The sequence below is a fragment of the Medicago truncatula genome, chromosome 6, assembly GCF_003473485.1.
Source record: "Medicago truncatula cultivar Jemalong A17 chromosome 6, MtrunA17r5.0-ANR, whole genome shotgun sequence".
Classification (NCBI taxonomy): domain Eukaryota; kingdom Viridiplantae; phylum Streptophyta; class Magnoliopsida; order Fabales; family Fabaceae; genus Medicago; species Medicago truncatula.
Window position 1 is genome coordinate 547,692 of NC_053047.1, and position 72,089 is coordinate 619,780.

The 72,089-nt window shown below is 31.9% G+C and overlaps 7 protein-coding genes across 12 annotated transcripts in view; 4 read left to right on the top strand and 3 right to left on the bottom strand.

The window, feature by feature from the left end:
• Positions 1 to 3,518, top strand: part of LOC25495147 (zinc finger CCCH domain-containing protein 41) — an 8,292-nt gene extending 4,774 nt beyond the window's left edge. Inside the window, exons 3-5 of the mRNA XM_013595315.2 lie at positions 1 to 631; positions 973 to 1,305; positions 2,695 to 3,518. The exon at positions 1 to 631 is cut by the window's left edge and continues 527 nt beyond it. Of these exons, the coding sequence (XP_013450769.1) occupies positions 1 to 631; positions 973 to 1,305; positions 2,695 to 3,150 (1,420 nt within the window). The 3' untranslated portion in view covers positions 3,151 to 3,518. The remainder of the gene's footprint in view (positions 632 to 972; positions 1,306 to 2,694) is intronic.
• A 10,152-nt stretch (positions 3,519 to 13,670) lies between these two features.
• On the bottom strand, positions 13,671 to 17,278 carry LOC11430173 (pentatricopeptide repeat-containing protein At5g40400). The gene is made up of 2 exons (XM_003618093.4): positions 15,040 to 17,278; positions 13,671 to 14,538 (listed from the first exon to the last, which is right to left on the bottom strand). Exon 1 carries the CDS (start codon positions 17,221 to 17,223, stop codon positions 15,286 to 15,288), a length of 1,938 nt encoding a protein of 645 aa, XP_003618141.2. The 5' UTR covers positions 17,224 to 17,278; the 3' UTR covers positions 13,671 to 14,538; positions 15,040 to 15,285.
• Positions 17,279 to 20,436: 3,158 nt separating this feature from the next.
• On the bottom strand, positions 20,437 to 37,100 carry LOC11418724 (protein RST1). 2 transcript variants are annotated; one of them, XR_005642109.1, is made up of 26 exons: positions 36,650 to 37,100; positions 35,605 to 35,889; positions 35,376 to 35,459; positions 35,004 to 35,280; positions 34,252 to 34,502; positions 33,808 to 33,991; positions 33,515 to 33,699; positions 33,296 to 33,396; positions 32,744 to 32,819; positions 31,915 to 32,046; positions 31,741 to 31,822; positions 31,511 to 31,583; positions 31,002 to 31,161; positions 30,776 to 30,906; positions 28,720 to 28,811; positions 28,275 to 28,366; positions 27,982 to 28,197; positions 27,808 to 27,885; positions 26,449 to 26,631; positions 25,206 to 26,102; positions 24,814 to 25,110; positions 23,223 to 23,882; positions 22,896 to 23,046; positions 22,658 to 22,776; positions 20,834 to 21,266; positions 20,437 to 20,778 (listed from the first exon to the last, which is right to left on the bottom strand). XR_005642109.1 is itself a non-coding variant. In XM_039826690.1 (25 exons), the coding sequence occupies exons 1-25, from the start codon at positions 37,040 to 37,042 to the stop codon at positions 20,904 to 20,906; spliced, it is 5,562 nt and encodes a 1,853-aa protein (XP_039682624.1). In that variant the 5' UTR covers positions 37,043 to 37,100; the 3' UTR covers positions 20,455 to 20,903. The 2 variants fall into 2 exon arrangements, 1 of the variants encoding a protein (XP_039682624.1); XM_039826690.1 differs by having other exon boundaries at positions 20,455 to 21,266.
• Positions 37,101 to 38,062: 962 nt separating this feature from the next.
• Positions 38,063 to 41,269, top strand: LOC11433959 (30S ribosomal protein S17). Of its 2 annotated transcripts, none has more exons than XM_024785533.2 (4): positions 38,063 to 38,208; positions 40,134 to 40,324; positions 40,604 to 40,764; positions 40,974 to 41,269. In XM_024785533.2, the coding sequence occupies exons 2-3, from the start codon at positions 40,163 to 40,165 to the stop codon at positions 40,751 to 40,753; spliced, it is 312 nt and encodes a 103-aa protein (XP_024641301.1). In that variant the 5' UTR covers positions 38,063 to 38,208; positions 40,134 to 40,162; the 3' UTR covers positions 40,754 to 40,764; positions 40,974 to 41,269. The 2 variants fall into 2 exon arrangements, with proteins under 2 accessions (XP_024641301.1, XP_039683121.1); XM_039827187.1 differs by having other exon boundaries at positions 38,080 to 38,208; positions 40,158 to 40,324.
• Positions 41,270 to 41,715: 446 nt separating this feature from the next.
• Positions 41,716 to 42,667, bottom strand: LOC11428429 (oleosin Ara h 14.0103). Its single transcript, XM_003618097.3, has one exon. The coding sequence runs from the start codon at positions 42,588 to 42,590 to the stop codon at positions 42,009 to 42,011; it is 582 nt and encodes a 193-aa protein (XP_003618145.1). The 5' UTR covers positions 42,591 to 42,667; the 3' UTR covers positions 41,716 to 42,008.
• Positions 42,668 to 50,313: 7,646 nt separating this feature from the next.
• Positions 50,314 to 52,158, top strand: LOC11423777 (LOB domain-containing protein 25). 4 transcript variants are annotated; one of them, XM_024785492.2, is made up of 2 exons: positions 50,314 to 50,710; positions 51,388 to 52,158. In XM_024785492.2, exon 2 carries the CDS (start codon positions 51,396 to 51,398, stop codon positions 51,831 to 51,833), a length of 438 nt encoding a protein of 145 aa, XP_024641260.1. In that variant the 5' UTR covers positions 50,314 to 50,710; positions 51,388 to 51,395; the 3' UTR covers positions 51,834 to 52,158. The 4 variants fall into 4 exon arrangements, with proteins under 4 accessions (XP_024641260.1, XP_024641261.1, XP_003618147.1 ...); XM_024785493.2 differs by having other exon boundaries at positions 51,393 to 52,158; XM_003618099.4 differs by having other exon boundaries at positions 50,314 to 50,658.
• Positions 52,159 to 59,513: 7,355 nt separating this feature from the next.
• LOC11421075 (LOB domain-containing protein 25) lies at positions 59,514 to 61,558 on the top strand. The gene is made up of 2 exons (XM_003618100.4): positions 59,514 to 59,764; positions 60,963 to 61,558. Exons 1-2 carry the CDS (start codon positions 59,555 to 59,557, stop codon positions 61,395 to 61,397), a joined length of 645 nt encoding a protein of 214 aa, XP_003618148.3. The 5' UTR covers positions 59,514 to 59,554; the 3' UTR covers positions 61,398 to 61,558.
• The last annotated feature ends 10,531 nt before the right edge of the window (positions 61,559 to 72,089 follow it).

Sequence of the window (72,089 nt, forward strand, 5' to 3'; positions counted from 1 at the left end):
TATCCCGAGAGCCTTTGAAGCATCTTTGAAGGCACAGATTGATATGCGTAACATACGTAAACCATCACAGAAGGCACTGCGTACTCTATTTGTAAATGGGATACCTCATAAAAGTAACAGGAGGGACGCTCTTCTTGCTCATTTTAAGAAGTTTGGGGAAGTTATTGACATTTATATTCCATTGAACAGTGAACGAGCTTTTGTCCAATTCTCCAAGAGGGAAGAGGCTGAGGCTGCTCTAAGGGCACCTGATGCTGTAATGGGCAATCGTTTCATCAAGCTGTGGTGGGCTAATCGTGATTGTATCCCTAGTGAAAATACTAGTAGTAGTAGTGGGAATGGTGCAATTGTAACTCCCCGTGGGCAACCCACTTTCGTTCCATCTCATCCAGTTGCCACTGATAGGAGAAAAGATATCCATCAACCCGATGCTTCAAGGACTACATTTGAAGAATCATCACCTTCTGATCCGTCTAAGCTGGTAATTGCAGATGCACCCAAGGTTCCACCTCCTTTGCAGAGGAAGCTTGAAAACTTGGAGCATCTAAAGGAACAACTGCGTAAGAAGCAGGAAATGCTGGACCAAAAGCGTAACGAGTTCAAGCGCCAGTTGAACAAACTTGAGAAACAAGTAAAACCTACTTGCTTATTTTCCTTTAATTGTAGTTGATTGATGATGATACATTGGTTTAGAGATTCATGATATTTGGGATATTTAGTGCAGTTTTCTTTTACCAAGTAATGTGATAAGTTTAGTGTCAGGTAACAGAACCATATGTATCAATTAGTGCATATGCTGCCTTTTTTAAGTTCAAGTAATAACATAGTGTTCATAGTTTATCCTCTACATAACTATATTAAAATAAAACAGAAGTCAGGCACAATCACCACTTCCCCAATGCATTCAGTTACCATCTTGTTTCCTGTATTAATGTCATTCCTTCTCATCATATAAACTCTAATTATTCACAGGCTACAGGACCCAAGGGGGAAGCTGTTACTGAGCAACCTGCCAAGAGACCCAAAACGAGCATGGCGTCTGATGTTGCCAAACTGGCTTCTCCTCAATCGTCTGATGCTGATATTGGTATGTCATCTTCACAAGCAGAGACAGCAGTGGATAAAAATAAACAGTTGGCCAATTCTGTTTCCCAAAGTCCCAAACCAAGTACACCGAGGAAACCACATGAACCTGCAGGATTGAAGCAGTCAATTCAATCATTAGTGCCTGTAAATAGATACAAGCTGGATAATCGTCCCACCGCATTCAGAATCATTCCACCTTTGCCAGTCGGTCTAGCAAATGTAAGTCTTTTCTCTCTGCCTTATGTGTTTGTACCTACTGAAGGATAGTTTTGCACTGGCTCTCGCATGTGAGAATGGTAGGCATTTGGATTAAAAAACATGTCTACGTGTGTATGTGTGTGTGTGTGTAGGATAAGGTTTTAAATTTTAATATTTGAAGACTGAAGCATTGTGATTTTGTATTCTTTGTTGTCTTTCCATAGTCTGACTCTGACCCATTTTGAGATATTTATGAAAGGGAATATTTTTTTTTTGAAAGAATGAAAGGGAATATTTATGAAAGGGAATATTATTTAATATAGAAGGGTAGATACAAATAAAGAAGTAACAATATTGACTGATTAAAACATGAAAATGATGTCTTTCTTTTGATTGTTTGTATTTATTTCACCTCTTTTGAGATCGTATAAACGTGTACAATTATGTGTAGTCACCTCTTTTGGGGGGAAAATGATAGGTCTTCTCTCTGTTGTATACACACTCACGTAAGATATCATATTTAAATTTTGATAGTCACTGAATCAAGCCCCTATCTAATTTACCATATGCATTGTATGGGGTGAGAGATTTGAAAATGTTAATTAGAAGTTGGACCTCAATTCTTATTGGTCATCATTTAGTTAAAGTAGAAGGATTTGGCATAATTACTCTTGTAGGAAATTGGGAGGTGGATTTTTCAATCCACGGGGAAGGGTTTTGAGCAGAAGAGTTATTGAGCCTAAACAAAAAAGTTGTCCCTCTACAAATTTTTCTTCCCATTCTTATGCACAAATTGTAATCTTCGAATCAAAGATCTTTGCTGGGAAGAATTCTCCTTTCTTTTTATAAAATTTGAACAGCCAGAAAATGTGAGAAATCTGGGGGAAAAGAAGGAAATTGAAGAGATAGAGAGAGAACCGGTGGCTGTTCTTTATTTTCTTAACAGAGAATCTGATTTTTAATTAAGAGTGTAGAAAGTAGAGTGGTATTTATATAGTTCATATGAAAAGTTGGTCACGAGTTAGCCTTTCCTAAGTTATGATTGCAGTCCATGAACCTACTTTCTTAGTGGGTCTTATTGTGTCAAACCTTAGGGAGGTGTTTGAAAGAGCTAATCCGAGCTTATCTATTGATATAAGCGCTTGTATAAGTAAGATTTTATGAGCTAGTTTTCTCAAGCTACCTATAACAGGTTATAGAAGTACCTTATGCAGAGTTTAAGTTTATCCTTTTTTCCTCTTGGATTGTTAAAATAACTTGTACACTAGCGTTGTTGAATAAACCATTTATCCAAACACCCCGAGCATCATATGAAAATAAAGTGACTTTTATGGTTGATTGATAGTCCGTGTATTTATATGTTCATTTTGTCTTATTGTATTTTTGGTTAACAAAATTGTTGTTTTTTAGGTTGCTGCTTTGGAGGAACACTTCTTACCATACGGTGAACTTTCCGCTGTAGAGCTAGAAGATGTCCAAGTCAACGATAGTAGCGAACAAGAGGCACGTCTAAATTTCACTACTCGTGGAGCAGCTGAGCAGGCGTTTACAAAAGGTAAATGCTGGAAAGACCATAACCTTAAATTCATGTGGCTGACACCTACCAATTCTGGCAACGCCACTGTCAGTAGAGAACGTTCTCTGTCTGCTCCTCCCAGCGAGCCCTTGGATACAACAAATAGCAATTCTGAAGAGAAATCGCGAAACTCTGCAAACCATGAAGCAATTGTGTCTGACGGTGAGCATAAAGATTCCGAAACTAAAAATGATTTGGAGAATATGAAAACAGAACAAGATGAAGATCTCCAGTGTACCACCAGTCAAGTTTCTTCTGCCAAACAATCACCCGAAAACAATGTCTGCTGAGAGGATCTGTTGATGGTCAGATTTGTACAGCGAGGTAAAATTTTAAATCGATCAAACACTAATTTTCAGGAACATTTTTTTTATTCAATTTCTCAAAAAAAATATTATTCCATGTTCCTTTTGTCAATGCACAAGACTTGTAAAGTTCCTTCTATTTGGCCACCTCTTGTATTTGGTGGTATTAGTCAATTGGCACATCGTGCTATTTCTCAACTTTTCAATAGTTCTATTTTAGGATAAATTTTTTGAAGATCAAAGTTCTGTTAAAAGCCGTTTAACGGTTACTTGACAAATATTCGGGAACCCTTTCCCTTTGTGTTTGTAGTTAAAGTAGAAAAATATAATTGAAAATGTTTAGTTTAACTCCATTATTATCCTTGAAACGATGTTTTTTTTTTATTTCTACTTATTCTTATTAGAGTTAAACTAGTAAAGGTTTTGTGAAAGATTGCATGAATATAGGAAAACAAAAGTGTAAGATTCTGTCAAGTATCATTAAGGGACTAAAACAAAATATGGTTTTAGTCCCTGCAAATATGCCTCGTTTTGGTTTTAGTCCCTGGTAAAAAAAAATTTGTTTTTGGTCCCAGCAAAATTTTTTGTTTTTGAAAATAGTCCCTCCAGGGATTATTTTCAAAAACAAAAAATTTTGCAGGGACCTTTTTTAAAAACAAAATATTTTACAGGGACCAAAAACTACAAAATTTGTTCAGTTATAATGTGCCACGTATGCAAATCATCACAAAAGTGGGGTCATGGACTATTTTCAAAAATAAAAAATTTTGCAGGGACCAAAAACAAATTATTTTTTTACCAGGGATTAAAACCAAAACAAAGCATATTTGCAGGGACTAAAATCATATTTTAGCCTACTTTTTTTTAGAGAGAAATGATAATAAGAATAGATAGACTAAGTAATAATGTATATACATCATAAAATAAGAGTTGAATAAATTTAGGTATAAAGTCTTAAACATAGACTAGACCAATGGCATGGTGACCATCCTATTGCATATTTTCCTTGATATAACTCATTCCCTAAATATCATTAATTGTGGGAGATTTTGATTTGTGAGTGGTTAAATAAATTATGTTCTTTTTGCTAAAAAAAGGTTTTAATCTCCACTGAAAAGTGATGGGTTTTCGTCTTTTTAAATTTGGAATATGTTAATTGGTTGTCTTTGAAATTTGATTTTTAAACCTCTTTCGTGCTTGTCACTATATCACACAATATTTAAAAAGTAACGAGACAAATCCTGTCTGTTTTCAAGATAAGAAATAAAACGAATTTTAAAAAATTGGGGGATAAAAATATATTTAATTGAAAAAATTGTTTGTTTTCTACTTCTAAATAAAAATACCAATGCCAAAAAGGCACTAGTTAATAAAACATAAGATAATTTATCAAAAATAAAATAAAATAACTTTGGTCAATCAAATTACACGGTATATAAATTATAAAATTGTTCTATATAGATTTTTTACTGATAAATATGATAATCGTCTCTGTAATTTGGTCCAGTTTTGATTTTCGTCCCTGTAAAAAAAAAACTTTGAAATACATCCCTCTAAAAAAAAATTTGTTTGAAAAAGATCCTTAGCCTACTATTCAGCTGATTTGGCATGTTTTGGCCATGTGGCAGTTGCTGACTGTGCAACATGGCGTGCCACATAATATTAATTTTTTTAAAAAAATTAAAATTATGAAAATTGTTTTTAAAATTAAAAAATAATAAAATAAATTTAAAAATCTGAAAATAATTTTCTGATTTATTTTTTCGTATAATTTTCAAAATAAAATTAATCTTTTTGCAAAATAATTTTTATTCAGAAATTTCTGATTTTTTTTTTTAAATTAAAATTTTCGTAAAAGAACAAGAAATTAGAATTTTTTTTAAATTATAATTTATTTTCAAAAAATTTAAATTTATAACTTTTGAAAATATAATTGTCATTATTTTCGAAAAAAATTTAATATATAATTTTCAAATTAAAAAAATCTTTTTATCGAAAATTTAATTTTCAAATTTTTTAATTTTAACAGTTTTTATGTCAAAAAATTAAGTTATCGAAAATTTTAATTTCCAAAGTTTTTTTCAGATTTTTATTTTGGAAATGACGGATTTTTTTCAGAAATATTTTATGATTTTTAAATTTATTTTTAGATTTTTCAAATTAAAAAAAATAATTTTCAGAATTTTATTTTTAATTTTTTTAATTACGTGGACTGCCATGTGGTAAAAGTTGCACAGTCAGCAACTGCCATGTGGCAAATAACATGCCAATACAGACATGAAGTGGGGGCCAGAGATGTATTTCATTGTTTTTTATTTACAGGGACGAAAATTAAAACTGACTTAAATTACATGACGATTATCATATTTAAGCCTCCAATTTATTTATGCAATTAACAACTGAAGAGATAAATTGGTCGTTATTGACGTGACTTCTTTAAAGCATGAATTTTATTTATAAATATGAATTGATTGATTTTAGGAATTGAGTATATGTACATTTTCTTTGGATTAAACGTACATGTACATATTAGTTTCAAAATTAACGGTTTGAATGTGATTTGTGTGCAGAATGCAAGTTCAATGAAAAGGGGTGGTCCTTGTACCTTAACCTGGTCATCAATAATATCATTAATATCTCAATTTTTCAAAGTCAATTTTTTCATGTTACCTTTTTTTTTTTTTTTTTTTATAAACATTTTACACAATTTTTTAATCAACTTCCTTTTTGTTGCATCTCATGGTCTCTTCGTATTTCTTTCTTTTCCATCGTACCACGTTTGTAAATCAAGAACAATACATACACCGAAATAGTTCATACTTTATATATAAAAAGCTAACTTTAATACTATTTTTTTTGGTCAAGTATTATTAATTTTTTTTATTAGTGCATAATGGATGGATTAAGAAGTATTGACTCATAAAATAGCCGGCCCTAATTTTTTTAGGGAGAGAAACTTTGTCTTTTTTAAGTTTTCTTCCTCTTTCACTCATCGAGGAGGGGTGATTTTAGGCCATTTTTGACCTAGAATCACTCTTCTACATCTTTTTTCCCCTTTCTTTCAATCTAAATAAGCAATTTTCACATACATCAAGTTTTTCTTTCGTGTTTTTTCGTGATTTCATCGTCTTAGTGCGACGTTGCGTTGTTCGTCGTCTTGTGCGACGTTGTTTGATTTCACATTTTTTGTTGTGCGGTGTTCGTTTGGTTCGTATTGAAAGATCAGCTTCAGACAATCACAAAATTCAATCAATGATTTGGGCGTCAACGTTGCAGATCCAGAAGCATGGGTATTCTGGTGGTTTAGATTTCATCATATTATTTGTAGGCATTTTGCCGTTGTATGCTATTAACTTGGGTGCTGTGAGTTTGTTCGCAGATTCATCCTATACGTTTTTAGCGATATTGATCATGTCATTGTGTCTGATATATTCTATCAATTTGAATGAATATCCTTTGTTTTTGTAAAAAAAACAAAAAAGAAGTATCGACTCATTGGTTAGAGCTTGATTTTGTTACCTTAACTAGAGTTGGAAGCCCATCTTCGATAGTCTAATATGACTATTTGTATCACTTTTAGGCAACATTTTACACATATTGCATTGAAAAGTGTGTTGTTAAGACAATAGATTATATATTTATTTGATAAAATAAGAGACAAATAAATATTGTAGTGCCTTCCCCAATTTTAATTTATATATTTTTTTTAAAAAGTACTCAATAAAAACACATCCAGTTAACCGTTCGTAAAGGGAATAAATGGGTATATAGCTAATCTTTGTTAGCAACTAATTAGTCTGATGAACTGTCATGTACATCTTTGTGGTTTTTTTTTTCTTTTCTGAGAATCTCGTGTGTTCTTATTGTCAATAAAATTTTGTCTTGCTTTTTCAAAAAACTAAAATAATTGTTCGTAATTGCGGTACGGAAGTTTCACGCAAGTTGAAGAGAAAATTTTATTGGATAGTGGTTGGAACAATGATGTTGTATGAAACAGATAGAATGTTGGACGCTCGCTGTAAACCAACATGAGAATAAAGCAAGTGTAGTAAAAATAAGGATGTTGCGTTGGATGTGTGATAAAACTAGATAAGATATGATTAAAAATGACCATATTAGAGAGTTAGAGTAGCATCTATAGTAGGGAAGATGATGGAAAACAAACTTGGATTTTTGAACATGTAAAGAGAAGACCTATAAATTTTGTAGTAAAGAGAGTAGATCATATTGATGATAGTCATATCACTAGAGTCAGAGAAAGACTAAGAAAAACTATTAGAGAAACTATTAAACAAAATTTAAAAATTAATGAGTTGGACTAAATTATGGTGTATGATAGAACATTAATCACATTTGCACGGCTCTAATGGTCGCAAACACAAAATTTGAAGAGGAAATATGAATTAAGTGTACTCACTTCATAAATGAGCAATACTCACTTCAACTTTCTACAAAATAATAGCAAATTGATAGTTTAAATGAGAAAAAGAAGAACAAATTCATAAGTAAATGATCAAATCATCATTACATTAACTAATAGCAAAATCATAATAGTACCAAACTCATGAATAACTTAAAGAAAATCCAGACCTAGAAAATAGTCATAAAAAACACTAAAACATTAACAATTCATAACCCCCTTTTCAATTAATGCTACAAGAGAAAATCACAACATTAAAAATAGAACAATAAAATTGACTACACACAAAGGCAATTGCTATTAATATATGTCGTACACATTTTAATATTTTGGTTATGGTTGCTTCTAATATATTTGAACTTTTTGTAATACAAAGAAATTAAATATGATAGTAGTTGAGTGAATCTGATCGTGCTAATAATCCTAACATGAAATTTGTTACTAAGAAGGAAAGAAAAGTTACCGTGTAAGTCAACTTTTACAATTGTAATAGAGGTTTTGGTTCATAAATACAAATATTATAAAATAGATGCACAAAATTATATATTTTGACTCTTTAAAATAACATCAACTCAGAAAATTCATTCATGTGAAAAACTAACATCCACATTGCAATTAAGAAGAACTCTCGAATGCTGTTTATATGATGTATTCTTCAAATAAATAATGATATTTAACACATAAAAATACTAATATTGGGAAACCGCTTGCAACTAGATAAATTTGGAAATTATATATAACTTTGTGTTCACAATTTCTTTGCATGTAATCCTCGTAGTCTTTCTAAGATACTGCAGATTTAAAGATTACAGTCAGATTAAAATATTAAAGCTTTTTAAATTATAATATATTGGTATTGGTACCGTTAAAGGTTTGAATGTATATTAAGTTGCAATAACTACCAATTCTCTTTGACGGTTATTATTAACAACATTAAATATGAAAATAACACAATTTATAAACTATATCTTTTTTTTTTTAAACTAGTGATGCAGAGCATCACAAAATATCATATATAAGAGAAAAGAGAAGTACAAAAAGGATAGGTTGGAGGAATTTGTAAACTATATCATAATCTGCCAAATACAAAAAAAATAATAAAAGGTTAATTAAGTTACAATCTGCATAAGTTTATCATGTCATTATCTTCATTATGAACTTGTTAAACTATATATTAAGGGTAAAGTCCCATAGTTTATTTCAAATTATCTTGTTTTTATTTTTGGGTTTATATTTTTTTTTTTTTTTGACAAAATAAATGATATTCATTGATTCAAATTGATAGAGTACATCAATATAATGCAAATTCGCAAAAAATAAAAAGGATGAATCTGTGAACAGACTCACAACATCCATGTTAATAGCATAAAACGACAAAGTACAACTGCCTACGACTATATTTAAATCTCCGGAATAATCATGTCTCCAGATCTGCAGCGTGGATGACGCCAAAGTAATTGATTGGATCTGCACTAGATCGAAGCTGATATGACAATCTGAACCGATCAAATACCTGATAGAAACAAGAAAAAGAAACAACGTCACATGAAGACGACGAACAAACCAACATTGCACGAAGACGATGAAATCACAAAATAAAAACAAAATAGATGTGAAAATCGCTTATTTCAATAAAAGGGAAAAAGAAAAACGAGTTAGAGGGGTGATTTTGGGTCAAAAATTGACCTTATATCACTCCTCTAGTGGATGAAGGAGAAAAAATTAGGATTTTGATGACGGCTCACAAGAAAGAGAAAGGGAAAAGAGAATGGTCATTGTTGGAGTTTTTATATTAACAAGCTTAAGTTTATATTAGTTGAGTAAAATATGAAAGATTCAAAATTTATCTTTGCAAACAATAACTATAGTAGAACATAAAGTTTTGTCTAACCAGTAGTCTATTCATTTTACTGTAACCATGTTATGTATTTTTTAGATATCATTGACACAGTTAATAGTTTACTTATTTGTTTGAGAACTAAGCATCTATGTTTATTATGAACTTATAATTCTGCTGAGAATTTTGCGCCTTTGCAAACTCGTGAACTAAGCATTTATATATTGAAAATGAATAAAAAAGATTCATTTTTCTAATAAAAACATAACTGTATCAATTTCAATAGTTTTAAAAATGAGAGCTAGAAAATTAGCTAAAATAAGTGATTTTATTTCAAATAAAAAATACTCGTTTGTTTTGTATAAAATTGTGTATAGTACCCTTCAATTTTCAAATATGTGTTTGGTAGAGGAAAATACTTTCTCTAATTTGATATGCTAGAAAAAAAATCATAATCATAAACTTGTTTAGAATCCCGTAAAAACAAATTTGAGACCAACCAAGTATATGAACAATTAAGCAATAATTATGCAAACTAATAGTTACTCTCAAATCATTTGTAACCAAATTGAAGAAAGTGAGTCATGAAGAGTGGTCATATTTATCTATAATTCGAAAACATAGAGGTACATTTCAATTGTAGCGATATAATTTCATGAATCCACTGAAAACTCTTCAAGTATCAACCACAAAATCCAAGATATTGCACATCCTTCATTCATCACAAATACTCAAACACTTATATATTTATATTTACTTAATATTAATAATTCTTATTTTTGCTTATTTTTTTTTATATAAAAAAATACAAACTCTAATTTTATTTTATATATATTAGTTCAAAAATTAATTGTTTGAATACACACATTGTGATTTGTGTGTAGAATGCAAGTTCAATGGGAAGGGGTGGTCCTTTAGCTAGGGCTCCATCTTGCCAAATTCACCACCTTAATATTGTCAAGTAAGGATATGCAGATACCTCATCCCCATCATCCAAAGAACAAACAAGGAGAGAGAGGAGGTGTAGTAAGCATCTATATCTTATCAAATATACTGATTATTAACTCCTTTTTTTTATATTTAAAATTTGGCATGTTTTAATTAGTTTAATGAAATATCTTTTTTTTTTGTAGAGTTAATTAGGTCTGGTAGTCTCGAAGGTCAAGACTTCGTTACTTACTTTATGGAACTAGGGTTTCAAAATAAAAGTAGAATTTTCCTATGACACTTAGTTGCTCTAAAGTAGAATTTTCCTCTTATACTAGTGTATGGTCATGGTGGGAATTAACTATTTAGAGTATACGAAGCCTGACCGTTCTCGTAAGTTTAATTCAGTTTGAAGGACAATACATAATATATGCAAGGTTCAAGTTCAAACGCCGACCACCAGAAAAAAATAATATGAAGCCTGACCTTGTGAAAGAGATTTTATATTTAAGTGTTATTGTTTCGTGTTATCTTCTTTAATCTTGCCATTCTACACAATTTTTTAATCAATTTCCTTTTTTGCATTTCACGTTTCTTCGTGTTTCTTACTTTTCCACCGTACCACGTTTACATAGAGGTGTAAATATGAAGATAAAAAAAAGTATATATAGGGACATAACTAAAAATATATAGAAATAATAAATAAAAACAAAACATATACTGAATAAATTCACTTAATAATCGTTCCTAATTCTTGACAAAAAAATAATTAAGGAATAGGATCAAAGACACCAATGTATGAAAGTTAATTTGACACTAAATAATTACCGTCAATTTTATTTAATGAATATATGTGAGTCTTTAGATTAAATGAAACTAATGGTATTGATTTGATGTCACATTAAGTTTAACGCGTTCGTGTCATTTGATCTTATCCTAATAAATAAACAATCGTTTGTAACTGTGAAACACTGATTTTATTTTATTTAAAATTGAGGGGAAAATACCGACTTTCTTCTTTTTATTTTTTTAGGGGTTTTATAAGTGAAATGTTAAACACCTGATTTTCTTTAATATTAAGCTTTGTATCCCTTGTGGGATTCTCATTTTGGGTAACACTTGGGTGGCATAGAGTTGGGTGACATTGGTCAATCACAATGCCACAATGTTTGTGAAAGAGAGAGAAACACAAGCATTGTGGCATTGTGATTGGCCAATGTCACCAATATCATCCAATTCTATGTCACCCAAATATTTTCCCTTTTTTACGCCACGAAATGTGAAATTCTCTATTCGATGAATTTCAAATGGGAGTGATAAAAACTATTGCCAATGAAAGATATTTTATTCATACTAGCGTGCATGCATGCTATATGCCTCTCAATTTTTTTTATTGGTACGTAAATTATAAGTAGGACACGTGTTATTGTGAAGTAAAACTAACATATTCAAAAGGTAAAGATTTATGCAAGGGTAATATTGAATTGGAGCAAAAATAGGCTACACTAGAAAAATTGGGTATCGTCTTTGTTACATGCATAGATAAAAGATTGAAGGGTAGTATTGGAATTAAAGTAAACAACAAATAAAAAATTGGGTATAACCTTTATCATTGGTATAAATGTTCTCTCAATGATAGTCTTATAAATCATACACAATTCTATTTTTTTTTTCTTTTTCTTCAGGATTTTTCATAAATCTCTTTAAAAATTGTTACACAGCATCTTCTTTTTCAAATCAAATGAAAATTAATTGTAAGTCTTTTCTATCCATCTAACATCACTCTATCACATGTTGCGGTAAATAGATCACTTTTATGATCAATTCTTCAAACATAAAACTGAATTGGTCATCAATAACTTGAATCTCTTTTTACTTTTAATCTCCATTCAATCACTCTTTCTCGTAACTTCATAGTTTCACTCTTTTTGAAATTGCAAGTGGAGTATTCTTTTAATCTTTTTCAAAATTTATCCATAGTTCATTTAACAAGACACAGTTAGAGATTGTAGATAAATAAGCTCAATGAATTAATTGGCAATTGATAAGCAAAGCGTCTATCAATTACAATTGACACACTATTTATAGATTGATTTCAAGTTCAAAATTCTACAAATTTTCATTCATCAAATAAATAAAATAAGGAAATGGTCTGTTATCTCTCGGATTCAAATCTTGATTCGCTCCTTAGTTTGCAAAAGTTAACCCCTTCTAGTAGACTCACCTCCATTGATAATTAAGTTGTTATCTCTACTTCTCTATGCAGAAGTTTCTTGTCTTTTTTTCATGGTATCTTATCTTATCACTGCTCTACAATTATTTTGGACCTTCGATATTGTGAAATGCGTTTAAAGATTATCTATCTCAAATAGTGAAGAATCTAGGACCGTGCTTACTAACCAAAACTACTTATCACTCATACTACATTACTACACCAATTTGATATCATAAATTGATTGATATTATCAAAGAAAGAGATGAGATCAATTGACACCATGGTTTTGAAATTTAATGACACCAAATCTCACTCATTCATTTATGGTTAATCAAACGCTAACTAGTCACTTGAGACACTTATGTGACATCTATCTCAAACTTTTTCAACATTGACACAAGTATGAATAGATACTTAATTGATCTCATTTGTCCTGTAAGTACAACTCAATTGGTAACTGCATATGTTGATATGCAGGAGTTTGACTTCTACATTGTTTCTTCACACTCCAAGCAAATGTTTTAGAGAAATGATATTTGAACAAACATTTTTTACAACTTATGTGACAACTTTGTCTCTCATATTCACATTATCTTTTTACTTTCTCTCTCTATTGCTTTGGTTTTTGTGCCACTACCTCATTTCCTTTGTAAAATTTTGGTTGTCACAAAAGTTGTCACATATATGGATGTTCAAATAACACAACTCAATGTTTTAATTCATATTTGCAATGCTAAAATCCAGGTGAAGCAAATAATGCTCTATATCTAAACATGGTTCAAGTTGTAGATTTGTTTCAAGAATTATTTAAGTTGTAGATTGTTCATTTAGAAAATGTCTCTCACCTATGACAGTAACATTTGCTCTGGAATCTGTAACTGCTGGAGATGAATTAGGACTACAATATTGGAGATGAAGCTCACCTTATGCTACTGCTGTGACATCTATCGATTCTACACCCAACGCAATAAGCCTAAAAGTCACAATTATTTTCAACCATCAAAAGCAGTTTTATAACTAGTTTTTAACATTTTTCTTTATCAACACAACATAATAAGACATTTGTATATTTTTATTGAAACTATTGTCAATACTTAAAAGAAAAATTGATCAAACAAGACTCAACTCATCAATTATTAAATATTGGTCGATACAAAGAGGAATAAAATGAAAGACTTAGCAACTAGTCCAAGAAATGGCCGCTCTATCAATGATATGAGCAACCATATTCGCTTGACGCGTAACAAACCTCTTCTCAATGTTGGAAAAGATAAAAAAACGCCTAATACTCTAAACTTAGGCAAACCTTCTGAGTTAGCAAGAACATTGTCAACAGGACTTAAGGATTACTATTACTTTCAAACAGCACATATTGTAGTCCCAGGTTGTGAGCCCATTGGCTTGCTGACAGTAAAATAACTGCCTCACACTCGTGAATAGCTAAAACCGGATGAAACCAGCCCGAAAGCACCCCAACAAACTCTCCTGCCTCGTTCTGGATGCAACAGCCATAGCTTGGCATACCCAAGTTTGTACGAAAACTAGCACTCACATTGCACTTTCCTGGAGGTGGTTTCTGCCACGAGTTCTGCTATCCCTGCTGCTCACATTTGGGGCTGTTATTATTCTTGGACTCTTGTGCTGCAAACAACTCCTGTCACGCATATTGCACCCTGTTACAAATCTGCTCGGCATTACTCCTATGTTGATTCCATACACTGTCATTTCTGTTCTGCCATATGGCCCAGATAAGCATAAAGACATGGACTGTGATTGACTCCTCCTCCCTAGAACAGACATCAAATAAAACGGCTGCTGCGGATGAAAAACATAGGCTTCGATCAACAACCACCGACCTTAAATCCACGAAATCCCAACAAAGAATACTGGTAGTGCACTGAAAAAAGAGATGCCAATCATTCTCTACGAGATCCATGTGAAGGTCACAACTAAAATGTCCCGCTCAATCAACCTCTGTCAAGTTGGAAGACAAATTCTCCAAATTAGTTTACTTTTTAAAAATTAATATTTGAAAAGTTTGCTTTTAATATTTTAATTTACATTTTCATAGTAAACATGTTTTTATTTATATTTCATAGGGATGCTCATACAATCAAGCTCAGCAGATATTTGATAAAGGACGATTTGCCTGCCTCCCAAAACCATAATGGTCAGTAAAACACAAACGGTCAACAAGAGCGAAGTGTATGTAATCACAGACAACTTAATTCATTTCAATCACATATGCAGCAGTAAATAATATTTGCAGACTCGGATAAGTTAAACGTTTCCAAATTATTGCAACCAATACTTCATGCTGCCTCAAATGTATGCAAAGTTTGCCTTTTACTTTATCACATTATATTTGGTTTATTGAGAATATAATAATAGAAAACCATTCAAAGTTTTGCACTATGTTAGCATGTAAATGAAAACAAAGGGATCAAAATCGTAAATACGCATAAGTTAGCTTACTTGATTTCATCCTGACTTCAGCTAACAGCATAAATACTGTCATAGCGACTTCAATATTACGGAGTGTTCAAGTCTCAAATCAAGTAATCAGGAATACTCGGTGAAGCATTTAAGCGACTTGATTCTTCCCCCTCAATAGCTGTATAAGGCTCGGTTCCCCGAGTGCTTAGATACTTATCATACCGCCAATTTGGCCACCTTCAAAAAGCGGGGTGAGGTATCGGATGCAATCCTAGATTGGGACAATTAGACTTCAAGCATGTCGCCGTCCGATATATCATCATCATCATCGAGTTCCATACCTTTCTGCAATCCTCGGATAACGTACTTACATGTTAAACTATTTGGAACATACCCTATCTTGACAAGCTTATCTTGAAGCTCCATCAACTCAGCCACATTACCGACCTCGCAAAAGACTTTAACAATTGCATTGTAGCTTTCGGTATCGTAAACTTGAAACTCCTTGGCAAAGAATTTCAATAACGACACAGCTTTATCAACATCGTTTTCTTCACAATATCCATTTATTAATGCCCTCTTTATTTCTAAATCAGGTAGAATACCTAAACTAACCATTTCCTCCAACAAGTTTTCAGCCTCTGAAGTCCTTTTTACTCTACACAAGCAGCTTATGATAGCTTTATAGGTAGTGAGATTTAGTTTCATACTCTTTTTTGCCATCTCAGATTTCAAAATCAGTGCCTCTTCCACATTATTGAACGAACATAGAGACTCTGCTAGTTTAATGTAAGTGCTCATTTCAGGCACATAGTCTCCATCTTGAGATATCCTTATCAGAAAGCTTCGTGCCGCAAACGGCCGACCTTCTTTACACAATGCAACTAAGAGATAATCATATAAATTTTCAGGGATCTTAATTCCAAACCTCTGAAGTTCCGCAACCATATTCAACGCCGATAAAAGCTTTCCCTCCCTTGTATATCCTTGAAAAACAATCCTACAAGTAACATTGTCCGGACGAATCCCGATTCCTATCATTTCATGCAATAGTGATCTACACATTTGCATCTTACCACCTTCTTTACAATAACCAGATATAAGTGTATTATACGACACAACATCCGGATCAATCCCTCTTTGAACCATCTGATTAAAAAGTTGATGAGCCTCCTTAATCTTGCCTTCTTTACAAAGACCGTTCATCAACGCACTATACGAAATCAAATTAGGAACCACACCTCTAATGCCCATAATCTTATACAAATAAAATGCATCCTCCAACCTTCTTTTCTTACAATAACCATTAATAAGTATATTATATGTAACCAAATCCGGTTCAAATCCTTCTTCCTCCATCTTCTCAAGAAATCCATTCACCTTATCACTATCTCCCTCTCTACACAAAACATGCGTCATAATATTAAAAGTATACCCATTCCTATGAATCCCAAGCCTCCCCATTTCTTCATACACTTCCCAACATTCACCAATATAATTAATCTTAGACAAACCATTCAACAAACAATTACAAGCAACAACATTAGGAACAAAACTACCCTCAACATTCTTCCAAAAAGTCTCTAAACCCTTCTCAACCATACCTAATTTCACATAAGCCTTAATAAGCATATCAAATATCACAGGATTCCAATTACAATCCTCAGTACAATCAATCAAACACTTATAAACATCATCATAAGAAACAACATTCACATTGTTCAATTGTATCAATTCACACAACAATTTCATGGCTTGATCAAAAATTTGATTCCAACCAAGTATGTGAACAATTAAGCAATAATTCTGCAAACTAAGTGTGAACCTCAAATCATTTTTAACCCAATTGAAAAATGTGAGTGCTGAGGAAGCATCAGATTGAGTTCTAATCAAAACCCTTGAAATTTCATGGGCACCCAAATGAGGGAGAATTGTTTTGAATTGGGTTTGAAAATGAGAAAGGTGGAAACTTTTTTGTTTGAGGGCTGTTGAAATGAGGTTTACAATGTTATTAGGGTTGTGGGTTGGTGGGAGAAGATTGTAAAATGGACTTGAAATTGGGTTTGAATCAGAGTCATGTAGAATAAGAGAAGAAGAAGAAGAAGAAAATGAAGAATATTTTGTGAAAATTGAATCAGAAAGGGAATAGATTGAATTTGAGATTCGAGGAAACGTGAAACCTTTCATCGCCGGTGACCATGCACGGCGGCAATGAGCTTGCATGGCGGCAGAGTGAATAATGCAGGAGTGTTCTGAGTCAAAAAAATTCAAAAGTTTGTTTGATAAAATTGAAAAGAAGAAATATTTCAATTTTTTGAAAATGAGAAATGTTTCAAATAATGTGTATTTGAAACAAAAATGAATTTTTTTTTTCATTTTTTAAATGTTTTAAAAAGATTTAATTTATATACATTGTATAAAGAATTTTATAAAAAGTTTCTTTTATCATTAGAGATATTTAATATTTCTTTTATGAAAATTGCTATGTATCGCGACAGTTATTGTTATGAGAGTTTCACGAGATAACTTGTACTTAATATTTCCTCTAAATTATATCCCACCACCTCCCTTGATTTGTGCCAAGGAAAAAAATTGATTGGACAATTGATCATTGCTAGTCATTCAGAATAATATCTTTAAACTAGAAATAACATTGCTATTATTTTATTTAATAGAAAAAAGTTTTGATGAGTTGGACTCGAGAAGCTCATTGGAGTCAAAACAAACTTCAAGGATCAACAAAAATTAATTGATTATCAACTAAAGAGATTCTCATATCAACAACGTAGACTTGAGCGCACAACTATAGGAATGAGTCAACTCCTTACCAACTAAGGTACCGTTTGGCCCGGCTTTTTTTTCAGCTTTTCTACGTTTTTAAGGAGAAGCTAGGCCAAACACAATATCAATAAAGTACCTTCGAAAAAAAGTACTTTTTTTAGAATGCATAAAATTGAATGGAATGAGCTTTAACCAAAAGTTGTTGAATGCTACTTCAAAAAACTATTTCTCCCCCAATTTATTTCACAAGCACCTCTCTTCAACTTCCGCCGGCAACCTTTTGTTTTATTTTTTCAATATGCTTTTTTCTTCCATTTTATTATTATTTTTTTTTTAACCGATCCATTTAATTTTTTAATGAGGTTCCATTTAAGTTTATTATCTATTTTTTTAAGGAATTTTATTATCTTTTTATCACTTATATATTAATTTCAATATCTTTTGATCATCACAACCACGCAAATATTTGTATTCACGCTGTCAATGAATGACACCGAATATTTTTATTCCCTTTCTTCAACCACGGAAATACACAAACACATTAGTGTTTAGAGTAATACTTTATGTTCCTCTTTCTGTTTTTTTTTTTGTTATGCTAATGCGTATAATTTTTGTTGGTGTTGTGTAATGCGTATAATTATTTTTATAAAATTTTGATTTTAATTAAAAGTACAAGTGTAGTTGCCTAAAAAAATTATACTTATATATAATTTACACATTTGTATTGTAACAAACTTTGGATATCTTTTTCTTATTAAAAAAACTAAACATATCTTTTTCAATGACACCAGCAATGTAACAAATATAATATTATATATATAAATTCTTATCTTTTTGACCAACACTAAGGGTCTGTTTGGGAAACCCAAAAAAAAGCTTTTAGCTTATAGCTTATAAGCTCGTTTGACAAAAAAAAGCTCTGTTTGGTAACACTTTTTCACCATGAGCTTATAGCTTATTTCACGAGCTTATAAGCTATTTTTCAGAAGCTATTCCAAGTAGCGTTTGAGCTTATAGCTTATAGCTTCTCACTTTTTCTTCCAATTTTACCCTTATTATTTCATTTAAATTGTATTTTTATCCATTATAATTTTTATAATAAGCTACGTAATAAAGACTACTATCCCTTTATTCCAATTTTTTTATATATAGCAGCTGACCTTTTTCTTTCTTTTTTTTTTAAAAGTATATACCTTCATTTTTTTTTTTACGATTTTTTTTTTTTGAGGTAAGTGTTATTTTCTTTATTCTCTATTATTAGTATTATTCTATTAGTGCTACCTTTTTTTTTTTTTGTTTTTGAGGTAAATGTTATTTTCTTTATAAAGTGGAAACACTTAAATGATAATAAATATAAGATAAAATTTTAGTGAATAAAATTTAATTTAATTTAATTTATAATACATAGGATATATTAAATTAATAAATTTAAAGTATTTTTTGAAAGAAAAATTAGTTTATAAAATTACAAATACTTAAATTAATGATATAATTTTTACTATGAATTAAGAATACCCTTTATGTCATTTTACATTTATCAGCTAGTTGAACCGCTATTTTTACCAAACACTTCAATTAGCTTATCAGCTAAAAGCTATCAGCTAGCTTATCAGCTATCCGCTATTTTTACCAAACAGAGCCTAAAAATATGCTATTCTTATAACAAAATTTGTTATAGAGTATAATTGGAAAAGAAAAAACCAATTATTCTCATTATATATACACACATATACATATTATAGATATGATTGAGCGTGACGAAGAAAGCAATATAAATGAAGAAATCAGTTCATATAATCCAGGAAGAGTATAAGATGGAGGCTACATGAATAAAGTTAGAAATCAAATAGGAGTTGCGTTGATGGAGAGTAGAAATGTTTGAGTTTGTGATGATTTATGTCTTTAAAAAAAAATGATTATTGTTTTTAATTTTCCAAACTACTTTGATATTATTTATGTTATTATTTGAGCCTCCTTAAATTATTTCTCCTATTCAAATATTTAACAAGTCGTTTATATGATGATACAAATTTGTATTCATGTTACACAAAATAAACGTCATTGAGTAAATATAGTATTGGTAAAAATATATCTTTTATATTTTAAATATTTTTTCACTTCAAAAAATATTTTAGACATTTTTTTATTTATTATGTTAATTCATAATGAATTCAAATTTTTTTTATTTATAGACAATGCATAAATATATGCAAGGTCCCGGGTTCGAACCCCAGACACCACCAGAAAATAATAAATTCAAAGTTTTGTACAATATTTTGCCAAACAGCTTTTAACTCAAAAATAACTTTAGAACTACAAAAAAATAAAGAAACCAAACAACTTTAACCTTTTTCTTAAAGAGCTTTATTTTAACTTTGTTTTAAAGTAACTTTTAGACCGAAAAAAAGCCTGGCCAAACGGTACCTAAATCTACATTCATAGATAGATGTTTGAGATTTCTAGTAACACTTTCAAATTTGCACATATGACTGATTATGATGTTATAATGTAATTTTTTTTTAACTTACAAAGCATAAAAGTTAAACTTATTTTCAAAATCAAATTGTAAACGAAGTAAACTATCAAATAACTTTTATATGTAAATTGAAATACGTTTTAATATGTTTTGTCCCAAGTAAATATATCACTCGACGATTTTAATGGAAGCATCAATTCAACTCTGAAATCAAGATTTCATAAGCTAAATACACTAAAATTTCTTCTTCTGTAACCTAACTGAAATGCATTACACATCTTTGCAAGTAATGCCAAGGGTAGCACTCACTAATACACAGCTTGTCTAAGAAAACGGAATGGTATAGTATTTGCTTCTGCTTAATTTAACTCTGTTGGACAAGTAAATAAGTATATCTACAACTGCTTCTGCTCAGCTTCACTATTGAGTGTATTACAACTTTGACCATGTTAATAGCTAACCTGGTTTGAGCTAAGGGTTAAAGAAGTTTGAAGATCCGGATTCAAACTCTAGCTAACTTGGGTCGTCAATTTTTTTTTTTTGTTGGTGGACAAAATTTCAACTACTCCACGTTTGTGATGCTTTACATTATATAACAAGTTTCCTATTGTAGTGTCAACATAATGTAACTATCACAAATCTTCTTTCAAGCAACAACCATGCTGGCGAGCTTAAGCTGCTTATCTAATGGCAAGTACCCTTTTAATAATACACAGGTATGATGCATCACTTGCAGTAGAAAAGTAGCCATATGATTCTCACTTTCATCAATGGTTTGTGAACCTTGAACGTAAGAGCCATCTGCTATGTGCATTGTCCAATCATATATACGTTCTGTCGATGAAAAGAGATGGGAAACTACAGTTTCTGCAACAACGTTCCAGTTTTTATCGGCTAAAAGAGACACAAGGGTGACTGGTAGATCATTTAGTACCGTTTGTTGGTCCACAATCATAAAGGGCATATATTTGCAGCAGGTAGCAGATAGCAAACCAAGAAACTGCAGTGCCTGCAGAATAATGGAAGAGATGGATATAAAGTGAGAGCAAGGTCAATAACAAATTCAACTTGGTTTTCGAGTAAAAGATATTTTTGAATAAACCATCAATGTAGTCCCTAAAGTATTACTCTCTTCAATTTAGCACCTTGTGTATAAAAATAATTAGTAGCTTATATATATATATGGGGAATGCTACAACACACCCATCAATTTATATGAAGGTGTGTGTTAGCATAGAACACCTTTTTGTTTGGACAAAAATAACCAACATTCCTTTTTGAAAATAAGCCAAGCTGAAGGGCAAATATGTAATTCAGAGATTATTTTTATTATTATTATTCCAGTTATTCTCTCCCTTCTCGTCCAAAAAAAAAAAGCTCTTCTTCCTCAATCAACGCAGGTACAAGGAAAGAAAAAAATTGGGGTTTCTCACCTAGGATCATTGTATTTTAATTCTCTAATTAACACCAAGTTCTCTCATTCAATTGTATGTATGCTTTCATTAGACACTTTCCTTTAAACAAAAATGAAACAAATTTTTGTTGGTGTTTTTATGGAATAAATTAGACCAATCGAACCTAAGAAAAAATATTACATAAGATAAGAGAGGTGTTCCTGTTTTGGAGAATTGGACATCAAATTTTTTCCTTCAAAATTGTCCTTTTCTTCTATATTCTTTCTCGTTTCTGACTTGTAAGTCTGAAACCCATGAGAGCCTAACGGAGTAATGGTGGAGAGAGAGTGAAATTTGCTCCAGCTCGAGGCCGGTGACGGGAAGAAGGAACCTTCAAGAGTGGTTGGAATATGGCAGTTTGCGAAAGCAAAGAATAGAGGAAGAAGATTGAAAAGGAGAATAATCGTAATAGAAAATATTAATAATAATTTGTAAATTACATATTTGCCCTTCATTTTGGCATGTTTTCAAAAAGAAATGTTGGTTTGTTTTGTCCAAATAAAAGGGTGTTCAATGCTAACACACACCTTCATATAAATTGATGGGTGTGTTGTAGCATTCCCCATATATATATATATATATATATATATATGAAATCCGTTAATTTAGTCCCTAGATTTTTTTAATTAGTATCTAAAGTATATATGAAGTCTGTCAATTTAGTCCCTAAAGTTATTTTATAATTTAACAGTAAACCAAGATAATTTTGCTTTCAAATGAAATGTCTTAAAATTAATGTAATTTTTTATAATTTAATTAATGTATAGTACACTTTTCAAATAAATGAAATATCGGCTGACAATTTTCTTAACCAATGCACATCTGATCCAAATTCTTGCTGACAATTTATTTATTTATTTATTTTTTTGAAATTTGACATGCAAGATATGCATAATAAATACTACCCAATAAGTTTTAATAAAGATATCAATCTCGAGTTTCTTACCGCAGAAGGAAAACTGGATACACAGCTAATTTCAAGAGTTTCAATAAGCCACTGTCTTTTGAAACTTATCTCTGCATGATATAAAACAGCCGCAACTTCCAAGAGGACATCCCAGACTCCTGCAAAAAGTTAATCTTTAGCATCGACATTTCCAGCTCAATATATTTCTAAGTTTCTAACAATCTGATATGATTCAGTCCCAATCAATCCGAGTTACTGTGCAGAGCTGAATACTCACCTTGTGATTTGGAGTTCAATATGTAGGATTTCATTTTTCCTAGTTCAGTTGGTGGAAGAGAACCAATTTTCACAAGCTTAATCTTAGCATGAACCTTCTTTTGGACTTCAATAGATTTGCATGCACTTTGAACAAACTCCTCTTGTGAAATCTGTGCATACAGATGACCACTTTGTTCACATAATTTAAACAAACTTACAGGCATTTTGTATCCAATAAGCTTGGCTTCAATCAATAAGAATCAATGCCAAGGAGGACTAACTTAGCATAACATTTCAAAATAATTGTTTTGAGGGAGAAAAGCTGACAAAGAGATGCAATGCATACCTTCAGGAAATCCGATAGCCAACCCTTTGGAGCCTTTCCTAAGCATCTTACAGCCTCAGACCACTCCTCTACAGAACTTGTGTCGCCTGACACTACACTTCCAGAAGATTTCAAAACTGGTAATAAGGTAAATAGAACCTCCATGCATCTCTCAACATGGAATATGTGGCCCGATGTGTCGACGGAAACTTCATCTAGGCACTCATAGAGTCCCTTCCAGCATGAAAGCCGCAACAAGCATTTTTCGTAGGTTTCATACTCTTTGCATGAATTCAATGAAGACAAGTGATAACCCACATCACCAAATAGCTTCTCAAGCCTGGAGCTTGAAAATACTTTTACAAGATCTGCTAGATGATTTAGCAGACAACACTGTAAATTTATTTCAAGTGTCTTTAATCTGGATAAGTCGGACAGCTCATCAAGAAAAGTTAGCAGCGAGTCAAATTGATTTGCATGAGCTATTGCAAACAACACACATTCCTCCCTTAGTGTTCCTTTCTTCAAATCAGAATCTGTTGATAACGACTGAGTAACCTTGGCTTCATATCTCATACAACGCCTAATAATTACCCCCCAATCCATGCTCGGTAACCTGGGAGCTCTAGAAAGGCACCCTAATATAGCAACAATTGTGCCAGCATGTACACTACTACCTAGCTGAATTTGGACAAAACATAAAATGAGAAAAATGAGAGACCAACAAAAGCACACAACTTCCTTAATGTAATAGACAAGTTTAGTATAGGATGTATATGGAGAGTCTATTCTAGACAACTATGCCAACAAAATCTAGAACATAGAGTTAATTAGGAGAATCGTCATAGCAGGTATAGTTTAGTAAACCATAAAAGAGATCAAATAATACAAATATGAGTTCCATTGCCTAATCAAAACAATAAAATTAGATAATTTTCTAGTTTAAGCACTGTTGTTGCAAATGACGTGCATACGCAGGGTTCCACTTACAAACACTGCAAGGAAAAGAATAACGACGAAGACTACAATATGTTGTAGCAAAATCACTGGTATTGAAATAATAATAAACTTACAGTGTATATAACAATATTAAAATTATCGCAATTCAATGATTTTAGCATGATTATTATATTTAACATGAAAAATGGAACCAATCAATATGAAATATATTTTTGAGTGATCTCAACTATTAATTTAATATGTCATATGGTCTTCGAAAGAAACGAACTTCGGAACCCAATTTGAATGATGAACAGTTACAGATAAGTGTAAAATAGTTTCCGTAATTTGAAGAATGAGATTTAGAATTTAAACTGCCAGTGTAGTTAGTTAGTTTCCAACTCCCAGACATGAAACAAAAACTCTTCACATAATTTAAAGATCTAATGTTTACATCAACTCCAAAATTCAATTGCACAGGAACACAAGCCTCCCATCAAGCAAAGAAAGGTATCATAAAGAGAAAATATGAGTTAGAGAGGGAGAGAAACACAAGCAGATAATGAAAATGAAAGACAAATAATAAATATTTTATACTTTAAAAAACATATATATAATTCACTCAAATAAGAACATCAAATATTTGTACACAAAATATGGGCAAGAAATCTACCTCGGTGTATTTGAACTCCATAAGCCACAAACTAAGTTTCAAAACCACACTGTCATCTGGAAAATTATGAGGAAGGGATTTTGAATTAGTTTCAGCCACATTAGTATCACCATCAACCCCCAAAAGTTGCTTGGACCATACATGATGTCGAAGGAAAGCAAGTACCCAGGAAGCAAACTGTTGAAGCTGGTGATTATCAGAATTTTGTGCCACAAGAAACATTTCTTGCACCAACGATGTCAAATATGGCTCAATGACAGAGCTGGAAAGGAGAGGGCCAGTGACAGAAGAAGAATCCTGCAGTTTACATGATAAGATACTTCAATATGAAATAAGGGGGAAAAAATGTGATGAGAGACAAATGGTAACAACTTTATGATAAGGTAAATTACCTCCTTCTGATAAGTAGACTGCCTACTGTAATTGGAAAAATTCATATAGACCAAAATCCCTATACCAGCTCCCAGTGCAGTAACTACTCCTAGCATACCACCAAGATGAACAAGAAAAGGGAAAGGATTGGAGTAACATTTCCTGAATAGTTCAAGTAAACATTTGACACGTTCAACCTCAATAGAGTGGACACCTTCATTCAGTATACAAGAAATTACTGTCCCTGCTCCAACACACGATGCCATCAGTAAACTATGGTGTAAAATGCCAGACTTTTTCACCGATATTAACTCAGAAATAAACTCTTTAAAGCCAAACACAATATGATCAAACTCATTATCATCCATCAATTCCATTCTCTGGCAAAAAGTCACTATTGTAGGAAGTGCAATACAAGATCCTAGTGCTAAAACAATATCAGATTTCCCCCCTTGCAAATCAGTGCTTTGAAATGGTGAATTCATGTGTGGAAGCCATGATATTACCAAGTTTTTTATCTTGATAATGGTCTCTAACTCTCCAGCTCTGTATAATGCACTGATGGAGGTAGCCAAACCAAAAACAAGTCCAGCAACACCCCATATATCTTCTTCCAAGTCGTCACTATGCTCACTATCCTCGGATGACAGTTCAAATACGTCAGTATTCACATCATTACCAAGTGGAAAGCATAAACTATCCAAAGCATCAGAAGAACATTTGGTTCTCTGTTGTATCGTTGTAGCTAGGGTCCCAACAATTTTCCCTAGTAACTCGGATTCTGGAACCTTTTCCGTTTCTTTTTTGACAGCGGAGTCATCAGCAGCTTCAACTCTGGTAAGAAGATCTTGGCACAAAAACCCCAGTCCAACACCACATGCTCCTTTTACAAGAGAACTTTTGCTAAGGAAAAGAACCTGGAAGATCACATAATAGTTAAACAGAGTACCGAATAATCTTATTGTATTTTTTTTTTTGGTGGTGAAATAAACTTATTGTATAGTTCCTTTCAAAATGAACCAAATAAATAAAACTGCAGGATACAGTTGACAATTGATGCTTTTAGCTTTGCAGTGTGTGTGAATAGTATGCCATAATCTCATAAAGGTTTGATTTTTTTTTTTCCTTGACTAACAAAAGCTAGGGAAAGAAAATAAGGAAGAGTAAGAAACTATTTCAAAATTTAAATGTAAGAAAGAAGATTATCTAGATCTTAAAAAACATTGAGACAATATACACACAAAAAGAAGAAATAAAAAATACCTCAAGAAGTCCTGTGATGTTATGATATCTCTCTTTGTGATCGGTTACATGAAGGCAACTAGAGATTAAACCAAGAGAAATTGCAGCAGACCATTGACGGTGTTCATGTTCATGTTGGAGCAACCACTCCAAAAGAAATTTTGAAGCGGCAGATTTAACAGTGTGAACAGATGGAGGCAGAACCTGACAATAGCAACACCCGACACCATAACAATCAAATGCTATTATGCTAATTACAAAAGATATACTACCAATCAAAAAGGTTATTAGAAAATTTCCTCACTAATTCAATAGCTATTGAATTAAGCATGGCTCTAACACTGTGTTTGGTTGCAGTGAAATAGGAGAGAGAGAAATCGCTGAGAGAGAAACTGAAGAAAAATATCAAACTTCTCCTGTTTGGTATGCTAAGAAATAAGGAAGAGAGAAAGATTTATGGTGGGACCCACCACTTTTTCTTTTCTTCGCTGATGTGCGAAGAGATACGAGAGAAAGCTCTTTTGATTTACACTTTCCACTACATACCCTTATGACTTATCCCACTCTTTCCTCAGCTTTATTTATTTTGCAAAATAGTCATATTCTTAACTACGTTTTGTTCTACGTACAATGACATTCATTTTTTTCTTTTTGTTAATAACACACAAAAATAGTTTGTTTTCCTTCGAAAAAACAATAGTTTTTTTTCTTCTTTTCATAGAGGAGTATCACACATAAATAGTTGTTCCCTTATCCTTTGTTTGTGGTTAATTAATATTAATTTAACTCTTAATTAATTATTATTTTTACAAAATAAATAGCTTAAGCCGTTTGAATGATTTAATTAATTTGATTATATTTTAGATCACCAAATAAAAAAAACGATGACTTAACTAATTAACTAAAATTAATTAAAATAAAATAAAAATGTGAGATTGATAGTTTTTTTAATGAAGGGGTATTTTAGTATTTTCAAAAAAAATCAACACTTCTCTCTCTTCTATTTCTCTTCTCTCACTCTTACACCAAACAACCCCTCAAATCTACTCTATTTCTCTTATTTTTCTCTCTTTCTAAACTCTCTCTCTCACTTATTTCTCTCTTCTTAGTTTCTTCTCACAACCAAACACACCGTAAGTGAAATCCTAAATATTGGTTACTACAACAGATATTGGATCAGATAGTGGAATATACAACATTCTGAGATTGAATTACTTCTAAGATCACCAATATTGTAAAACTTTTTCATTTAAAATGTTGTTAACACCCATGGAACTACATGTTTGATTATCCCAACAATGGCTTAATTAGCAGAGAAGATAACTATTCAGAATCTATAAAGATGAAAAATGGGTGTAAGGACATGAAAAAGCTTCTCACCACACAGAGTGCACCGATGGCCAGTGCAATATTTTCAGCAGCTCTAGGTATAGCCATATCTGCTATTGCTGTCATACTCTGCATGAAACGCATACAAGAAAAATTCTACATCAGATATGACAAACTTGTACAGTACTTGCAGGGATATTTTGACATAAATACACAGATATTTACCTTCAAAATATCACTAGCAGCTTTAGAAGTTTTATCCAGGACACTCAATTGGGCCTTAGCATCATAAGACATAATGTAAGACTTCACCCAACGTCGCATGAAGTCTTTCCATGATTGCAGTGACATGAATGCAAGCAAGATATTTCTTGAGAGGTGAAGAGAAGCAGCTATTTCCTTGAGAGCATTCTCATAAGCAGCATGTACATATCTTGGCCTCTATATGTTCATAAAATTATAATAAAAGTGCGGTCAAATATAAAGAGAAGAATATATCTAATGTACTGATATCTTACTTTTGATGCCTGCTGTTCATTCACATTTTTAGGAGTGAAAGAAAAACATAATAAAGCTGCACCAGGTAATTCTACAGCCTCATTTATCTTTCCTGCAAATAGAATGCTTACTTATCAAAGCATATTCAAATAACACATGAAAATTACATTCAACAGGACAGTGTTTGATAAAAAAAATCAGTGTCAGAATTTCCACTATTCCATTGAAGGAACCCCGCTCACTTTTTAGATCATATGATAGCACTCAGTATCGTTCAGATTTGAGCTAAATCTAAATAAATTGGTTTTATTTTACTTCATTTTATGCACGTATGGCAGATAAAAGAAACACAACTCAAGCATTTTATTTTACTCTTTCCACAAACTGATAGGAATTTATTCTCACAGGTACTTTTGAAGGAAAAAAGAAAAACACACACAAAATGGACAGCTAATACCACCATACCTGAAGAGAATATAGCCTGTGGGAATACATCCACCAACTTTTCAATTTTACTTCCTGCAACCCTTTTCCCCTTGACTAACCTTCGACGATTTCTAAAGCAAATGAAGGGAAAATTATCATATTTAATCATACTATCACATTCAGCAGATTAGTAAATAGATTGTAGGATTATTTGGTTTTTATAAAGAGTGGCACCCCTCATGTTACAAGCCACAATAGAGACACTGCCCCCAAGGTAAAACATTATTCTTTCACAAAGCAACATACACACTAGCACAGATTTGCTGCAACAAGTTAACAGTGGCTGCCCAGCCTCTTGCTAAAACCTTTCAACATAGAACTAATCAAAAGCTCTCCAACCTCCTTCTTTGTCACTCCTATCAAATTTGAATTGTGTCTAATGAGACTACACAAAGTTGTATTTATAATGTATTTACAATTTACAGTAAATGCAAGTTATTGTGTTTGCTAATTCCAATCTTATTAGTAACTAATTACCCAAGGCATATTTTACATGTGACTAATTACACAAAGCATGTGATGAATTCTAATGCTCCCCCTCGAACTGGAGCATGCACGCCATATACATCAGGTTTGTTACACGTAGATTCAACCCAAGATCCTCTAAGAGAGTTGGTAAATATATCAGCTAGTTGATCAGTTGGACCATCAAAATTCGTTATAATTTCTCCTGAAAGAACCTTGTCTCTTACAAAATGGTAGTGGATCTTTACGTGCTTCGTTCTCTCATGGAAGGCTGGATTGGAAGCAACATTGAAGCCCAGCTTGGTTATCACAGATTATCTCTATTTCTTTATTATCTCCTATCTTGATTTGCTTGAGTAACTCTCTTAGCACCATTTTCTGCTTCTGCACTCGATCTTGCCTAATCTGCTTTGCAGAAAATCCAATATCCTTTAAATCATCAAGACTCTTGAAAGGTTCTAGAGATTCTTCAAAAAGCTCAAGTATTTAGGCTGCTCTCTTCTTTCCAATTCCCTTTAACTTTTCCAATTTATCCTTTTCAGCTGTGTTTAAAATCCTAAGATAGTCTTTAACAAGAGAATTCTTCATTCCAGAATCATGCATGTTGAATGTTTCCCAATGGCTTCTGGTATTCATTACATCTTGTCTATCAATTACAGTAGTTACTTGTTCTGCAATTGCCATGTCAACTGAAATCTGATCATCATGAGATACATACCCCTTACTCCAAAGCTTTCTCGATAGCTGATGAGGGTCATACCACGAACAAGGAGAACAATAACTTAAAGGAAAGTGAAGATTGTTCTCCCACCCATTAGTTCTCAATTGCGTGAACTTCAATCTCTCGTTTCGTCTACTCCATTATGCATGCAATTACCAAATAAGAGATGCATTTCACTTGATGATCAGATTTCATTTGAAATTCCAGAACCAAAATCTTTAGTAATTGAAAGACAAGATATAATGAATACTAAAAGTCTCTGGGAAACATTCAGCATGAGATGATTCTGTAATGACGAATTCTCTTGTTAAAGACTACCTTAGGATTTTAAACACAGCCGAAAAGGATGGATTAAAGAAGGTAAAGGAAATTGGAGAGAAGAGAGCAACCAATATACTTGCACTTCGTGAAGAATCTCCAGTACCTTTCAAGAGTCTTTAGGGTTTAAAGGATTTTGGAAATTCTGCAAAGCAGATTAAGGGAATGATGAAGGAATTTGAAGATTTTTTCAGTTAGTTCTATATTGACAGGTTTAAGCAAGAAGCTGGGTGGCCAATGTTAATCTGTTGCAGCAATTTTTTATGTTGGCATGCATGTTGCTTTGTGAAAGAATAATGCTTTACCTTGGAGTCATGTCTGGATTTTTTCAAATAAACCCCCTTGCGTTCAGCCCTATTGGTTTTGATGTGTGGATATTAAGGGTGGCCCGTGGATAGGTTTTATATTGGACTTAACTCAACCTTACATACTGATGTAAGGTGAGGGGTGGCACTCTTTATAAACTCATTTCAAGTTTTATCTCTATTCAATTTGGAACTTGGGTTTTCGCAATAAGGATATGAAGATTACATGTGTTCATATGATATAATCTTGACATGAAAATCCTCCATAACCTTGAGTACTGTGGGACTTGTCTCTGAAAAGAAAAGCTCCAAATTCATTTGCTTAAAATCTGGAATACTTTTTTCAAGCTGCGACACCTGGAAATAGGAAACATGGTTATTAATGGAGAAAGAATAAATTTCTTAATTTTAGACCAAAAATGTGCAGAGCAAGGGTTGCATCAATGATATACTTCATATTGAACAAGTGCCTCCAGGGCTGATATTTTTGCTTTTTCCCACTTTGTCCCATGGCTAGAGGTAACTAAATCCCACAAAATTAGCAGCACACCCTTTGATGCTTCTGGGTATGCTTCTGCGTCCATCGCACCCCATCTTAGTAGAAGGCAAATGCTGCCATGAGTCAGGAATTGTCTTTAATTAAGGATGACAGATGAGTATTTGGAAATTATATATTAATCAAAGGAAAAAAAAACAATCCAATCAAAATTCGATACAGATGCAAACTACATTTACTAAAAGAGGTTAAATATAAAAAAAAATATCACCGGTAATTATAAAAAATAACTAGGATGCTTATTAGAGTTAGGATGCAAAGGCCTAGGTTTTACACTTCAAAAATTCAGTTTAGGCTCTAAACCATGCCTTTTACTTTTCTGGATGAAATTTTACCACCATCCATGTTATAGTCAAAGTTTTGCAACGTATGTCTGCTTAGAGCCTTAGATAATGACAAGCTTACCTGTGCGCAATAATAGGATCAGCTTTGTAACCTTGCACGTGTTTTGCAATGACATCCCATGCAGTGTAAAAATCTAGACACACAAGACAGCTTACCCTTTTAGAATGCTTTGATTTTAAATTAAAAAATAATAAATGCAACACAATCTAAATCCAAAATTCATGAATAAATAGCCATTAATTACTATATTATTATTCCTTTAGATATGTTTTAAAAGTAAGGTCTCTTACCGATCACATCAGCTTCGCAAAGGTAGGCAAGACTTTGCAAGCCGAGAGCTTTAATTATAGGATCTTGGGATTCGATGCAAGACTGTTTTTTCAACACAAAATCAGTATTTCTCAGAAGAAGAAGAAAAAATAAAAAAACAGGAAAAAGAGAAAGAAGAAAACAGTTGGGCATACCGAAACAGTCAGTATAAGATCAACACCCCTATCAGGGCTTTTATGGCAAACATCTCGAATGGAAGCAGCCAAACTGATACAGATAGCTCTGTCTGACATGAAATCAGTGAAACCCTTAGGGAGCAAGACACCCTAGATATGGAGGAAATATAAAACAAATTAGGAAAAGTTTATATATTAAGACCTTGAAGAAACAGCTAGAAACTGTATTGAATAGTAAACAAATTGGCATCTCAACAGCAAAAGGCTTTGAAAGGGGCAGCTCAGCAAGAAAATACAGGAAAACCAAAAAGTTATCAGATTGCAAGTAAAACTAGCAAATTTGAACAGAATTTTTTGTGACTGCGCACAGGTCTTGGATGAGCAATATATGGGCTGTCAAGAATAAACTCGGATTTCGGTTAACAGCTACGGAAAAAAAAACTAGAAACTGTGTTAGCTACAATTTATGCACAAAAAACTTATGTCCGTGCATCATCCATTTCTTGGCATGAAGTAGTAGGTTTTGCTCTTAAGAAATAAGAGATAGCATATATAGTAAACCAACTACACCTTGACTTCAATAGCAGTTTAACACAATATCACAACAGATATAGAAGAGATGGAGAATGAAATGCTGATACTACGTCAATATACTCAACCTTAAAGATAATTTTGAACTAACATTTACAGCTTTGAACCATCAAGTGAACAATTCAATTTCTTTAATCAATAACCATTTAATATTCTTATCTTCTGCATAAAATAAATATATATGTAAATATACAATACACCCATAATAATATGCGGTGGTGTGGGAAGTACAGTAAGTATGGAATGAAAAACTCACTTGTAAACTTCCAAAGGCTCTATCATTGATCTCCCAAGTTCGACAAAGCAATCGAGTTCCCGGAGCATACAATGAACTGCATTTTGAGGAAAAAATGTTTAAAGATGAAATGCATTAATATTCAATATTTTGAAGAATGCATGAGGGCCAAATTTTAGTTCTACGGTAAGAATAATAAATGAGGACCAAAATGAAATTTCTATCTTAAAATCAGACATCCTCTTATTAATGAGGTGAAAATAAACATTCAGCCATACAGCCATATATAGAGTTCTATATTTCAAAGAGCACTTTTTTAGGCATATGAGCACAGTTACAGACATAATATATCACTCACAAAGATTATGTAAAACCAGTAACACTTCTGAAAATAATAGAAAGGAATAGAAGTTATGCAAAAAAAATGGCATTTAATTAACACTGTATTGCTCAATGTCAGAATGCTAAAAAAGGGACCCATGCTGTACAACATGGTTGCTAAACAAAAACAAGATACCATTACCGGGAAGAAAAAAAATAGCAAACAAATACACAATCTAGCAGAGTACCCACACTTTAGCATCTTTGTTAAGCATTGGCAAGATGGTTTGAACTACAAGTGGAATCATTGCCGAGTGTGAAGCAAGTGATGGCAGCATTTCAAAGATTTTTAGCTGCAAAAAGATTTAAAAATAAGGGAAGAGTAAAATATATACTGATATCACAGATGACGGAGACAACAGAACAAGATAATGCCACACAATAAGTGACAGTCCAAAAGGTAGAACTTACCAGCATATCATGGCAAATGGCATCATTTCTTGTGAATATATTACTGTAAAACATAACTGCTAGCAACAAAGGAACTCCGAGTTTGGGATCCATAATGGCAATGGAAGACAAAGAATCAACAGCAGAAGCCCCCATTGATGGATGTATCAATAAAACACTGAGAACAGCACTGAGTAAGGGCGTCTCTGCAAGGGCGACATTGAGATAACATCAATCCCGTACATCATATAAAAAAAAAAAAAAAAACTATGCTCACTAATGCCATTCCCAAAAGCTAAGGGTCATACTCATACCGGTTAAAAATAACTCCTGAGAGAGCAAGAGGGGCAATGTAGATTTTCGTCGGTCAACAATTGACAAACAGGACTCTCTTAGATGAGAAGCCCAAGACCTTGGTTTATCAGGCATTATTTCACTTTCATTCAATCCCTTCGAAGCCAAATTCAGAAGGGAAATTCTGGAAGAAGAATCTCCATCCTGAAACAACAGAAGCATATAATTTCTAAATTATAATTATTGCTGGGTGCAAAACATAATTACTATTAATTCTCGTTAATTGAATGCCCACTTTTTAAGTACAAAACCTGCGAATTTGCATATAAATTTGCATATAATCATATGTTCATTCAGGACAACAGCATAATGCATCCATCCAAAACAAAAAAAAATACATCATTTGTAGAGGTAGTCTACGTAACATTTTAAACAGGAAAAATATGATATGCCAGACAAAATACCTGATACCACAGATGTTGCAAAAGTCTCAAAACTATAATTCCTGGTGTACTAAGATAATGAGTTCCCTCCTCAATGAACGGTTTATGTCTTGGTGCCACCAACATCTTGACAAGGAGCTTCTCAAAGATGAGAAGCAAATCAGTAGCCAGTGCTTTCACATATTTAGAAGGAGATGACATGAGGCTGACAAAGGGAAGTAGAAACAAAATCTCTTCAAATGGAGAGGACGTATTTCTTTCGATAGCATCAACTGCATTGGCAATCATCACAATAAATAAATTAAAAAATGATGACATTAAGGATGTGAATAAGTACATGGATTACTTTTACGAATTTGAGCAAGAGCAAATTAGGGCATGAATAATTTTTGCAATAGAAGATAGTCCAAACTATATAAGGTTATTCAGAATCCTGGAAGAAAGTATGTATGAGGTACACGTAGCCTAAAATCCAAATGCTAAATAGCTAATAACTAACAAACCAGCCACCTAAAAACATGAACTCAGTCGATCACCATATGACAAGGAGAATCCATGTAAAAGCAGTTTTCTGATAAGTTCATAAAATGTTTCAATGAAATTGTGAAGTTTGAATCCCAGGCGTACATTACTTGCAGCAACTCAATGGAAAAATTGAAAATTGGAAAAACAAGTGCTGCAATTTCAGTAAAAGAAGCTCATACTTTTATTCACATGCATTCAATTTCAATGCCTGCATAAACCTCAAAATTGTATAACTATAGACAACTCACCCTTATCGTATTTCCACTTGAGGATTAAGAGGAGGAGTTTAGATATAGAAATTTGTTCATGCTCAAGTTCTGATTGAACAAGGATCGTAAATAATGACACCATAGTCTTTGATAAACCAGACTCCCATGGCAACCCAAGATCTTTCTGAACAGACAACAACCACCTTGAGAGTTCAATTATGGACTCGTGACCACCAGAGTGCCACTGAAGACATGTCAACAGAGACATAATTGTCCCAAGAAATTCGATAGCGCACAGTTGAGCCTCGGTAATCAGCTGTTAACAAGGATCAAGATCAGTACAAGAGCAAGGCTAAATCATGAAAGTGGTGAATACGAATGTGAACATGAAATTACAAGGGAGATGCATACCAATTTCTCTCCGGCCAGAGATTTCAGGACCACTATATATGCCTCCATCATATGTTCTACAACAAATACTAATTTCCTATAGTCCTGAGGCCCAAAAAGTAAACAGCAATAAGATGATCATATCATCATATTTTTCCACCTCTCAGTACAATAACAAAACATAATGACTAGAACAATATGTAATTTAACCAATATATCCGATGCTTCTGCTCGATATTAATACACTTACTTCAGAGGTCTCGGGTGGAAGATACTTAAGGCATCCCATTAACAGCTTAAGAACAGGCATGGACTCATTCGGACACGAGCAACAGAATGATGCCATAGACGATACCAGTTGCAATCCAAATGAAGAAGAGGACGACTCCGAAGCTGACAATCTTATAATCGAAAAATCCAACAAGGGCTTTAAAAACTCACAAACTTGCACCATTCTCAGCTTCTTATTCTGTAACATAAACATCAACACTTGCTGCAGGAGTTCAGATTGAACTTCCACCCGGCTCGACAATATCTGACAAATATTAAGACTCAACATCAATAATTAAAAAAAGAGTTCAATAACCATACTCTAAAAATAAAAATAAAAATACTTAGCTTGCTTTTGAAGCTAATATGACTCTTACAAGCAAACTAATATAATTTATCAAACATATGGTCAAAGTACGTTTAGCACCCAAAATGGAAAACCAAACATGCTCTCAGTTTGCTTGCACACCAAGGTTCGATCATTCAGTGAACTATTTTCGGTATCCTTTCATTCATATAAGTAAAAACACCTTCACAAAATTTCGATCATACACACTATTCATATATCTATATAGCATTGACACTTCATATCAAAGTCATGTCTGGTATTTGACATGTGTCATGAGGAACCACTTCCATTTTTTAAATTATTGTCAGTGCATACGTGCAGTGCCATGTCATGTGTCTGCGTTTGTCCTTCGTGTACTCTCAAGCAAGATAACAAATTAAAAACACTCTTGTCTAATTACTAACATTAAATTCTTGTCAACACTAACTTCTTGAGATTTTCTAAATGATATTTTTTAACAAATACTAAATTACCAATTTTGCCAAGAAATAAATATCAATACATAAATATATAGTACTGGCAACACACTCTCTAGAAATTCAAATCAATTCCCCTGAATATCCACACTATTTTTTATCAAACATAACCTGAATACAATGAAATACTCTCTAGTACCAACACTTCTAATGGAGGGCATGAAAAGTGAAATGAAATGAAAGAGAGTAATGAAATTAACCATAACAAAAGGATGATTAATCACTTCAGGAAACTTCCAATCACCATTCCTCTTCTCAAATCCAAACCTAACAAGAAAACCTAATCCCTTAACAAAAACATTAACAAATTTCGAATCACATCCTTGCAAAGCAGAACAAAGCTCTAACAATCCAAAATTGACATCAACAACACCATCAGTAACAAGACGGCATAATTGACGAACGGATTCATCAACGACGGTGGCGGAAGAAGAAGTAAGACATTGCGAAATGGCACGTTTTCCAGATTCAGATTGGTGGTTGAGATGATTGGAAGATGAACGAAGATGAGAGAAGATTGAAATTACGGAGAGTTTTTGAAGTGGTGGTTGTGGTGTTAGGGTTTTCGAGAGAAGTGAAGTGTATGGATCCATTTTCGTGAACAGAAAATTTCAAAATGAATGAAACTCTCCAAGTTTTATAGTTGTTGAAGTTGAAGTACAACTGTTTGTTATATTCTATGATCCAATTTTAACAATTTAAATAATATTTCAAGTTTATTTGGTGACAATTTTTTATCTTCCTCGCATTATTCTTTATTTACTTGTTATGATTTCGGTGCTAATGTTATTTTTTCTTTTTGTAAATTATGGTTGTTAAATAAGTTGTCATTAAATTAATTGTTCAAATAACATTCTTCTTTTTACTCTTCCGTTTTAAAATGAGTATCGTTTTAGCAAAAAAATTGTTTTAAAATAACTATCACTTTCAGTTTTCAATGCAATAATAACTTTATCATTTCAATTATACCCTTCAATTAATATTATATACACTACTTCCAAATTATTATTTTTTTCTTTAATGAAAAACAAACCAATAGTTGATTAGGATAATTTAGTAAAATAACATTTCTCTTTATTTTAATTAATGCATTTCTTAATCTGTGTGCAATTGGTTAAAACGACGTTTATTTTAAAACGGAAGAAGTATCTAATTAAGACCCGTTTGTTTAAGATTTTTTTTTTAAAAATCACTTTTATCATTTTAGATGTGTTTGTTTGAGATTTTTTAAAAATCATTTTGTGGAAAAAATCATTTTTGGTTTAAAAATGAAAACCTATTTGAGATAAATTTTCTCAAAATCTATTCTTTTGAAACACATGGATAACCTACATATGAACATCAAATTATACATTTATCCTCACATATTTTTAAAATGACAATTTTGTTTATCTAGAGGTGCGTTTATTTCAACTTTAAAAAAAATTATGAGTTAAAAGAATCTAGAATTTCTTTTAGAGGTTTTAAAAAAAATCTGAAGCTATTTCTATTTGTTTACTAACATAAAAATTATTTTTTAAGATAGGAAGCTCTTACACTTAAGTTTCTTGTATTAAAAAAAAAAACATTGAAAAAACTATATAAAATAGTTTTTATTTTATTTTTTATTTTGAAGCTAAAAATGTTTTTTGAAAAAATCTGAAACAAACAAAGGGCTCTCAGGTTTTAGAGTTTATTGTTGGGGCTGCCACTCTCTCTCTTCTTCTCTATTTGCTCTGCGACTCTCTCTCACCTTCTCCATTCTCACTGTTCAACTCAGGTATTGATCCATTTTAACTCTGCAACTCTCGTTTTCTCCTTTGTTTTTATGATTTTCTTGTTCCTTCTATTTTGTCTGTATTTTATGGTCGATTTGCTTGTTCTTAGCTATAATAATGGGTTTTCTACATCCTTTTATTTGAGATGCTATGTTCATTTGTTGAAGTTGTGTTTTTAACAAGCATTTATTTTGAGGTTTGATTTTAGCTTTAATTCAATGTATTAATAATGCTTTATTTGATTTGAGATAAGATGATATGATAATATATAACTACTGACTGCTTTGTGTGTTTTCAATACTTGTTCCTTGTTAGTAAGTTGTACTTGGATCCCTTGTTAGTGTTGACTCTCTTTTAATTGAAATTGTCTTTTGAAGGCTTAAGAAAAATATTAGAATAACAATCTGCTATTGAATGGAAATGAAATTTATGTATCTTTTTTTATTAAACACATGAAATTCTTTGGGTTCTGTAAGTATTGATGCAAAACTATGTTTGTAGACATGCATATTGAGTTAATTAAGGAGAATGGCTACTGCAAGAACAAGATGTCATTTGCACTTTAGATTCAAAACAAAAATTGTGCTCAAAACACTTAATAATAATTTTGCTTAGACTTTTTTGTTGTGTTTTTGTTATGGTTTTGGATGAAGAATTATCATTCAATCTTTGAACTAATAAATTAATTGATTTTAACAAAAGCATTTGATAAATTAATTTCCCTTTTCATTTTTGTTTTTTTTTTTAAATCTAAAAGCTTTTGATTCCTAAAATTGATTATAAACTTCAATCATATGTTTATTAATAAATTCTGTTTATTATAATTTCTAAAAAATAATTGTTAATGTTCTACTCGAGAGCAATAAAATTGATTAGTGTATTCCTTCAAAAAGATAAAAAGTCAAGATTAGTGTATGTTTGGTTTCAAGTTTGGAAGGGACAAGATTGATTTTAGAGGAGTAAAATTGATTTTGACATGTTTAGTTGTTTTTAAGTAGAAATAATTTTGCTTGTAGAATTGATACTACTTGAAGCTAGAATTTTTAGTTTTTGACTTCCATAGTTGATTTTAGCCTTGAATTTATCGTTCAATTCACTTTTACCTATACATACCCAATATAAATCACTTTACATTCAACCTTTTTTTTAGCCAGAATCAATTATACATAATCAATTCATTCAGATCAATTTTCACTGCTGCATAACTAATCGTAGAGGCAAAGTCAGTTCTACTCGAGAGCAATCAATCATGTCAAAATCAGTTTTACATCTCTAGAATCAATTCTAGCTGCTCCAAAAGTGGAACGAAACACAAGCTAGACACAAAAATTGACACCAATAAAAACACATTCAATTCAAGTATTGATTTGGTTGAAAAGAGTGAAGAAGATATTAAAAAAAATCAAAATCATATAATATATGGTGGCTGGTGTCAATTTTTTGTGTCAAACTAACATTTTTATGCAATTATTATTGTGTAGACATGTTTAAAACTCTTGTATCTGATTAAGTTTGTAGGGGAAAATATGCTGGAAAATAGTCTTAGCCAGGTAGTTTGAGCATGTAGAGAGAAGGCTTGTAGATTATATAGTAAGGAGAGTTGATCAGATGGAGGATAGTCTGATCACTAGAGGCAGAGAAAGACCTCAAAAAACTGTAAGAGAAACTATTAAGAAAGATATAGAAATTAGTGACTTGAATCAAAATATGGTTTCTGAAGGAAAATTATGGCGTAATTTGATCTATGTAGCCGATCCCACTTAGTGGGATAAAGCTTGGTTGTTGTTGTTGTTGTTGTATTCTATTGTTCTTTGGTGCATGATTACTATTTGTTTTCTTCAAAATTCGCTTGTGACATTTATTTATGAAATTTTATTAGCTACTATGTTGTTGTACACTTGTACTAATACATATTCATCTGAATTAGGGTTTGTTGGGATTGGAATAGCAGAGAAGATGAAGGAAGTAGTAGGAATGGTGGTTTCAAATAAGATGCAGAAATCGGTTGTGGTAGCAGTTGATAGATTGTTCCACCACAAAATGTTCAACCGATATATTAAGCGCACTTCCAAGTTTATGGCGCATGATGAAAACAATCTTTGCAACATCGGTGACCGGGTTAGTATTGCGAATAATTTACCTATCTTTTACCATTGTTGTTAAACAGCGGCGCTACAGCGTAGCTGAATTTTTAATAAATAACTATTGTTTTGCAATATGCCGTTTAGCACAAATTGTTGTCTCTAGTGGCTATAGCAGCACTATTGCGTAGCTAAATTTGAACAAACTGCTGTTTTTGGTGATTGACAAAAGTGTCTTGTGCAATTTTGGATTTGCTGTGTTCTTGGTTTTGTAAGATAACTAAACAAGCATATGCTTTTGTGCTTGTCATTTCAGGTTCGATTGGATTCTTCTAGGCCTCTGAGCAAGCGTAAACATTGGGTTGTTGCTGAAATTCTCAAGAAAGCACGCATATATGTTCCTCCCTCTGCAACGGTGTCTGAGAATGCGAGCTCGAACTCTGTACGAGCTACATCTACGTCGTAAATTTGCTCAAGGTATTATAAAGTTAATCTTGGCTGTGAGATTTAGCCAGATTTTAGATGTTGGTGTATGGAAGTGGAATTGGAAATGAAGTTTAGGTTTAGTTGAGTGAGTGGATTTCCGTAGTCCTGTGCATATAATCGACACTTTGACGGTATGCTATATGATGCTCTTTTGTAGCAACTTCTAACTGAATATAATGGAATTGTAATTTTCGTGGCAGGACGAATTTTAATGTGGCATGTTCCAAGGTTGGTTAGCGTGTCTGTTGATGGGTTAGAATCAGTCTTCAGCAACTTCAGATGACATAAGGTCTTATTAGATGTCAAGATGTTATATTATGTGATCTCTATTGCCATTTGTGCTAATGAATTATAGTGTAGGATGATCACAAAGGTTTTGTATGTCTGCAGATTTCTGTTTTTCAAAATAATTGATAAGATATTTAAATGTGTTATATGTATTACGTTGTCTTCCAATTTCTCCACAAACAAGTAAAAGCCTTAACTTTCAAATGCAGTAGGAGATGTCCCTGTAAATATTGTAAATATTAAGAATCTTAGTAGGATTAGAGATTTATAACGTGGCAGAGAAAGTTGACAGATTGGAAACAAATCATGTATATCATTCTTTGGTAATGGGGTGTAATTAGCCGCAGATTGTGAAAAATAGACGCTTGTTCAAATTCCACTATACGAGATTGTAAGAATACAATGAGAGTATAAGAAAGAGTTGTCGTAAAAGTTGCTTCAAAATTTGCACAAATAAAAAAAAAAGCCCCTCTTTTAAGAACTTACTTAGAGTTTTAATACAAAGTGAGAGCTTCTCATTTTGCAATAAAAATTCACGTTGAAGCTAATAGAAGCTTCTGATTTTCATGGTGACAATGCAAGCAAATGTGGATTGCTTAAAAAATATAGCTTATAGCAATATATTTAGCCATATATAAATAAGAGATCAAGAAATTGGACTAATGCAACACGTACGTGGAATTCAATCATGAACAAATTAAATACAACGACAATAAAGATAACATATTGCATACAATACAATACAACACGTGAAAAAACAACAAAAACACAAATCAACGAAACCAACCCACCATAACACACACACACACACACAAAAAGGCCCCACGAGCACCAAATATATAGTGCATACTTGATTTATTTATTTCCCCATACTAATACTTACCTAACTACTAAGACTGAAATTAACAACAACTAATTATGATTTTCTCTCACGATGCATGATTTATTCATGTTGTTCTCTTAGCTTCATGTGCCTTTGTTTGTATGTCTTGTCCAACCTCCTTAGTCTTTTGTCCAACATCTTTAGTCTTTTGTCCAACATAATCCACCACATCCGCCATACGCCCCTTCACGTCCATTTGCCCCGGCACCGCGGCATGTAGGTCTCTAATGTACCTCGCAGTCCACGACAACGACATAAGCCCCGTCAACCCACAAGCATCTGCAGTCAATATTCCGGCCACCGCTAGCCCTATGGTCAGGGCAGCGGGGATCAAAACCGGGCTAAAAAGGATGAAAAGTGGTGTCATTATCGCCAGTCCAATCAGACTGGCGAAAAATGAAAAGCTAGCTAGTAAAAGCAGTGTCCCACCGAGGAAAAGTCCTCCAAGGCTAGCGAGAATTTGAGAGGCTGAAGGACCCCTCTCAGGAAAGAGAGAGGTGAAACCACCACCATCGTTACTACGATGGTAGTATGGATAGTCAACACCTTCTTTACTGCGAAGGTGTTGTTGTTGTGATGGGTAGGTACCAGTTTCATAAGTACGGGTTGTTGCTGTTGTGTGGACTTGAACTTGAGGTTGTGCCATTTTTGAGTATGCTCGTGGAAAATAAAACAAGGTTTTGATTTCTTGGAGAATGAATGTAAGAGACTATAATATTAGTGTATGTGTGAAGGTTTGATTTTATACAACGGTGAAGATGTTGGTGTGTTGACACGAGTGTGTGTGACATGGTGAGTAGGAGGTTTGCATGAGGAACATGTTTCACGGAAGCCTTGGTTACAATATTATATTTATATTGTATTTATATTATGGAAAATGTTAGATATCAAGAATGATTTTATTAAGAAAAATTTAAGAATGATATGGGCAGAATAATCACCATTAGATTTCATCTTTCTTATATATAACATTGCTCTTATATTCAGCGGCGAAGTTAGTAATATTTTTATGAGGTGGCCACATATAAAGATTTTTTTTTAAAACTAATCTAACTTGATAGGCAAAGAAAAATCACGATAACTATTACCTATATAAAATGTTCTTCATAAAATATACACTTGATTCAGCATGAACGGATTATACTAAAAAAATGCGGCAACAGCAGATTGTATCAAAAAAACCACAGTAGAATAGCGGATTGTATCAAAAAAGCTACAACAAAAGAAATAAAAACTAATAATAGCTACTTATGAAAATTGAACTCGGCTGCCCTTCAAAGACTCAAATTCATCCATAATTGCATCTTAGCTAAATGAACTTGCAATGTCTTTTTCAATGTTAATGACCAAGCTATTTGAAAGAAAATCATCACTCATTTTGTTTCATTGTTTTGTCTTGAGATTTTTCATTGATGAGAAAGCTCGCTTTGTCGTTATGGAGACTGGGAGTGTCAAAACAAGGTGAATCAATCTATCAATTAAACAAGGCGAATCAATCTATCTACAATTGAATCATTTTATTTGTTAAATAAAGCAAAGATTGTTATTATTTCTTATTTATCTCTTTTGGGTGTTATTCTTTCGGATTCTGTAGGACATGATTGAATAATTTAAAGTTTGACCGGAAGTTAAATAAAGATGGAAAAAATTATTTCATTTAAAATAAAACTTGGGGTAACCAAATATATATTATTAGGGGTAGCTAAATATAAAAATATACCTACTCGCTCAAAAAAATATTTATTTTTGAGGTAGCCATGACTACCTCTTCCTTATACTAGCAACCGCCCCTGCTTATATTATTTGTATGTTTACTTTGTCACTTTACAAAAGGAGATCGTAAAGTGAGTAATATCTCATTTAATATATCTTCATACTCGATGCTATTGGGTTTGCTGTGCGTATAAATGATGGATAGTCTCAACTGATACCAACTATGTTAGGAGTCTCAGTCTAACTCATCCTTATAAATTTCAGTGTAAGATGAGAATTGCTTCCTCATAAATTCTAGATTTAAATATGCCTTTAGTCCTTGCACTTTCATCAGATTTTGGCATTGGTCCCTGCACTTTTTTTTTTGTTTGGAATTGGTCCCTGCACTTTGTAAAAATATTGGTATTGGTCCCTCTATTAACTTTATGTTAAAAAAAAAAAACACAACTATTGGTATTGGTCCCTGCACTTTGTAAAAATATTGGTATTGGTCCCTGCACTTTGTAAAAATATTGATATTAGTGCCACGTGGCGTGAAATGATCGGGCCACGTGGCACTCCGTTGGTTTTGTGTTTTTTTTTTTAACAGAAAGTTAACAGAGGGACCAATACTAATATTTTTACAAAGTGCAGGGACTAATGCCAAACAAAAAAAAGTGCTGGGACGAATGCCAAAATCTAATGAAAGTGCAGGAACCAATGATACATTTAAACCTAAATTCTAACAAGAGTCATATCAAACTATTGTGGCTTAGGTTTTTTCCCAATAATTATAAACTTTTGGCATATATACAATCAAATAATTTTATCAACTAAGATCAAAATAAACTTCATATGTGGTGTTCAATAATTGATTCATGAATAGACTATCAATTTGGTCTAAAACTACCATTCTCGCTAAACTTTATAAATGTATAAGTAGTATCTAAATTATTATTAATCCATCATACTAGTATTTTTTTGGTTTAATTGCACTTTTAGTCCTTTATCTTTTCAAAAGTTACGATTTTGGCCCCCTAACTAATTAAAATACAAAACAGCCCCCTATATATTAGATCTTTGGCAGTTTTGGCCACCAATGCCACTTTTGACTTAGTCTGCGCTGACGTGGCACCCACAATGGTCGACATGTGGCACCTCACTTTAAAAAGTGTGATTTTATTTTGGAGGGACTAAAAATAAAAATGTGAATATTTATAGGGACTAAAAACTTAATTAACCCTTTTTATTTATAATATATACTATTCATTATCAGATGATAATGACATTTATGAGTCTAAGAAATATATTTAATACATGAAAACTAGATAGAGTAGATTCACAAGTCATGCATGTAGTTGGTTGTTGATTTTCTTGGTGTTTGATATACATGTTGTTGTTTGTTGATATTCGTTGATGATTGATATTCCTTGATTTTTTTGGTCTTATATGAAGTGGCAATCCTCTGAAATCAAACTCACATAAAATTGTGAGGTCCCGAATTCGAATCCGGGTCACGACGTCCGCCTTGCAATTTCGGCATTTGCTAGTTGAGCAAGATACATACTTAATACATAAGAATAATGAGAAAATCAGTTGAGTATGATTTACTTAATAATTTTTTTTTTAATTTAAGTTTGATGATACATTATTTATGTTTCAATTATTTCTTTAATTAAAATTTGTAACACCAACATTTTAAATTAAAATTAAACATTTTAAAAAATTATTCAAAAATAAAAATAAAAATAAAAAGTCTTAATTTTAGACTAAGTTCAAAATTGAATTCTCATTCAAGATTATCATATTTTGATCTCTAAGTATAAAAATTGTCGATGTGTTTTACTTTCCCCGATTGAATTTCATATTTCCACAACGTTAATTTAAGTTTTAAAATATATGCATCATAATATGAAGAAAAAAAAATGCTTCTCCAAACGAGTTGGAAAACCACCACTTTTGAAAGGGCCAAATTTTTCCAAAGATAACTAAATATTGCTTCTCCAATCTACTTAACTTCCCGCAATTTGCATTGTGTATTTGCTTTATAAAATTTACTTTTAAATCAAGAAGATGTTGCGATGTGTTTGTTGTTCATGCAACAATTTATGTTGCTTTTTGTGATCACAATTACGTGCTAAGTCCATGTTTTCCTCCTTACAACAAGATTTTGTGAAGATATGATTCTAAAAGATAGATATTTCTTAATTAAAATACTTATCTTTTTAAAACGATTTTAAAGGTGATTAAGTTATTTAATTAGTCATTTATATTTTGCACTGAAGCTGCGCGATTGAAACTATAGTTTTAAAACAACTTTGATCATACTCTATAACAATGACTCTTCTGATAGAAGGCGTTCTTGTTTGACACTCACGTAACGCTGACACATGTGATTACGTTCAATTAATTCATTTTTTATCGGAGCAGATGTGTCAGTGTCATCTCCCTTTATTTATGAGGATACTAAGATGTCAACAACACCGATAATAATGTGAGAATATGGAATTAATGTAGAATTATTGATTATAATCACATGTGTTTGTTTTGCAATAATAATATGCGATGAATGTATGTGTGTGGTTCTAGAAAAAGGTGAGTAGATTAGACGGAGGGTAGTCAAATCACCAGCCAGATAGAGGAAAAGCTGAAAAAACTAAAAAAGAAGCTATTAAGAAAGATCTAGCAATTGATGTGCTTGATAGAAATATTGTATATGATAGAACATTATGACGTCATTTGATTCATGGAGCCGACCTCACTTAATGGGATAAACCTTGATTGTTGTTGTTGGAGGTGTGTAGTCCTATGCAGAATTATGTTCTGTGTCTGCATTTCGAGGGATATTGAGGTCAAAATATGAAAGGAAGTAAGAATTGTCAGGATTAGGATAGTTAATATATGTTAACATTATTTTAAACTTTGTATAATAGCTTGCTATAGAATTTTGGTTGCTGTATAATTGCTTTACAAGTTAGACTCCTATGTGTGGAGTTAGGGTCCTCTTGATGGGAACATATGAGACATTGTTTTCAATGGGATTGGTAACAAAAGTTGCTTACCGAAACCAAGTAAAAATGGCAGAAATTCTAATCCCTTCTTAATGTATCCCCAGGACCGGACCGGGATGCAACCATTGAATGCTTGTTTCTAGCAATTAAGGTTTAGCTATGAAGCACGACACTGACACCAAACACAGACAATGTCAATATCGATAGTAATCCGAGAATATGGAATTATTGAGTGTAACTGCATGTGTCTGTGTTGGACTCATACACATGTCGAATATCGGCTACATGGACAATATGAAGTTTTTGCTGACAACGGTGAACGTCTGGGAACTTATTGAGGCCATAATGGTGCAGTCTGGTGCTGCGATGTCTCTAGTACGTTCTTCCTCTTCAATTTTGATGAGTTGATAATATTTTTATGTAGTAAAATTTAAGTTAAATTGATGGTTGGGGTGGTTGCACTAGATTCGGGTCGACTCATTACCGGCAGTGCTGACCAGACAGTGAAGCTATGGAATGTGCAAAGTGGTCAGCAATTGTTCACCTTCAATTTTGACACACTTATGGTGATTAAATTATGGTTTCAAACCATATGTTGTTGTGAGGTAATACCATAGTACTCCATTTGATTTATGAGACATCTCATTATATAGAGTCCTGAATAAAAGTTAGCTTTCAATTGTTTCTCTTTATTCATTGGTCTTACACAATCTTTTTGTTTTGTGGTTATCAAGTGGAGGAGAAGATGGATATGTACGTTTGCATCACTTTGATCCAGAATATTTCTATATCCAAATTTAGTGCTCGAGAATTTCTGGTCAATATAAATTGTGGTTTCTAGAAGTTTTTAATTCAAATAACAACAACCAAGACTTTTTCCACTAAGTGGCTGCTTCATCATGACCGTCTCATGACGAATTGCAGATTGAACTATATGCCAATTGGACATCCTTATTGTTATCATTGTTGAGATGTTGAAAATATATTGCATGTCTTTCGAGAATGTTGTCCGCTTGCGGTATATGGTTGAATACAATTAGGATTAATCAAAGAGAGAACTTTTTTGAAGCAAATTTGCAGAATTGGATTGACTTAAATATGAACATGGAGTTGGGCATGAATGATACAGATACATGTTGTTGGGCTGAGTTTTGGGTAACGGCATGTCATGCCTTGTGGTCTTGGAGAAACAGTTGAGTCATCATAGTGAAGCTACAATGCCTCTTAACTCTTGGAACAAGGAGGGTTAATTGTTACATGGACAATCAATATAATCATCCTATGATCGCTAGTAGTAGGATAGTGGTGGAGAATATATCTTAGAAGCCACCGGAGATTGGATCGATCCATCTTAATACTGATGGTGTGTCTAAAGGGGGATATATAGCTGGTTGTGGAGGAGTTTTGCAGGGTGAAAATGGTTAGTGGATATGTGGTTTCTCAGAAGGATTAGGGAGTTGTGATTCGTATATAGCTGAGCTTTGGGGTGTGTTTGAAGGTTTGAAGTTGACTAGAGCTAGTGGATTTAATAGAGTGGAGCTTCATGTTGATTCTTGGGTAGTGGCGACTACTCTCTCTTCATTGAAAATAGAAACGCCGATAAGTTGGAGTTTATTGCAACATATTCGACGATTGTTGAATATGAACTGAGAGGTTCGGATTTATCATTTGTATAGAGAAGTTAATGCTTGTGACGGAGGTTTCACTTTGATGTTATATAAACATTGTCCTGCTCAAATTAGTATGTTGTGTTTAGCTGATTTAACTGGTGTTTGTACTCCGCATATTGTTAGGCGATAGTTTCTTTCTTTGTTGGATTTAAACCCTTGTTATAAAAATAAAAAAAATAAAAAACTTATATTTGACATGTGAAGCTTCCTAATTTCCTAATTATTTTTTGGTTCCTGTTTGTTTTTCTTTTCCTCCATTCTTTCTTTATTGAGTGATTGAAATATATTTTTTCCTTAAAACTAATAAGAATCCATGCAAAAACAAAGGTTGTATGTGCCTCTTAAGTGTATGTTTGGATTTATGATGAGTTTGATAAAATCATGATGAATAATCATGATTTATTAATAATTACATTTTGAAGCTTCAACAAAATTACGGTACTGTCGTGATTTTGTCTAATTCATGGTGGTTATAAATATGAGAAATAATATTTATACAATTATTTTGCGACAATTTTTATAACAATTTTATCTGTATTTGTAGAACATTCTAGTATTACGATTAATGTGAGGGAGCTACTTAATGTAAAAGTCAATATGAGACTGTATAAGAACAGTCATACAGAGAGAGTGGGGCTTTGTTCCCATGCTTGTCCACCTTTATTGGGTATAAGAAATCAAAATATTTATAACTTTCGGTAATTGATATATTCTATAGGCCAAAAGTTTATTCAACCCCTTGTACAAACATCCTTATCAAACAGAAAAATGATACTTTTGGCACATAAATTTGACAACAAAATTCAACCACAATTAAATAGTTAACGTCATTCATGGCTACTTATTGTGTTAATGTGGATGATGATAAGTTTGTGATACATTATATAAAAAAAATTGTAGGACATAAATAATCTTATAAAACACTACATATCGCAATTTATAAGTTTTTTACATTAATAGTTATCTATCTAAATTAAACACATTGAGGGATTTAAAAAGACAAATTCATTTATTTTTTGTCATTAGGTCGTATAGAATCAATTCATAGTTAAAGAAACATTAAGAGTTTGGTTTAGTGGTAGAACCACAATCATTAAATTCAGAGATTTCAAATTCGAGCTTCGTTGGTGCCCTTCAAGACATGCAAATCTCTTTGTTTTTTTATAAGCAAAGAATATTTATTAACTTGAGTATAAGGATACTCAAATCCAATACAAAATTCAGATCGAATACATTGAAAGCAAGAAAGTGGATTAGTCCACCAATTAGAGAAAACAATATTCTTATTTTTTTTTTTCCTTCTCTACTAATGAACCAAGACTATGAAATCCGCTTAATCTTATCAACCACCTCCACAATATTCACTACTTTTCAATTATAAAAATATTATTGCGTTCAAACTAAATACACCACATTCTAGTTAGTCAAATTAGATGAGACACCTTCCTACCATTTTTTCCTTTACAAACCTCATGAAAGAGTAGAAAGTTATCAACCAATAATCTCCTCTAATCTGTTGCGATCCAATCCATCCGCTTAAAATTATGCTCCCAAATTATTTTTGACTTTAAGCAGCTTGCACATAAGTGGCTGAATATTTCGATTTCTCTAAAGCAAAATACACAATATTGTTGGTGCACATCTTGAATTACACCTCTTTTCCATAATTCCACCCGAGTTGGTAACTGTCTTGAAGTAATTTCCATTCAAACACTTGTAATTGCTCTTTAAATCGAAGTCTTCACTACCTTAAACTGAAACATTATCCTCTCTCCCTTAATCTTATGTAACAAAAAAAAAAGTCCACATCTAAAAAATACAACCTAAAGTTGAAATGGACAACAATTTCATAGATGTTGACTAAAATATCTTAGTTACTCATTCCCAAAAAAAAAAAAAAATTAAGTACCTTTTAAGATATAACCGGTTCTCAACTACAATCTCAGAAATTATCTTAGTATATAAACTAGCAATTGGGGTGGATTATTACAAGTTAAGCTTTTTTTTTTTTTTGAATAAATTACAAGTTAAACTTGGCTAGCAATTCTTGTATAGTGTTTGATATTATTATAATTAAAAGCTCATGTCATTGTCATTCTTTTTCACCTTGTCTTTTGCTTTCTTTTCCATTCTTTCTCACCACCAGAAATGCTCTTTGCCTCCCTATACACTCTCATGTTGTCACTATACTTGCGGATTTCTCTCATCTTGTCCTTCAACTATTTATAACTACCTAGGGTTCTAATATTCATAAATCTCTCTCTCTCTCTCTCTCTCTCTCTCTCTCTCTCTCCCCTAGAGTAGATCTTGGAAAGATCTAGCATAGCTAAGGGTGGAAAAGGTAATGATCGAAATTTACATAAGTTGTTCGATTAAACCTAGTTTCAAGCCAGGTATAATTTTCATCTCAATAACATATATGTTTTTCTCCCTTTGGTTTTTAGTTGAAGTTTTGCTTTTGGTTCATCATGGTTTTGGTTTTTGATTTCTTTTTTTGGAAGGTATGCAATTCAGGGTGAATGGAATGTACCTTCCAAAATGGAAAGAGTTGAAAATTGAGAAACTTCCACATGTTTAGTGGTAGGTGTGTCTTTCTATTGTCCTTTTTAGCCACTTCCATGTGAGAGAGCATCACAAAAGATAGAAAAGGAGAGAGAAAACATATAACAAAGCAAGTAAAGTCACCATAACCCTAGTTTATGTATGTCGATCTATGGAATTCAAGAATATTAAATTAATTATTTCTCTATGAATTATAGTATTTAGATATATTATTGAAATCAAAGATGTCAATTCAACTAGTTTTGTTTCATTATATAACAATTGTTTTGAATTCCCCTAAACAAAAAAACAATTGTTTTGAATTGTTGGGTGAAAATGAATAAAATCAGATTTCCATTAATTTTTTCATTTAGATTTATAATCGTTAATTCTATTATTTTGATATTTTTTTCCTGTTTTTATTTTGATATTATGATTGAAACTAAAGTTGTCAATTTAAATAGTTTTTTGTTTGGTTATATAATTAATAATTGTTTTTTAATTTGTTGGATTGTGATGGATATTTAAGCTTAGATTATGGCCTCAAGCTACTCAAATTCTCCATGTGCTGCTTGCAAGTTTCTAAGAAGAAAATGCAACCAAGATTGCATTTTTGCACCTTATTTCCCACCAGAAGAGCCTCATAAGTTTGCAAATGTTCACAAAATATTTGGTGCAAGTAATGTTAGCAAAATTCTAAATGAAGTTTTACCCCATCAAAGAGAAGATACGGTGAATTCTCTAGCTTATGAAGCTGAAGCAAGGATTAAAGATCCAGTGTATGGTTGTGTTGGAGCTATATCTGTGCTTCAAAGACAACTCCTTAAGCTTCAAAAGGAACTCGATGCTACAAATGCCGATTTGATTCGTTTAAATCATCAAGGTTCTTCTTCTCTTGGTCTTGGACATGTTCATTCTGATGGTTTTTTTAATTGTCCATCTAATTTGAGCAATGATTCTTGTGGGGATTCCTAGAGCAAAGGTGATATGATATATAACATTTTTTTTTTATGTTTCAAAGAGTCTAGAGGCGAAACTCAGACACATTTTAAATGTAGTGAATATGGACGTTGCAGGTTTGAATTCGTACTAGGTCCGACATATGTCCTTTACCATCCGAGTTGCGCTAACAGGACATATGCATCAATATTAGTCTCCTATTAATGAAATTCAAGTTTACCAAATTTAGGGTTTCCTTGTAAAGTATTGAATATTTTGTGTAATATACAAGGAGTCAACTATTTGTATATACTATATAATATATTTGTAAATGTAATATGTTGTTGTGATGATTTCTGAATATATAATACAAAATCTGTCATATTGTTAAGATTTTAAGTTATAAATTAATATAATTTTTTAATATATTATAAATAAATTAAGTTACTAGCTCCAAGCACTATTTGTGGTGATTAATTTCTACAATTGATGTTAATTATATATATGAGAGTTGTGATGTTTTCTCCCTCGAATCAATGGGAGTTGTAAGTTTTTAAAATTCCAATTTAGTTCTTGTAATTCTGTCAATATTGCACACTACTTTAAGATTTATCTTATTTTTCTTCAATCTCTAAATCATATCTGAGAAGAACACTTCAATTTTCTTTGTATTTATTATTTGTGGGGGGAGATATATAACTGTAGAAGACAATTTTATGATTATGTTAGTAGAAAACATGTTTGAATTGAAGTTTTTTTCTTTTTTTTGAAGTAATGTTTGAATTGAAGTTGTTACTTTATTAATCTAATTACTATTATTTTTTTGTTTGAAAAATTAGATATACATCATGTTGAGTTTTTGTCATTTTTGTGAAAGTGCCAATTCTATCATATTTTGGACTTATATGAGGCTTATTGGTAAGGTCCAAGTTATAATTGCATGTGTGAATTAATGTAGTTTACGACATTTCCTATCAATAGAGTTGCTTCTTTGATTTGGCATGTGCATTTTTTCAAACATGGTGTCTAACACACGGATTTTATGGAACTTGTTTTTTTTTAATCAAAAGGAAAAATAAAATAAATAAAAAAAGATACAAAGACCGGGGATATAAAACTTGATCCAGATACAACCTAAATGGTTATACATCCATAAAAACAAACCTAGAGAATCAACCATAATCTATCATAACAAAAATCCACTAATCACGGACGCAACCTAGCGAACCTGTATAGGAGCGCGAAACCAGGTTACAAAAATACGAGAAGTAAACCTTTACCAATAACAGTTAAAGTATAAAAACGGTAAATCAATCGACCACCAACACAGTATCAAAATCTAAATACCAACAACCCCCTAGATAAAAGGACAAGCATAAGCATAATAGCTCTTTCCAACATCAAATACCAAAGTGTTAAAACACTGACATCTAACTTGTATAATTGGTTGAAATGCCCTAATTAGTCGATGCATTAATGTAGTTATGCCCTATAGTTTTCTTTTTAATTTCAGCTTGAATATTGGCTGAAAGAAATATACGTGTACCACACCAATTATGTATAATTTCTTACATTGTTTTAATTTAAAAAAAAGAATAGATAGACTTCTTTCTTTTATTTTTTGACCAAAGACTTCTTTCATAGTAAGCAAGAAAATTGAAAACTCTAAGTATGATAGAACTCATATACTTTAATCATGAATGGCGGCAGAACATTACATCACATATATGTTCGTTAACTTTGACTAATTTATCTTACACTTTTTTTAGAGAAATTTATATATCCTAACTAAAATTATATCGTTAAAATTGACCCCACATATTGCTATTCATATACGCCGACAGCCTTATTGAAGTGTGAAATGCTATCTAATCAAAATATAATTGGTCTCTCTTTTTTTTTTTTTATATATATATAATTAGTTTTGATCTTCAAGTTTATATATTTTTATATAGTAGCACACCAACCTTTTTAGGCATGCAGTCCAGTTTCTATGTACCCGACTTACATATATTCCTATTTCTTTAGGTGAAGATCTTCAAATGGCCTTCACTTAGATTTTCTAAGTTCTAACTACACTATGTTGTGCTTTACACTTATTGCTTATGTGAAAATAAAATTATATATAAAGGCTATATATGTAGGTGAGATCAAGGGTGGACCACCTTGATATCGGTGTTAGGTTATTGAGGGGAGCTCGGGGGACCGTCAACATCGAGCCTAGAACAACCGTACAAGTAAGAGAGAGATACCACACTATTACCCAAAACCTTAAGGCAGTCGGTTTATGAGTCCTCTTACTTATAAGGTGTTCAACCTTTACTCTTTTATCCGATGTGGGACATACAACTCACACTTGCACACAGCAACAATAGATAGTTTACATGGATTGAAATTTGAAATATGTTGTCCCTTAAACAAAGAAGTTTGTAGTCTTCCTTATCAAGTAAGCATTATCTCTTTACGGGGATCTCACACTTAAGCTACAAAAACCCTATGTATAAGGTGTCAACTTATTAGTATTAAATGAATAATAATGTGAGATCGTTTTTTTTTAGTTTGAAGGCCTATAAAGCAAGAGATTAGACCCCCTTATATTTAGGTTGGTACTTGGTATCATGAAATTGATGCCACACTTTTAATTATTCTCTTTATTATTATTATTTTTGTTAAAATAACACCGATTAAGTCATCATCTAACCATAAAAACATGTATATGGAGGACCATGAACTTATGTTTTTGAAGCACAATATTGATTATTATCATAATTTGAAACATTCTCTCTCTACTTAAAGATCTCATGTGTACATATAATTTATTTATAATTTTTAAATTATAACAATTAATAATCACTCTTACCTTCCAATCCAACACAAAAAAAGCACCTCTAATTTTTTTATTAAATCAGTCCCACTAATTATAACTCAATATCATCTATCTATAACTATATATCATTGTATATTAAATATTTAAGATTAAAAAGATGTGAGATCTACGTGGAAAATAATGCTTATTTGAGAACTCTTCTTTTTGAACACTAGTTTTATTTTCTCTAATGATATACCTATTAGTAGTTACTGATCCTTGTGAAGTTAAGCCAACCCATTGTGGATGGTAGCCTAAACATAAGGAGACTATTTTTTTTTTTAAACAACATAAGGAGAACTCAATTGTGTTGTGTTTAATTACATGCATATTTAATTTTTCAAATCTATCCTTTAGGAAAAAGACACAAATGGTGATTTTGTTAGTATATATAGTTCACCAAAATTATTTTCTTGTACATCGCATAAACATAAATGTATGCTGGTCAAAGGAAAATTGAAATTGTTGATTTATTGACTCTTTTTTATTTTATTTTTATGTCTTTTTGCACTTTTTAGAAACAATTATCCATAAGATGTGTTTTCCTCGAAAGCATTTTCATGTCTTCTCCCCATTGCAACATTATCATTAATTGTCGGTATCAAGTGTTCCCGTTGTTCTGCTCAAACATTTGATCTTTTAACTCTTAAGGGTAATCCAACATTATCCCTAATCATAGACACATAATTTAACTGAAATTTAAACATTAATTCGTCACATTATAAAAATCTAAAACATTCTGATATATAGTCCTTCAAAAAAAAAAAAAAAAACATTCTGCTATAGGCTAAATTTCCGTTGGTAGTAAATTCTTGTTACGTGGATAGTGTCGTATATGAGTTCAAATTTTCTATGTACACAAGAGTTTTATCAAACTCGTGTTATTTAAGATCTATATGAGAATGTGTAGGCGAGGCAAGTAGATGAAAAAAAAGAGCTTTTCATATTTAGGAGTTTTTTTTTTTTTTTTTTTAAAAAAAATGAAAAAAAAATGTTTAATTTCTTAAATTTTTACTTTTAATTTTTTTTTCAAAGCAATAGCAAGAGTAGAGCTCACAGTATTTGTGTCTAAGACCTGACTTTTTATTAGTGGACCAAACTCTTGCATTATGTGTTATTGTTGTGTGTACATAGCTAAGGTATGTGTCAACACATACAGGGGGATCCACAGTGAAACATGGTGTGGCAGTTGCCACACCAGATTATTCCCTTTTTTTTATATACTTGACTTATATATAGTATAAGTCGTCAACATATCACAATTTCTTTCTTGGCTCAGTGGTATGTGCTAGATGGATGAATTGTATGGGCTGAGATCGATTGCTCACCCCAAACCATTTATCTGTAGCATTTAAGATATCAATGTTTTACTTTGTTAATATATATAGTTTGTTTGAAAATTTTGCCACACTAATATCAAATGTCTAGATCCACCCCTGAACACATATGATTGCAGAATTAAAGCTTAAATCATTTAACTCATGATATCACTTTCTTTAGTTCCTTAAATAAGATGCATGAACATACTTTTGTACTCTGTCATCATTCTCATCTAAATATATCACAGTTGGTTGTGCCATATCATAGTATATAAGCTTTAAAATGGAGAGGGTCAAATCTGAAATAATATATATAATTTGTTATCAAATTAAATAATATAATTAAAGAATCAAATCAAATAAGCAATTCCCATTTAAATTAATGAAGCATGCCCTAATTGATTACTACTTGATTACTATCAAATAATCAATTCAATTTATACAAATATGGAATGCTATACTTTGATTCTTGAAGCATGCTTGTTACGATTTGTGTAAACAAACATTTTATAGGTTGGGATATTAATATTGAAAGGGCCATTGAGGAAAAGCTCGAGATAATAGATTTTCTATTTTTTTTCCTCTATATGCACAGGGAATAAAATAATTGGCACCAATACATGGCCCCTAATGATTAGAGAAGCACAATTATTGGTTGATAAGATATAGTAACCGTTGGTATATCACGCCCACTAACATACATACATACATGTTCATCTAAATGAATTATTTCTATTTCGATCTAGAATTCAGGTTCACAATAGCGACGACTGACTGGTTGAACGGTGGTGCTTGACCAAAATCTGTGTCTTCAGTTTTTTGGTTGGTTTACCTCACCCAAATTGGAGTACTCTATTTGATTTAGTTTTGAGTTTGGCCAAATCCAACCCAAACTCATCCACGAACACCTCTAGTTAGAGATGTACTTGCAAACACTCTGACATCCATAGTACCATGTGTTTGAGGTAGATGTTGGTGTTTAGAATGAAACATATTTTGAGAGGTGGCGATGCAAGACTTATATGACCTAAAATATGTGGTATTGGACATGAGTCAGCTCCAAGTCCGGTCCGAAGTAATTTCAAATCATATATTCACAACCAGAAAATATATATATATTTTTTAAAAAGTATATAAATTTGTTTGGTAAAGAACTTTTCTAAAATTGGTTTGAATAAACCTAACCTTTACAAAATTAGTTTGTGAGGTGATAATTATTCCCTATTTATATATAAAGAACAAAACTTAGGTGCATTTTCTTAGGTTTTGCTTAGGAGTTGGGAGAGTAGGGTAGAGGAGTGCTTTGGAGGATGGAAAATATAGGGAAAAATTAAGAAATCTTTCATATTTTTTCAAAGAGTATCTTTGTAGAGAACGATAAATTAATGTTTATGATTACTGTATTTTTTATTTTAAAAATATTATAACAACAAATTGAATTTCAAGAAATCATATAAACCCTCCAAAACTCTTGAAACCCCTCCTTTTATACTGTTTTTGAGTTCCTCCAAATTGTTGGAGTTTTGTTTTATAAAGAAAAATGAACCCTTGAGAGTCCTCCCCGGCCAAACTCCTCTATTTCTTACATTGTCTTCTTACTTTTTTTATTTTCAAAACACTTCCATCCATTCACCTCCAAACTCACAAACAAAGTCCAGTGTATTTTTTTGTGGTTCTTCATATAAAATACTCACAAACGATATCTCAAACTCAAAATTTTCTCAAAGTTTATTATAGTTTAAAAAAATTTTTTTTTTTTTTTTGAAGAACCACATAAAAACACTTAATGAAATGCATGTGAGTTTTATACTAATATAAATAGATCATATGTCATCCAACATATACATTCTCAACATAATTTATTATTTTTTGTTACAATTCTCAACATAATTTATCTCATTTGTCTATAATGTTTTCTTTTCTAGTTTTTAGTGTTTTGAGTTTTTTTTTTTGGCAGTAAAATATTTCATTATTGATGAGTAAAAAGAGGTAAATTGAGTCAAGAAGAAATACAAAGTACAAACAAGAGAGTTTTTCTTCTTTCAAAGTGAGGTTTTGGTTCCTAAGGACAATCAGGGCTGTTTTTTTTACCAATTATTATTAGAAGAGTGTACTTGTTACCATTGGCTAGATAAAACCATGTGAAATTTCAAAAATAAATTATATACGTATTTAAATGATAAAAAATTAAAAATATATTCCAAGTGGGCTTTATTTCTTATACAAATATGATCTATTAAGTTAGAAAAAACTTCTAAGTTTTTATTTTCCACAAGAAAAATCTACATACCTAAAGCCTAATTTTGTCCCACAGCTTTCACAAAACGTTTTCTCTCAAACTTTCTCTCTACCATTTTTCAATTTATGGAATAGAAAGTGAATTAATATTAAAAATATCCGAAACAGTTTTTTTTTTTTTTTGGAAATTTCAAAAAATTTAACTTCTGAAATATAATTTTTGTTGATATTTCTTAAATTTTGAATTTTGAAAATTCTGAATATAAATTTTCAAATTTGTTATGTTTTGAAAAAAAAATCGAAATATAATTATGTGGTGAATTTTCCAAATATTTAAAAATTCAAAACATAGCTATAATTGAATTTTCAACATTTAAATTACTTGAACAATTTTTTGCATGAAAAACAACTCGTCTGGTTTTAGATTTTTAGCTTATAATGATGGGTGCTTTTATGAACACCATTTCTCTCCTATTACATGTAGGTCCCACATACACAATTAATTGTAATTTTTTTCTCTATTCAATTATTATATTATTTTAATAGTAAGAAAATAAATTAAATAATATTTACAAGTGTTATATTTAATCGATCAAGAAATCAAGCATATGTAATTTATCATAATTTGATTTTTTTTTTCAAGTTTTATCTTTTTTTTAATTATTAATAAAATTAAAAAATTGTTCACTTTTTTAATAGTTTATAATGAAATTAATTTAATATTTCAAAGCTATATAATTATGAATGAATAGGTAATTTATTGTCAAAATTTAATGATATATAGTTATTACTGAGACCCGTTTAATAATTTATTTCGGGTGTTGGGTTGGAGAGATTATGTTCTTATTATATATTAACTATGAAATGAGTGACGTGTATAGTCGGGACCCATTTAAACACCCAAACGAGGTCATGCATTGTGGATTGTTTTACCCTTAAATCAATTTATTGTTGGTATAAGAAACCCTATTAATAAACAAAAATCATTAAGGTGCATCCATTTTAAAAGATACAACCTTTTCCTTTATTTGTTATAGGACTCAAATACTAGATCGCTCACTAATAAAGATACAACCTATATAACCATTAGTTCCTCATTTTTAATTTCCTTATGGCTCTCAACTTAGATAAATTATATATGTATATGTATATACAAGGATGTATATAAATATAAACTAACAATTAGTGGATTATGACAAAGTTAAAGTTCGTTATAATAAAGTTAAACTTTGCTATTTTTTATTTTTTTTGAAGGAAAGTTAAACTTTGCTATTGTTGTATAGTGTTTAGTATTATCATAATTATTCACTCTTTTTCACCTTAATGTCCCATTTATGGCAATTGTCTTTTGCTTTCCTTTCCATTCTTTATCACCAGAAATGCTCTTTGCCTCCCTTCAACTCCTTATAACTCTACCTACGAATTCTAACATTACCAAATCTCTCTCTCTCTCTCTCTCTCTCTCTCTCTCTCTCTCTCTCTCTCTCTCTCTCTCTCTTAAAGAGTGGATCTTTGAAGATCTAGCCTTGCTAAGGGTGGAAAAGGTAATGATTTAATTTTACATATTACGTTCCATAAAACCTAGTCTCTTTACATATTACCTTCAATAAAACCTAGTTTCATGCCAAAATATTTATGTTTTCCCTTGTTTTTCTAGTTGAAATTTTGCCTAAGAAATTAACGTTTCTACTGTTATATGAACATGCTTTTGGTTTTTTAATTTTTTTGGAAGGCATGGAATTCAGGGTGAATGGATATGTATCTTTCAATGGAAAGAGTTGAAAATTGAGAAATTTCCACATGTGGTAGGTGTGCCTTTCTATTGTCCCTTAGCCACTTCCATGTTTACATCACAAAGGAAGTAATTAGGGGGGAGAGAGAGAGATATTAAAGAGCTGAAAATTAGAGAGACAGTAACAAGCAATTAAAGTTTCCATAACCCTAGTTTAGATATATATGTAGGTTTTTTCTAGATTACCTTTGAAGAATGGTGGGTAATTTACCCACCAACCAATGAAAATGAACAATTTGTTGGTGGGGTCAAGATAGTTCATGGATACCACTTAAAAATGTGTTTATGTGACTAATTTGTATTGGTTGGGATAAATTATCCACCATTCTTTCATGGGTACCCTAGTTGTCACCATATATGTACGATCTATGTAATTAAAGAGCTGATTAAAATCATTATCTTTAAACTCCTTATAATTTACTTACGGTTCTCCCCTCCCAATTGAATGGTTTTCCATACACACGAACATATATTGAACTTATGATCACTTGTTTCAGGACCCAAATCTCTTACGAATTGGATCAATTAATTGTTGGTGTTTGGTTTTGTTATATATATTTTTGGATAGATAGACGAAATGATAATAGTTATTGAAAATTCATACACACAAGTAGATGAGTTAGAACTCGAACATCGGTCACATTGTTCAGCTTAACAAAATCGACATTTTTGTCCGTTGAACTAAGACTTGTGGACTTGTGGTTTGCTTTAACATGTTTTTGTTTTGATTTGTTGGTGAAATGACTTGAAGTTGATTATCAATTTTTTAGTCATTAAATTCTATTATTTCAATTTTTTTTTTGAGGGAATTATTTCCATATTTATTGTTTTCCTCTTTTTTATGTATATATTATATTTGATTGAAATTTATAAGTTGCAAATTTAAATAGTTTTTTGGTTTGGTTAATTGTGTTTGATTTGTTGGGTCAAACTAATGAATTGAGATTTAGATATTGATGATGGCCTCAGGCTACTCAAATTCTCCATGTGCTGCTTGCAAGTTCCTAAGAAGAAAATGCAACCAAGATTGCATTTTTGCACCTTATTTCCCACCAGAAGAGCCTCATAAATTTGTCAATGTTCACAAAATATTTGGTGCAAGCAATGTTAGCAAAATTCTAAATGAAGTCTTACCTCATCAAAGAGAAGATACAGTGAATTCTCTAGCTTATGAAGCTGAAGCAAGGATTAAAAATCCAGTGTATGGTTGTGTTGGAGCTATTTCAGTCCTCCAAGGACAACTCTTTAGGCTCCAAAAGGAACTTGATGCTACAAATGCTGATTTGATTCGTTTTACTCATGAAGGTTCTTCTTCTCTTGGTCTTGGACATGTTCACTCTGATGACTTTTTCAATTACCCTTCAAATTTGAGCAATGACATGTGATTTCATTTTAACCTTTTATGTGCAATAATTAGACTCCTATGAATTGAATTCAAGTTTACCATTTAGGGTTTCCTATTGTAAAGTACTGGATATTTGGATATATGTGTATATTTATCATATGAATATATAATTATATGTTTTTAAAAAATTATAATTTGATATATGAATGTACATTTATACATTTATCTTTTTTTTCTTCACTCTCTAATGATATAGGGTTGGAATCCTGATCTCATGCATGCATGCATGCATCCTTCTAACAAAAATAATGTTAATATTTAACAGAAAATGAGAGAAACAAAATGTTTTAGAGGGGTGAATGTTGTTAAAAAATGTAGAGAAAAATTATGGGAGAGAGATCCAAACATGAGATTGAAGTAAGAAAAATTAGATATGTGTAGAAAAATATTGACTGCACCTAGCTAGGGAAGTACCCATTTAATATCATTTGTGTTTGAGTTCAAGTTATTTACTTTGTTAATCTAATTATGCTAGCTGATCTAGATAAACATTTTATTTTATTTTTGTACAATTTAGATAAACATCTTGTTGAGTTTCTGTTGTTAAAGTGGCCAAGCGGTTTTGGACTTATATGTCGATTAATGTAATTTATAACCTTTCTTGTTAAAGTGGCTTCTTTAATTTTGTAAATTTTGTCAAATATTGTGTCTAACATACCGATTTTATGTCATAAAATTAGCTTTTGGAAAAGATATATGGTTGCATTATCTCTTTTATAAATGATCAATTGATATGTTGAAGACCAAAATGGTTGAGTATATAGTGGAAGGACCTAGACTCGTAATACGTGATTCATAATCCAAGAGGTACACAAATTTAATGTCCAACCCAGCTCTAATAAGATCACATCAAGTGGAGGAAATCTATGGAAAAAAAAAATATCTACTAATAATCATTATTGTTATTTGCGTTTTGTAGTTATGTCGTTAAGTTTTTAGGAGGGACCACTTAGTCAATACGGACAAATATTTAAAAATTGTTTAAAATTCTGACAACAATCGATGATGTGTTTTGAAAATAGAAGTTCATATCGTCTTTATGGTTAGGTGATAACCTATTAAAAAAAAATACAAGGAGAAGCAAATAAGAGTACTACATACCAATCATATCATAACCATAACCTTAACCATAAATTTGATGTTTTGCATAGTATTTATGCAGCTCAGTTGGTCAATTAGGTTCGGATGCAAACCCTAGTAATGCCTTGGGATTGCAAGCTCTAATCTATCTAATTTCAAACATTTTTTGTTGTTGTAATTTTTTTTCTTATTTAAAAGGTCTCATTTTGATGTTTGTTTTAGGCCTATAAATGTATTAGACTGACCTTGATGAAATTAAACTCAATTTATATATTAATTTTTCCTGTTTTTCTTAAAAGTTGGCCACTAATAACTAAATTTGTCCTTCCCTAAAAAAACCAAATTATTGTTCTAGAATAAAGAAGAAGACCACCTATGAAGCACGGGCACATACACCGATACCAAATACGACACGATTACTCACACTGACACGTCAGCACAAATACAATCTTAAAACAATGACATAATTCAATATAATCACATGTGTCAGTGTCGTGTTGGACATTGGCATGTATCAGACACCAGTACACGTCTTCAATCAGAAGTGTCGGTGCTACTGCGAGTTTCTACTTTCAAAGTGACAAATTTGGTCATTTTTGTATTCAAACAATATTTCAAATATCACTCTATATAGACCACCTATGTCAACCCACCCTTAATCTCATCTACATATACTAGCAAACACACATAGATACTTGTTGTGAATTCGGACTCAAAACTCACACCAATACAAACTATGATGTGTGGAGCAAGTATCAATGGCAACCAACAATCAAAATAAACCACAAGCAACAACAACAAGTGCATAGTAAAACCACAATCCAACCAAGGCATAAACAAGATAAAGAGAGTAGAGAAAAATAGACAACAACATCAAGAGATTGTTGACCCAGTTCGGTCCAACTTGACCTAATCTTGGGGAGAGATTGATTTCTCCAATCCACTATCAACGAGTTCTTACAAAGAGATACAAATGGGTTACAAGAAATTAGCTTCAACAAGCTCACAAAGAACAACACAAATTTCTACCCAATCTCACCAATGAACAAGACACTCATGATTTTCACTATCCCAAGGTGTTTACAATTGTTTCCCAACTCTAGAATCTAACCCCCAAAAGAGAACCAACCATTAGCCTTTGATTTCACTAAGGATCTTCTCTTTTGGTTTCACAAGACTCACCCAAGTTGCTCACAAAGGACACTCCACTCATGTGTTTCCCAACCCCATGAATCTTCTCCAAAAGGCACCAACCCTTTCCTCAAGAGCCCCCTCTTTTGGTTCTCCAAGATTCACATCTTGAAGCTTTGAACCTCATCCAAAGACCCTCAACCTTTACTATCTTGAAGCTTACTCAACAAATGGGTCAAAGAATGCTTATATTGTGTTCAGATCCGGACAAAAGCGTGACACGTTTGGTGCGTACGATCCAAGATACGATCAACCTTATCCTGAAAACTTGCCCAGCAAGCCGAAAATCATGTCACGTTTTCCCAAAATCGTGTCACGATTGAACATCCAAAAAACATGCTCTCGACACTACCAAAAATCGTGGCACACTTATGAAATCGTGTCACGATTTCTCTGTTCTTCCAAAACACAATTGAATGCACTTTACAACAATACTCTTCTTTTTCCATGTGCAATGAGTGTAAAGCACAACATGATGTGTAGCTAGGTAATCTAAGTGAAGGCCATTTTGAATCATCACCTAAAGAAATAAGAATTTATGTAAGTTGGGTACATGGAAGTTGGACTGCATGCGTAAAAAGGTTGGTGTGCTACTATATATAGTATATACAAAAAATCAAAACTATATGCATTAAATAAAGAATAGACCATTTTATTTTTGAGAGGAAAAAGTAGACCAATTATATTTTGTTTTCAGACTTGAATAAGGCTGTCGGCATATAACGAATGCATTATGTGGGGTCTATTTAACGGATTAATATTAGGATATGTTCTCCAAAAAATAATTGAAGAATTAATTGGTCAGAGGGTAGAGAAAATACAGTACTATAAACAAAAAATTAAATATACTTAATTTTAAATTTGAATCAAATTATACTTTTCTTTTTTCTTAAGATGAATTCGGTGGACAAATTGTGATTTTGGTAGTTGATAATTCACCAAATTTCTTTGCTTCACACACTATATATATGTCATGCTAGTCAAAGGCAAATTGAAACCGTTAATTTTTTGACTTTTTATGTTTTTGTCTTTTATACTTTTTAACAAACAATTGTCCATGAAAGAATATTATTGTTGGAGATGAATCTGCAAAAGCATTGTCATGTCCTCTCGTCATTACAACATTATCATTAATTATCACATGCAAGCATTTCATCATGAGGGTAAACCAACCTAATACAATTAAGACAAGTAATAAAATGCATATTTTGCTGCTAATAAAATGCATCTGATATGTGGGGGGCTTTAACATATTCTCAACCAGCAAATTTTTGTTTTCTTACCTTGGTTTAAGTGAAATTAGACTTAAATCTCTTGATTAAAGTCTTGAGTTTAAGATATAGTTGAAATTTTTGTTATAAATAAAAAAAAATATGTTAAAAGGGAGGTGGCCAACCAAATTTTTTCAGAGAGATTAATTACTAACAAAGTTGATAGATACTGCACACCGATAATTAATATGGTTTAAAACATTCTTCTCCTTTGATGGGATATACGTACGTGTAATATTTGTTTGATAATGTACGTGGACTTTGTCACATATTGGAATATATTTTAGGCAATGTTAACCGGTGGTTCAAGGGTATTGGATAAGGAACAATAAATAGGCAATAAATAAATGGATCTCACTTGATTTACCTTAATTAAAGTATAAAATATTTCAACTAATAATTAAAATTAATAAATGTTATATTCAATATCTCTCTACCATCATCAATACCATATTCAATCTTTTTTTTTTTTATCTTTCAAAAAATAAAATATTCAATCTTTTTTTTTAAGCTATGTTCAATTTATTAGGTATTATTCAAAAAAAAATTGTTCTTTTTTTTTACGTCTTGTCTTTATGTTTTTTTTTTATATTATCGTTTTTATTTGTAGATGATAAATAACATAATTGATGATGTTAGTGCTACAAAAACAAACAATAAATACAACTATATCTTATTTTAATTAGTTGATTTATATCTCAATTTAATTTAGGTAAACCAATTGAGATTCATTTATTTATTGCCTATTTATTATTTCTTATCCAGTACCCTGGGGTACTGGTTAGCAGCACCCTATATTTTATATGTAGGTTTAAATGTGTCATTGGTCCTTGCACTTCCATCAGATTTTGGCATTGGTCCCTGCACTTTTTTTTGTTTGGCATTGGTCCCTGCACTTTGTATAAATATTGATATTGGTCCCTCTGTTAACTTTCTGTTAAAAAAAAAAACCAACGGAGTGCCACGTGGCCCAATCATTTCACGCCACGTGGCACCAATATCAATATTTTTACAAAGTGCAGGGACCAATACCAATAGTTTTGTGTTTTTTTTAAACAGAAAGTTAATAGAGGGACCAATACCAATATTTTTACAAAGTGCAGGGACCAATTCCAAACAAAAAAAAAAGTGTAGGGATCAATGCCAAAATCTGATGAAAGTGCAAGGACTAAAGACATATTTAAACCTTATATGTATACAAGTTGACTAACATCTTATTTAATGATTGAAGTTTTTTTTTTTAAATGACAAATGTTAGTGGTTATTAATTCCTCCAATTACTTACATTGCATTAACAATTTCCCTTTAAATTTATAGTTTTCTAGTGGGAGAAACTCCAACTTTTCTCTAAACTTTCTTTCTCCTTCGTTCATCGAGGAGGGGTGATTTTATGTCATTTTTTGACCTAGGATCACCCCTCTACATCTTTTTTCCCCTTTTCTTTCAATCTAAATAAGTGGTTTTCACATCTATCAAATTTTTCCTTTTGTGTTATTTGTGATTTCGTCGTCTAAGTGCGGCGTTGTGTTGTTCGTCATCTTGTGCGGCGTTTGATTTCGCATTTTGTCGCGGTGTTTGTTCAGTTCCTATTGAAAGATCTACATCAGTCAATTATAAATTCAACCAATGATTTGGACATCAACGTTGCAGATCCGGAAACATGGGTATTTCGGTGACTTAAGTTTTATCATATTATTTGTAGGCATTTTGCCATTGTATGCTATTAACTTGGGTGCTGTGAGTTTGTTCGCAGATTCACCCTTTACGTTTTTAACGATGTTTGTATCTGATGTACTCTATCGATTTGAATGAATGAATATCATTTTGTTTTTGTCAAAAAAAAAAATATGTTAGTAGTTATTAGTTACTCCCTCTGGTTCTTATTATAAGAAGAAAAACCAAAAAACATCAAAACTAATTAATGTTATCATTAATTGTTGTAACTTTTTAAACATTTTTACAAATATACCCTTATAGAATGTTGTGAAACATTAAATACATCCACTAATATTAAAAATACAGTCATTAAATAAGGGATTAAAAAGTATTTTAAGCTATAAGTACACCTTAAAAGTTGTGACATTTTCTTATAAATAGGACCAAAAAAAATTTTGAAAATTTTCTTATATTAAGGACCAGAGGGAGTATTATATTAATATTTACTCATTCATTTAAATTTGAATTCAAAACTTCTAATTCGTTTTTAAACTCAAATCAGTTAAATTACTCAACTCTATAAAATTAAATTTAAACCTGTTAATAGCACATTTTGGTTGAAATTTTAGAAGTTGTCATTTAATAAGTATTAACCTTTAGTCTCCGTGAGCATAGCTCAATTAGTAGGGATATTGCATAATTTATGCAGGGACCGAGGTTCGAACTCCGAACACCCCACTTCTCCACAATTAATTGTGTGAGCCACAACCACTAGGCTACTAGACAAAAAAAAAAGTATTAACCTTTAATGTAAACAATAAATTTGCATCTTGGCAGAGAGTAAAATTGCTACCTTTTCATCCCCGTGAGCTTAGCTCAGTTGGTAGGGATATTGCATATTATATGCTCGGCCGAGGTTCGAACCCCGGACACTCCACAATTAAATTGTGGAAACTCTAGCCACTAGGCTACTTGATAAAAAAAAAATGCTACCTTTTCACGCAAACATTTATTCACAAAATAAACTCTTGCCACGACACCATTGGATATAATTGACAATATAGAAACTTATTTTATATAGATAAAACACTTCTAATGTCTTCGTGAACTTATCTCATTTAGTATGAACAATGCATAATGTGGTCTGAGTTTCAAATACCGGCCATTATAAAAAAAAACACATTCTTAATAGAATATACATTCTAAAAAAAATTGAGGGGTGCATACTGAACATGTAAATTAGATAGCATGAGAATATATGACTAAACAATATAGATAAAAACACATTCTTAATAGAATATACATTCTAAAGAAAATTGAGGGGTACATATTGAACATGTAAAAGTTTTTTTTGGTTACAGAACATGTAAATTAGATAGCATGAGAATGTATAACTAAACAATATAGATGAATGATTTTTTTGTCCAAATAAAAATATGAACATTTACTGACTTAGACCTTCATATTTTTAGGTTGATCTAAGTTAGCAAACCTCACATACACATGGGGTTGCTAACTTACTCTCACCTAAAAACGTGAAAGAGTAAGTTATAATAAGTTAAACCATGAGTCAGTACATCATCGTATTCAAGCTGGGTGGTTGAAATGGAGAAGAGCCTCAGGTGTTTTGTGCGATAAGACATGACCACTTAAACTGAAAGAAAAGTTCTATCGGACAGCAGTCAGACCGGCAATGTTGTATTGTACGGAGTGTTGGGCGGTTAAGAGCCAACACGAGAATAAAGTAAGTGTAGCGGAGATGAGGATGTTCCGTTGGATGAGTGGTAAGACTAGATAGGATAGGATTAGGAATGACACCATTAGAGAGAGTGAGGGTATCACCTATAGTAGAAAAGTTGATAGAAAATAGGCTTAGATGGTTTGGACATGTAGAGAGAAGACCTGTAGATGCCTTTGTAAGAAGAGTGGATCAAATGGAGGAGAGTCAGATTAAAAGAGGTTGATGAAGACCTAATTAAGAAAACTATTCGAGAAACCATTAGAAAAGATTTAGAGTTCAATGAGTTGGATCCAAATATGGTTTTTGATAGAATACTATGACGTCATTTGATCCATGTAGCCGACCCTACTTAGTGGGATAAGACTTGGTTGTTGTTGATGAGTTAGTACATATGATTGCAGCTTAAGTTTTTTAACTCATTATATTCACTTTCTTTATATTCTTAAATAAGATACATGAATCTGCTTTTGTATATAACCAAAAGAGCAATGATATTTGAACAACTATTTTGGTACAACTGTTGGGACAACCTTGTTGTTCTCTCTTCTCATTGGTCAAAAACAATGGAGAGAGAAAAATGAAGAGAGAATAAGAAGATAATGTGAATATAAGAGATAAGGTTGTACAAATATCATTTCTCTAACCAAAATTGTGGTTAATCATAAACATCTATTGTATCAGTTTGGTGTTGTTTATATTGTGCGGACGATGCCATGATAGCATATTCTTTATTGAGAAAATCTGAACTTAAAGGAGTCACACTCATGCAACATTAGAGAACTCCACAAATTTCATTGAAATCGAATTTAGAATTTACATATAATATAATAAATGTAGAATCTTGAACTTTGAAGCTAAATTCTACGTGTGTGTGAGCAAAAGATGACCATCTTGCCAACCACAACACAATATAGGTTTTGTCATGATAACATATGGGCATTAAGAAATTGATAGGGCCGTATATATGAAATTAATGAAGAATACCCCAATTGATAATACATGATTGCTATCAAATAATCGATTCACATTTATGCAAATATGGAATGCCATACTTTGATTCTTTCAGCATGCTTGATACTAAAAAAGGGTCATTTGAGGAAAAGTTCACAATAAAAGATGTTACAATTTTTTCTGTATCAACAAGGAATTAATAAAGTAATTCGTACCAATATATGACCCTAATGATTAGAGAAGTGCAATTATTGGGTTATAAGATATCAGAAAAGCTTGTACATTACTAGGATATATAAGTTAGTCTTTCTTGATCGCATAATCAAATGCATATTACTTTTATTTTTTTATTTTTTTATTTTTTTAAGTGAAACAAACTTTCATTAAACAAAAGTTGGAACACAGCCATCATTGATACAAGGCACAACATGACTAGTTACATTAAAGAAGACAAAGAACAATTTGAAAAGGATCCTAACCAAGTTCTATCCCCCACATTCTTTGCCATAGAGGCTAAGTTGTGGGCAGGGCCGTCATTATGAAACTGGAGGCTCGGTTTTTATTGTAAAAATAGGCCCTTAATAAAAAAAACGCACAATTTTTTTAAAAGGTTAATCTTCTATTTATATTGAAAATAACACTCGTATAATGATTATTAGCCATGAAAGTCAAAATTAGCAATTAGTTTTACTGAAGAGGTGTTTTTTAACTTGGAAATAGAAACATGAAACATGATTTTTTTACTTATAAATTGAAACATGAAACATGTTTATTTTTCTTTTTTGAGTGGGGGTGGGGATATTGAGTTATAATTTTTTTTTAGGCCCACCACTTTGGGAGGCCCAGCTCGGTTGAGCTCTTTGCACTTCCCAAAGAACGGCCCTGGTTGTGGGCATCACAGTTTTGATTTCTACCAATGAACCTAACACAAACAAACAACATATTTTCCATGAGCTCTCTGCAGTCTTGAGCTATGAAATTGATGGCGGCAAAGCTGGACATACTACTGTTGACACAGTTAACAATGTTAGCAGCATCAGAGAGTGTAACACTCCGTTTTTCCAACTTAAAAATTTCACATATAATCACATATAAATCAGAGTATTTTCAACGTAAACGGAATGTCACACTACTTTTCATAAAATTATAAACTGAATAAATAACTATTTATCCTTCAAATTCAACAACGTATCAATTATTACTTCACAGCGGAAATTATTTCAATATTTAAACATCTTTGGCACCAAGGCCTCAACATAAATCTCATAAAATTGTTCCAACAACATGTCCTTAAAACTTCATAAAACAATACGCAAGGAACAGAAAGCAATAACAAATTCTCATCATGTTACGTATCAGAGCACCTAAGACACACGTGAGAGAAGGTCCACTCACGACATCAACTAACAGCAACTATTCTCGATCTGCAAGTTACTCATACGAAGAGCAACATTTCCAAGCAGAAGGGGTGAGATTCACAAACAATAATAATAGGTATATAAATCATCAACTGTATTTAACAACCTAATTAACAACGGATAATTCAACGATCTTGTTTCATACTTCATCAACATTAACAACACCTACAAACTCAACCAACAACAACGACAACAACTCAACCAACAACAACAACGACTATGCAACAACACAACGACAAATGTGACAATGCACATGCATGTGGTACCATTTTAACGCGTTTGAATGAACGAGCATTCACAGGGCATAAGCCCTCAACAATTTGAATGAACTAGCATTCACAGGGCATGAGCCCTCAACAATTTATGAGCATGCAATGGACTCAACATTTGTGTATATCAACATACGACTCAACAACATCAACGACAACGTAGACAACGACAACGACAACAACAACTGTGCATAAATAATTACGACGTACTCCACAACTTGGTCAACTTAATGATATTAATAATCAACAACAGCAGGGACAACAACATAAGCAACTTGCAACATAGCAATATTAATAATAACAACTTGAATGATATAAACAACGATATTTTCTATATCATACATTTTCCTCATAATATAAATATCTTAGACTAACTAACAATCATTAATCATTTGATTCAGGCTCTCTGTAAGTCTATAACTTATTAACAACTTTCATTCCTATCCCAAGATCAACTCACAACATGGGTTAAATACTCTTAAACACCTTAATTGAACTCATAGTAATTTTAGTTTTGAGCTTTGGAATTATCCCATAAGTTTTGGATTAACTTAGAAATGGTTATGCTGAATTTTCATAAGATTTCACTAAGACCTCCTTGGAGTATTTTCATCATATCTCAAAAACTAAAAATTATTTTCAAGTCAAATCAAAGCCATTGGAAAGCTAACAAAATTATCTAAAACTTTCATGTTTACACCGAAGCAAATTCAAAACAGAAAAGGGTGAAAATTATGAATATTTTCCAGATTTGCCTGACAGAAAATCGGCAGCCGATTTTTGTCGAACCAAAGCTGGAAAAATCAGCTCAGAAATCGGTGGTCGATTTTGGAAACTCGGTGGCCGATTTTGAGCTTCACCGCAGTTCAAAAATAAGATTAACAATGCGTTTTTCACTTAAGAATCACTCTTAATTCACTAGAATCAAACACAAACTCCCAAATTTGTTAGGAAACTTAACCTATGATTATTCTACCACCTGAACATTAATTCCTAACACAATTGTCATGGTTTCTACACTTTTCTAATCGAACTCAACAATGGAAAACCTAATTCTCAATTCCCAAAATCAAGAACAACCCTCATGTTAAATCA

Bases quoted from the DNA above. Each gene is read 5' to 3' on its own strand.
- LOC11430173 (XM_003618093.4), bottom strand. From the start codon at position 17,223: ATGCAAGCTCATTGCCGCCGTGCATGGTCACCGGCGATGAAAGGTTTC.
- LOC11418724 (XM_039826690.1), bottom strand. From the start codon at position 37,042: ATGGATCCATACACTTCACTTCTCTCGAAAACCCTAACACCACAACCA. The intron at 26,632-27,807 runs GTGAGAAGCTTT...TGCTATTGTCAG, and splicing joins CCATCGGTGCACTCTGTGTG to GTTCTGCCTCCATCTGTTCA. The intron at 23,883-24,813 runs GTAGATTTCTTG...GTCCAAATTCAG, and splicing joins TGGAGTTCAAATACACCGAG to CTAGGTAGTAGTGTACATGC.
- LOC11433959 (XM_024785533.2), top strand. From the start codon at position 40,163: ATGAAGGAAGTAGTAGGAATGGTGGTTTCAAATAAGATGCAGAAATCG. The intron at 40,325-40,603 runs GTTAGTATTGCG...TTGTCATTTCAG, and splicing joins TTTGCAACATCGGTGACCGG to GTTCGATTGGATTCTTCTAG.
- LOC11428429 (XM_003618097.3), bottom strand. From the start codon at position 42,590: ATGGCACAACCTCAAGTTCAAGTCCACACAACAGCAACAACCCGTACT.
- LOC11423777 (XM_024785492.2), top strand. From the start codon at position 51,396: ATGGCCTCAAGCTACTCAAATTCTCCATGTGCTGCTTGCAAGTTTCTA.
- LOC11421075 (XM_003618100.4), top strand. From the start codon at position 59,555: ATGGCAATTGTCTTTTGCTTTCCTTTCCATTCTTTATCACCAGAAATG. The intron at 59,765-60,962 runs GTAATGATTTAA...ATTGAGATTTAG, and splicing joins CCTTGCTAAGGGTGGAAAAG to ATATTGATGATGGCCTCAGG.